The sequence below is a fragment of the Zalophus californianus genome, chromosome 5, assembly GCF_009762305.2.
Source record: "Zalophus californianus isolate mZalCal1 chromosome 5, mZalCal1.pri.v2, whole genome shotgun sequence".
Classification (NCBI taxonomy): domain Eukaryota; kingdom Metazoa; phylum Chordata; class Mammalia; order Carnivora; family Otariidae; genus Zalophus; species Zalophus californianus.
This window is the reverse complement of record NC_045599.1, coordinates 7,017,837-7,089,925: the sequence shown is the minus strand read 5'-3', so window position 1 is coordinate 7,089,925 and position 72,089 is coordinate 7,017,837. Positions and strand designations below refer to the sequence as shown.

General features: G+C 38.0%; 1 protein-coding gene across 1 annotated transcript; it reads left to right on the top strand.

Moving 5' to 3' along the window:
* The first annotated feature begins 44,489 nt into the window (after window positions 1-44,489).
* Window positions 44,490-46,246, top strand: LOC113929701 (olfactory receptor 2G6). Its single transcript, XM_027606796.2, is given in 4 exon segments — window positions 44,490-44,750; window positions 44,753-45,040; window positions 45,042-45,233; window positions 46,019-46,246. Coding segments are annotated over 4 exon segments (969 nt in total).
* Window positions 46,247-72,089: the final 25,843 nt, after the last annotated feature.

Here is a 72,089-nt window from a genome sequence, read left to right as displayed (position 1 = left end):
ACTCTTTACTAACAGAATAGTGCTATGGAATAGTATGTAGCATAAAACTAATAAACATAATGATTAATATCTCTTCTAAGACAAGTTACAGGATACAACTGGGCCTATTTCTCTAGAAGAACTTTAAAAGTAAAGTTAATTGAACAACCAGATGTTGACTCTACAAGCAATGGACAAATGATTTACGTGGTAATGTAACTTAGACTTTTATTCCTTTGCCTAATACACTTGTCTTCTTACTATTTAAAATTGAACAAGAATGTACCAAGAGATAGCTAAATGTATCACTTGGGTAACAAAGTGTATTCTTCCCTATCCTTTCTGTTTAACAATAGCTTTGACATCTCCTACTGACAAGTTCAGTTACCCCAACGAGGATGGTGACTTCTCTCTTTGTTTTTTACTTAGCGTGATAAGCTCAAAGTTCTTAGAGGATAGTAATATCTTGAAATACAACTTTTGTAGTTCCCCATGGTGGCATTGTTCACCCTTTGGGAAAAAGAAACTCTCATTCAGCTAAGATGAAGAGTTGAGGGAGGTGTAAGCACAAATTTTCCCAGTTATCACTAGTTAAAATGTTAAGTTTTGTCACACTTACCTCCGTGTCTTGATAATTAGCCCTATATATTCCACCAAAGAAATATACAGAATCCTCTAATTTTCACTTATTTAGAATAATACATTCTGGAAAAGGACCCCCTATGCACCCAGGGTGTCATCTCTAACAATCTAATGTGTCACCTCAGTGGTGCCTTCAACTAGCTGTTTCAATACACACTCAGACTGGAAGGCTTTGGGTAGTGCAGTGTGTGATACAACAGTGAACCCATAGTCGAGTGCCCACGGCTACATTCATTTGAGTTTTTTGATCTGGTGAAGTGTTACATAGTATCAAATGTCAGTGGATAAAACATACTGCCAGCCCTCAGTTGTGCGTAATGCCCTGGGGGCAAGAAAAAACTCGATTTCTGTAGTATTTATTTGCCTATTTAAATCAAAATGAATTTATACCAGGAACACACGACCAATCAAAATAAATTTATACCATGAACATGTGAGCTAAAATAGTTATTCTGGCATCAATTAATCAATGGTGTCTTCCTGGGATGCTGCCTCATCAGGGCTCAGCTTTTGTCTTTGTCACTGACTAGTTGGAAATTTGGCAGTGATGGTATCTAGATCAACATTGGTGAGTAGGAGTCCATGATATGGGACCTATTCACAAACTCGACCTTTGCAAACATGGCTACTACTGCATTATTATACCTATTTACCAGAAATACCAAAGGCTAATGGATTTCAACTAGCAGAATCTTTTTTCCCACCTATTTTGTTGAGTACTTTACTTATAGTGGATGTTCCCTTAGGAGTGTTTTCATGAAATACCAAGATATTCTCATTTCATGGCCACTCCCATGTGCCCATTCACATACCACAAGCACTCCCTGTTTCCAAATTTTCAGTTATGCTACATCCACATTTTTAGGCAATCTGCCAAGTCATTTGCCACTGCACAAGACTATTAGAGTTATTCTAACTTTGAAGCATTTCTCTTTCCACAGAAAGTGAATGATCAGGTGCATAAGAAAAGTTCCAACTATTGGACCTATTTCTCCATCACTATTGTCTTTCAAAGCCATAACATACAAAATTACATCAACTATCATTCAAGTTTGAATATTTTTCCTTCTCTATCTGCTAATTATTATCGAATCCCTTATTGTGCCATAAGTATGAGCTGATGGAGAGATAGGAATACATTAGTGGCACATGGGTATCTACTTGTATAAATTATGGTGGTTCAGGTGTTTCTCATGCCCAATCTTGGATTCATCAATTTCATCTTATAACAAATTGTTCTGGAGCAAACCCAATCTTGTTATTTGATGGACCTGAGGGACCCCAAGTTATGATGGGCAGATCTGACTCCTACTCACTTGATGATATGGTCAGATACTCTTTTTTTTAAGTGTTAATTTAAATTCCAGTTTGTCAATGTAAAGTGTAAGATTATTGTCAGATGTACAATATAGCAATCCAATACTTCCATACAACACCCAGTGCTCATCAAAAGTGCACTCTTTAAATCCCATCACCTATTTAACCCACCATCACACCCACCTCCCATCTGGGAACCATCAGTTTGTTCTGTATAGTTAAGAGTCAATTTCTTGGTTTGTCTTCCCCCCCAACTCTTTGTTCATTTGTTTTGTTTCTTAAATTCCACATATGAGTGAAATCATATGGTATTTGTGTTTCTCTGACTAACTTCTTTCACTTAATGCAATACTCTCTGCTCCATCCACATCTATGCAAATGGTAAGATTTTGTTATTTTATAGCTGAATAACATTCCATTGTGTATATATACCACTTCTGTATCCATTCATCAGTTGATGGACACTTGGGCTGCTTAGATAATTTGGCTAGTATAGATAATGCTGCTATAAACTTCGGGATGCATATATCACTTTTGATTAGTACTTTTGTATTCTCTGGGTAAATACTTAGAAGTGAAATTGTGGATCGTAGAGTAGTTCTATTTTTAACTTTTTGAGGAACCTCCATACTATTTTCCAGAGTGGCTGCATCAGTTTGCATTTCCACCAAAAATGCAAAAGGGTTGCCCTTTTCCCACATTCTCACCAACACGTGTTTTTTCTTCTGTTACTGAATTTAACCATTCTGACTGCTGTGAGGTGGTATCTCATTGTGGTTTTGACTTGTATTTCCCTGATGATGAGTAATGTTGAGCATCTTTTCATGTGTCTGTTAGCCACCTGGAAGTCTTCTTTGGAGAAATGTCTGTTCAGGACTTCTGCCCATTTCTTAACTGGATTAGTTATATTTTGGATGTTGAGCTTGATAAGTTCTTTATAGATTTTGGATACTAATCCTTTATCATATATGTCATTTGCAAATATCTTCTCCCATTCCATAGGCTGCCTTTTAGTTTTGTTGATGGTTTCCTTTGCTGTGAAGAAGCTTTTTATCTTGATGAAGTCCCTATAGTTTGTGTTTGTTTTTGTTTTGCTTTTGGCGACATGTTTAGCAAGAAGAAAATATGGCTGAGGTCAAAGAGGTTACTGCCTTTGTTCTCCTCTAGGACTTTGATGATTTCCTTTCTCATATCTAGGTCTTTCATCCATATTAAATTTATTTTTGTGTATGGTGTAAAATAGTGTCCAGTTTCATTCTTCTGCATGTGGCTGTCCAATTTTCCCAACATAATTTGTTGAAGAGACTGTCTTTTTTTTCCTGCTTTGTTGAAGATTAGTTGGCCATATTGTGTGGGTCCATTTCTGGGTTCTCTATTTTGTTCCATTGATCTATGTGTCTGTTTTTGTGCCAGTACCATAATATGTTGATGATTACAGCTTTGTAATACAGCTTAAAGTCCAGAATTGTGATGCCTCCAGCTTTGGTTTCTCTTTCAACATTATTTTAGCTATTCAGGATCCTTTCTGATTCCATACAAATTTTAGAACCTTACTCTTTATACACTCCATGCCAGCACCTATACAACTTAATGTTGGAGGAAAAATCCGATGGTTACTCTTTCTGTAATCATACTCACTAGTGTCAGGTATGCCTTCCACACTTCCCATGAATAATACTATATTCCCAGTTATAACACCTGTTCCAGTTTTTTTCTTTGTACTGAATTATCTGTTCTTATTCTTGCAAGACAGTCTTCCTTATCTTCTTTTGGAGCTTTTGAATGCAAATCCTAATTCTCTGAAAAATGTGTGAAGTTCTCTAAGAACTTCAAACAAATTTCCTCTTATCCATCATTTGCATTGGTGTCTATGTATCTTATTATTATTATTTTTTTGTTTACTATATATTTTTTTGTTTACTATAATCATCAACATATTATGGTACTGGCACAAAAACAGACACATAGATCAATGGAACAAAATAGAGAACCCAGAAATGGACCCACACAATATGGCCAACTAATCTTCAACAAAGCAGGAAAAAAAGACAGTCTCTTCAACAAATTATGTTGGGAAAATTGGACAGCCACCTGCAGAAGAATGAAACTAGACACTATTTTACACTCATTTCTCTTTCTACCTTAAGTGAAAAATTCTTGTTAGACTGGGAATATTCTGTTTTCTTCTCTTCTTTTTCCTCCATTCACATTATTTACCTGGCATCTATAGTCCGGTAATTCTCAGTTACAAATATTTCTAATAAAGATATCATCCCTAAACAACTCATGTATACAACTGCCTACTTAATATTGACATTGGGTGTCTGAATAGTTTCTTAAACAGTGCAAAACAGTATTCAGCTATCTCCATCTATCCCAAAAAATAAATACTTTCTGTTGCTGAAATTGTTTCCATATCTTAAAAAATTTAAAGAAAAAAGTTGAAATTATTTTTGGCTCCTTGGTTTTTACACTTCCCACCCATCAGCAAATCTTGTTGGCTCAAATATACTGAAATTTGATTCTCATTATCTTCAGGGCTTCTTACCTTGGTCAAGATATATCTACTTTTATCTCAGGTGTTGTAGTATTTTCACCAGTGTGTTCTTTTTTTTTAAATTTTATTTTATTATGTTATGTTAATCCCCATACATTAAATCATTAATATTTGATGTAGTGTTCCATGATTCACTGTTTGTGTATAACACCCAGTGTTCCATTCAATACATGCCCTCTTTAATACCCACTACCAGGCTAACCCATCCCCCTACCCCCCTACCCTCTAGGACCCTCATTTTGTTTCTCAGAGTCCATAGTCTCTCATGGTTCGTCTCCCACTACGATTCCCCCTCTTCATTTTTCCCTTCCAACTACCATATTTTTTAACATATAATGTATTATTTGTTTCAGAGGGATGGGTCTGTGATTCACCAGACTTAATACAATTCACAGCACTCACCATAGCACAAACCCTCCCCAGCGTCTGTCACCCAGCCGCCCCATCCCTCCCACCCCCATCACTCCAGCAACCCTCAGTTTGTTTCCTGAGATTAAGAATTCCTCATATCACTGAGATCATATGATACATGTCTTTCTCTGACTGAATTATTTCGCTCACCATAATACCCTCCAGTTCCATCCAAGTAATTGCAGTTGGCAAGATTTGGGGATTTTTATGGCTGCATAATATTCCATTGTGTGTGTGTGTGTGTGTGTGTGTGTGTGTGTGTGTGTGTGTGTGTGTGTATCATCTTCTTTATCAATTCATCTCTTGATGGACATCTTGGCTCTTTCCATAGTTTGGCTATTGAGGACATTCTTGTTATAAACATTGGGGTGCACGTACTCCTTGGGATGCCTACATTTGTATCTTTGGGGTAAACACCCAGTAGTGCAATTGCTGGTTCGTATAATACCTCTATTTTCAACTTTTGAGGAACTCCCCTACTGTTTCCCAGAGTGGCTGCACCAGTTTGCATTCCCACCAACAGTGTAGGAGGGGTCCCCTTTCTCCGCATCCCCGCCAACATCTGTCGTTTCCTGACTTGTTAATTTTAGCCATTCTGACTGCTGTGAGGTGATATCTCATTGAGGTTTTGATTTGGATTTCCCTGATGCCGAGCGATGCTGAGCACATTTTCATGTGTCTGTTGGCCATTTCGATGTCTTCTTTGGAAAAATGTCTATTCATGACTTGTGCCCATTTCATTATTGGATTATTTGTTCTTTGGGTGTTGAGTTTGATAAGTTCTTTATAGATTTTGGATACTAGCCCTTTATCTGATAAGACATTTGCAACATCTTTTCCCATTCCGTCAGTTGTCTTTTGGTTTTGATGACTGTTTCCTTTGATATGCAAAATTTTTCTCTTGATGAGGTCCCAATAGTTCATTTTTGCCCTTGCTTCTCTTGCCTTTTGAGATGTCTCTAGGAAGAAGTTGCTGTGGCTGAGGTCGAAGAGGTTGTTGCCTGTGTTCTCCTCTAGGATTTTGATGGTCTCCAGTCTCACATTTCAGTCTTTCATTCATTTTGAGTTTATTTTTGTGTGTTGTGTAAGGAAATGGTCCAGTTTCATTCTTCTGCATGTGGCTGTCCAATTTTCCCAACACCAATTTTTGAAGAGACTGTCTTTATTCCATTGGACATTCTTTCCTGCTTTGTCGAAATTTAGTTGACCATGGAATTGAGGGTCCATTTCTGGGCTCTCTATTCTGTTCCATTGATCCATGTGTCTGTTTTTGTGCCAGTACCATATTGATGATTACAGCTTTGTAATAGAGCTTGAAGTCCAGAATTGTGATGCCACCAGCTTTACTTTGCTTTTTCAACATTCCTCTGAAAAATCGGGGTCTTTTCTGGTTCCATACAAATTTTAGGATTATTTGTTCCATTTTTTGAAAAAAGTGGATGGTATTTGATAGGGATTGCATTGAATATGTAGATTGCTCTAGGTAGCATTGACATCTTCACAATATTTATTCTTCCAATCCATGAGCATGGAGAGTTTTTCCATTTCTTGGTGTCTTCCTCAGTTTCTTTCATGAGTGTTTTATAGTTTTCTGAGTACAGATTCTTTGCCCCTTTGGTTAGATTTATTCCTAGGTATCTTATGGTTTTGGGTGCAGTTGTAAATGGGATGGACTCCTTAATTTCCCTTTCTTCTGTCTTGTTGTTGGTGTAGAGGAATACCACTGATTTCTGTGCATTGATTTTATATCCTGCCAATTGACTGAATTCCTGTATGAGTTCTAGCAGTTTTGGGGTGGAGTCTTTTGGGTTTTCCACATAAAGTATCATATCATCCACAAAGAGTGAGAGTTGACTTCTTCTTTGCTGATTCAGACTACTTTGATTTCTTTTTGTTGTCTGATTGCTGTGGCTAGGACTTCTAATACTATGTTGAATAGCAGTGGTGATAGTGGACATCCCTGCCGTGTTCCTGACCTTAGAGGGAAAGCTCTCAGCTTTTCCCCATTGAGAATGATATTTGCTGTGGGTTTTTCATAGATGGCTTTTATGATATTGAGGTATGTACCCTCTATCCCTACACTCTGAAGAGTTTTGATCAAGAAAGGATGCTGTACTTTGTCAAATGCTTTTTTTTGCAGCTATTGAGAGGATCATATGGTTCTTGTTCTTTCTTTTATTAATGTATTTTATCACAGTGATTGATTTGCAGATGTTGAACCAACCTTGGAGGCCAGGGATAAAACCCACTTGATCGTGGTGAATAATCTTTTCAATGTACGGTTGGATCCTATTGGCTAGTATTTTGGTGAGAATTTTTCCATCCATGTTCATCAAAGATATTGGTCTGTAGTTCTCCTTTTTGATGCGGTCTTTGTCTGGTTTGGGGATCAAGCTAATGGTGGCCTCATAAAAGGAGTTTGGAGGTTTTCCTTCCATTTCTATTTTTGGAACACTTTCAAAAGAATACATATTAATTCTTCTTTAAATGTTTGGTAGAATTCCCCTGGGAAGCCATCTGGCCCTGAGCTTTTGTTTCTTGGGAGATTTTGGATGACTGCTTCAATTTCCTTAGTGGTTATATGTCTATTCAGGTTTTCTATTTCTTCCTGGTTCAGTTTTGGTAGTTGATACATCTCTAGGAATGCATTCATTTCTTCCAGGTTATCTAATTTGCTGGCATATAGTTGCTCATAATATGTTCTTAGAAATGTTTGTATTTCTTTGGTTGTGATCTCTCCTCTTTCATTCATGATTTTATTTATTTGGGTCATTTCTCTTTTCTTTTTGATAAGTCTGGACAAGGGTTTCTCAATCTTGTTAATTCTTTCAAAGATCTAGCTCCTAGTTTCGTTGATCTGTTCTACTGTTCTTTTGGTTTCTATTTCATTGATTTCTGCTCTGATCTTTACTATTTCTCTTCTCCTGCTGGGTTTAGGCTTTATTTGCTGTTCTTTCTCCAGCTCCTTTAGGTGTAAGGTTAGGTTGTGTATTTGAGACCTTTCTTGTTTCTCAAGAAAGTCTTGTATTGTTATATACTTTCCTCTTAGGACTGCCTTGCTGCATCCCAAAGATTTTGAACAGTTGTGTTTTCATTTTCATTGGTTTCCATGAATGTTTTTAATTCTTCTCTAATTTCCTGTTTGACCCATTCATTCTTTAGTAGGATGCTCTTTCGCCTCCCTGTATTTGAGTTCTTTCCGACTTTCTTCTGTGATTGAGTTCTAGTTTCAAAGCATTGTGGTCTGAAAATATTTAGGGAATGATCCCAACCATTCTTCTGCCTTGCTACCTTAGCTGTTAGATTATCTAGATTAGATGGTTCTCATTGATAGCATTTTTAAGTTCTGCCAATTCAGCTTTTATTTCTGCCCTTAGAGACTATGTTGCCATTCATTGATTTTTCCATTCCAGCTATCATCTTCACAGTTGCTAGGCTGAATTCCATATCTGACATCTTGGTAATATCTGCATCCTTTTGTAAATCTGTGGCATAATTCATAATCTCTGGGTCTTTCCTATTTTGGGCATTTCTCCTCCTAGTCATTTTGTTGAGGGATGTTTGAGGGAATGTATAGAGTCCAAAATATTGACCATATCCCAAGCAAGATATACGTGTTTTCTAGGGACCTTAGGGTTGCTGACCTCTTATTTCCCAGCCTGTCTTCTGGGGGAGGGGCCTGCCGCGCTGTTACTCAGGCAATCCTGTTTGGGCAGTGTTGCCCTGCCCCTTGTGGCAGTGGTTGGGCTCAGTGAAAACCGTTTTTGTCAGGCTTTTGTTCTCAGGCATCTCTCCCTGGTGGCTTTCTGCATCTCTTCTGAGAGTCAGAGCAGAAGAGACTGTTTCCAACTCTCTCTGTTCAGAGCAGAGAGATCACAGTCTGTTCTTCAGTGAGCTCTCCAGGCCACACTGTCTCCGTTTCTGTCTGTGCTGCTATAAAGTGCAGCGTCCTGGGTTGTGTGCCCCTCCGCAGAGCTCCCAGTCCTGCCTCCAGGTCGGGGCACATTTCTGCCCTTTGTGCTTCTAAAACCACTAACTGCCCCCAGTTCTCACGTGGGACCCCACCGCTCTATGTTTGAGTCCGGGGGGCTGCCCTAAAGTCCTTTCCCTGTTGCTACCGGTCTGCCAGTCAGTGCCCCATCCCAAGCACAGGAAGCTATCACTCACCAGCAGTGTAAGATCTTGATGGCTCCCTTCCCCTTCCATTCATCCTCCGATTACTGACTATGGAACCATGGCTCCCTGCTTCAACCTCGAAACGAACCGCGTGCAATATTCTTTTGTGGAGATTCAGTTCTATCTTCTTACATCTCAGACTGATTTCGTGGGTGTTCAGAGTGGTCTAGTAGATGTCCAGCTCAATTGTGGGGACCAGTTGGAAAAGGGTCCCCCACTCCTCCCCCATATTTCCCCCTCCACAAATTTTATTTTTATATGAAATTTAGTACTATCATTAAGATAGCAAAATTTCCTCAAAAGTAGCAAGACCATTAATTTGAAATTTACTCATAATGCCAATAATCCTGACCAGTTATTTAAATTTACATTATTTTTTCCTGAAAACTGAAGATAGCATATAACAAATGTTAAATATAAAAAATTCCATCCTAAATTAAAACTCATTGTAACATATTTTAGGTAGCCTAACTAACATACTTCATTTGCTGAGGGGCCTGCATTGATGATTTCATGGGTGCACCTGTGAGAAAGGATCATTGAACAGCTTTGTATAGTGCTTTTTATGCTAGTCTTTCTAGATTCCTCTAGTGTAATCAAGCTCTTGTTTTCACAAACATGACACTTCATATTTCACTCATCCATTCAGAAGGCCTTCACTAATGAGAGGTATGGTCCTCCATTTCCGTTATGAAGTCTATGGGTCTAATTCCTATGACTTTAGAAGTAAGAAGTACTCAGTATATGCACACTACCACATTGATGAACCTTGAGGACATTATGCCAAGTAAAGTACTACAGTCACAACAAAACAAATACTATTTAATGCCACTTATAAGGTACTTAAAGTAGTTAAATTTATAGAAAAGGAAAGTAAAATGGTGGTTGCTAAGGATTTAGAGGAGAAGATAATAGGAAGTTAATGTTTAATGGCTATAATTTCAATTTGCTAGATGAAACAAATTCTGGAGATGGGTGGTGCTTATGGTCTGCACAACAATGTCAATGTAATCAATGCTAGTGAATTATACAATTATTTTTACTGAGGGGGTATAAGGTGGCAGGGTGGGAAGAACTTGAACTCATATCCCATGGACACAAAATTTATACCTACCTTTAGAGAATTTCTCCTGAAGAAAACCTGAGGGCTGACTGAACAGTTTTTGCACAACAAAGGATAAGGGGATCACATAGAGAATAGCAAGAGAGATGGAGTAACCATAATGATGGAAGCACCACCTCTGATGCTACAAACTGCACTGGAGTGGGATAACATTGAAATAAATGCACAAAATCACTTCCCTTGAGGCACAAAAAAATCCCCAGCTTAAAGGGAAACTAGACTAGAAGTGAAGGATACCTATTCACTGACCCTAGAGTTTCTGTCAAATGGTGGGAGAACTGGTAGATCTCTCTATGGGGTCAGAGAATTTGGCAAATGCCACTGTGTTTATGTTCTCCCTTCACTTTGATAGATCAGATGGGAGCATGCTCTGAGCACTGTACTTGTCCTAATTCCTCAGCAAGCCCAGAGCCCCTAGCTAACCACTCACCCAATGTGGCTAACCCAGGTACACAAAACCAGCTTCAGCTATCCTACCAAGGTGATCCCAGAGTTGTACAAGCCAGAACACATCTTCCTATACTCAATATAGCTCAGTCCATCTTGCCAAAGCTGCACAAGTCCATAGCATTTCAGGACACCCACACCATGTTTGCTTCAGCTCAAGCCATCCTGCTAGGGTACTCCCTGCTCAAAACACCCTGTTACTCCTAACCCATGCCTGCTCCATTTCCAACTGTGCTTTTAGGACATCTGTTGCATGGAGTACCAGGACCATGACCTATGAGCCATGGACCAGAGGACACAATGACCCATGGCTGCTTTAGCTCCAGCCATCTCACCAGGGTACCCCTGCAGGGAGCACCATGAGACACACTAGCATTAACCCACATCAGCTCCAACCATCTCGCCAGGGCACAATCTGTATGGAACACATTGGGAACCCCCTGCCTGCACCCATGTTAACTCCATCTGTCCTTAGAGGGCAAACCTCTATTCAGAGTGACCCAGGAAAAACTGGCCCACATGCACTGGAGCTCCAGATATCCCACCTGAGTGGCTCCATTGCAGAGTGCTTAGGGACCCACAGCCCAAGCCTATTGCAGCTCCATCCAGCCAAAGTTGGCAGGCACAGGTGGTCTAAAAATGGAATGTTCCTATACAAGGCCACTCTTTCAAAATCAAGATAGGTAACTTTAGCCCAAGTCAGACAAATAAATGCATAAAATTAAGCAAATTAAGGAGACAGAGGAATATACTCCAAAAGAAAGAACAGGAGAAAACTTTAGGGAAAAAAATAACTCAGTGAAATTGAGGTAAATATCTACATGATGAAAAGTTGGAAATAATTACCTTACAAACAAAACTTAAAGGAGTTTGTCATCACTAAAACAGCCTTAAAAGAAATATTAAAGAAATTATTTAAGTGGAAAGAAAAGGTTATAGCTAGAAGTGAGAAAATTATGAAAAAAAACTTCAGAGGTAAATGCAAAGATATATTAAAGGTAGTAGATTAATTACTTACAAGCAAGTATGGAGGTTAAATGAAAAAGTAATAAAATCAATTATATTTACGAAAATGAATCAAAAGATACAAAAAAGTGAAAGAATGTAAGATATGACATCATACACATTAAATATTAAGTCAGCTCTGCTGAGGGACGTCGTCCCAGTGGCTAAGGAGGGGATGGAACCCTCACTGGGAGAGTGTGGTCTCAGGACCCTTGGGGTCAGAGAAAGACGGGAGGTGCCTGAGTGTGGCAGAGATCCCAGGTACCGGAGTGGGTAAGCTGGCTGCAGACACAGAGGTGAGGAGGGGGCTCTCAGCTTGGGGTTGCCATAAACTGTGATCCGAGGCACGGTCGGGCCACTGCTCTTCCAGCAGGGACCCAACAAGTGGCAGATCTGGGGAGACTCCTCTTCCTCCCCCGGGAGAAATGGCACGGGAACACACCACGGGAATCTGCTGGGTTTGGAGACTCCAAACGGGGTCATGTGTCAGAGATAAAAATGCTCAGTCACAGGCCAAGTGAGCATGGAGTGCCACCGGAAACCAGGGAGATGGGAGTGATTGACTGCTTTTCTCTGGGGGATCACTGAGGAGTGGAGCCCCGAAGTCTTGGCTCCTCTGGGGCAGAGATTGGGAGGCTGCCATTTTGAACCTTGTCCTCCAAAGCTGTAAGGAAACCTTGCAGGGAGGAAACAAAACCTCCCGAGGGCAAACCCAAGCAGATTACATAGCCAGGATCTGGCAAGTGCGGGGCAATTCCACCTCCAGCAAAGACACTTAAGAATCACTGCAACAAGGACAAAAATGAACTATTGGGATTTCATCAAGATAAAAAGCTTTTGCACAGCAAAAGAAACAGTCCACAAAACCAAAAGACAACCAACAGAATGGGAGAAAATATTTGCAAATGACATATCAGATAAAGGGCTAGTATCCAAAATCTATAAAGAACTTATTAAACTCAACACCTAAAGAACAAATGATCCAATCAAGAAATGGGCAGAAGACATGAACAGACATTTATCCAGAGAAGACATCCAAATGGCCAACAGACACATGAAAAAGTGCTCAACATCGCTCGGCATCAGGGAAACCCAAATCAAAACCTCAATGAGATACCACCTCACACCAGTCAGAATGGCTAAAATTAACAAGTCCGGAAACGACAGATGTCAGCGGGGATGTGGAGAAAGGGGAAACCTCCTACACTGTTGGCGGGAATGGAAGCTGGTGCAACCACTCTGGAAAACAGTATGAGGTTCCTCAAACAGTTGAAAATAGAGCTACCATACGATCCAGCAATTGCACTACTGGGTATTTGCCACAAAGATACAAATGTAAGGATTCGAAGGGGTACGTGCACCCCAATGTTTATAGCAGCAATGTCCACAATAGCCAAACTATGGAAAGAGCCAAGATGTCCATCGACAGATGAATGGATAAAGAAGATGTGGTATATATACACAATGGAATATTATGCAGCCATCAAAAGAAATGAGATCTTGCCATTTGCAACGACGTGGATGGAACTGGAGGGTGTTATGATGAGTGAAATAAGTCAATCAGAGAAAGACATGTATCATATGACTTCACTGATATGAGGAATTCTTAATCTCAGGAAACAAACTGAGGGTTGCTGGGGTGGTGGGGAGGTGGGAGGGATGGGGTAGCTGGGTGATAGACATTGGGGAGGGTATGTGCTATGGTGAGCACTGTGAATTGTGCAAGACTGTTGAATCACAGATCTGTACTTCTGAAACAAATAATGCAACATATGTTAAGAAAAAAGAAAAAGAAGAAGATAGCAGGAGAGGAAGAATGAAGGGGAGTAAGTCGGAGGGGGAGAAAACCATGAGAGATGACGGACTCTGAAAAACAAACTGAGGGTTCTAGAGGGGAGGAGAGTGGGGGGATGGGTTAGCCTGGTGATGGGTATTAAAGAGGGCACGTCCTGCATGGAGCACTGGGTGTTATGCACAAACAATGAATAATGGAACCCTACATGATGTAATGTATGGTGATTAACATAACAATAAAAAATTTAAAAAAAAGAATCACTGTGACAGACCACTCCCCCAAAAGATCAGCAAGAACAGCCATTCAACACCAAGTTTACCGATCAATGAGAATGGCAGAATGCCAGCACTAGGGGAATATAGCACAGAGAATTCATGGCTTCCCCCCCCCCGATTCTTTAGTCTTTCAAAGTTAATATTTTTAATTTTCTTTTTTTTTGAAAATTTCTTTTTTGCTTTTTCAACCAACATCTTATCACCCTTTTTTAAATATCTTTTTTTTCCATTTTTAGAGTCATGTTCTATCCCTTCATAGTAGTTAACCCTATTTTTGGTATATATATAAGTTGTTCTCTCTTTAAACTTTTGTGACACAGTTTCTTCTAACTGAGCAAAATATACCCTAAATCTCTAGTGTATGGCTTTGTTCTAGTCCCTTGCCTGATCAATTCTCTCCCTTTTTTTTAAATTTCTCTTCTTTCTTTTTACAACCAACTTCTTTTAATTCCTTTTATTAAATTTTTTTATAATTTTCATCTTTACAGTCATATTCAATCTCTTCATCATATTTGCCCTTATTTTTGTACATATATAAGCTTTTCTTTCTTTAAAATTTCGGGAGGCCGTTTCTTCTAATAGACCAATATATGACCAAAATCTAGTGTGTGGCATTGATATATTCACCAGCCTGATCATATTTGATCATATTCTTTTTTTTTGTCTTTCTCTTTTTTTTTCTTTCTTTCCCTTTCTTTTCCCCCAGTTACAGGTCTCTTCTGATATGTTTAGTGTATATTTCTCTGGGGTCGTTGTTACTCTGTTAGCATTTTACACTCTCATTCATTTATTCACCCTTGGACAAAATGAAAAGATGGAAAAAAATCACCTCAGAAAAAAAAAAGAACAAGAGGCAATACCAACTGCCAGAGACCTAATCAATACGGACATTAGAACGATGTCGGAACTAGAGTTCAGAATGAAGATTATAAAGATACTAGCTGGGCTTGAAGAAAGCATGGAAGATATTAGAGAAACCCTTTCTGGAGAAATAAAAGAACTAAAATCTAACCAAGTCGAAATCAAAAATGCTATTAATGAGGTGCAATAAAAAATGGAGGCTCTAACTGTTAGGACAAATGAGACAGAAGAGAGAATTAGTGGTACAGAGGACAAAATGATGGAAAATGAAGAAGCTGAGAAAAACAGAGATAAACAACTACTCGAATATGAGGGCAGAATTCGAGAGATAACTGATACCATAAGACAAAACAATATTAGAATAATTAGGATCCCAGAAAAAAAAAAGAAAGAGAGAGAGGGGCAGAAGGTATAGTGGAGCAAATTATAGCAGAGAACTTCCCTAATTTAGGGAAGGAAACAGGCATCAAAATCCAGGAGGCACAGAGAACCACACTCAATATCAATAAAAATAGATCAACACTCTGATATCTAATAGTAAAACTTACGAGTCTCAGAGACAAAGAGAAAATCCTGAAAGAAGCTCGGCAGAACAGATCTGTAACCTACAATGGTAGAAACATCAGACTGACAACAGACATATCCACAGGGACCTGGAAGGCCAGAAAGGACTGGCATGATATCTTCAGAGTACTAAATGAGAAAAATATGCACCAAAATACTATATCCACCTAGGCTGTCATTGAAAATAGGAGAGATAAAAAGCCTCCAGGACAAACTAAACTAAAGGAATTTGCAAACACGAAACCAGCCCTACAAGAAATATTGAAAGGGGTCCTCTAAGCAAAGAGAGAGCCTAAAAGTAACATAGACCAGAAAGGAAACAGATAAGATATAGTAACATCACCTAACAGGCAATACAATGGCACAGAATTCATATCTTTCAATAATTACCCATAATGTAAAAGGGCTAAATGCTCCAAACAAAAGAAACAAGCTATAAGATTGGATAAAAAAAGAAGACCCATTGATATGTTGTCTTCAAGAGATTCATTTTAGACCCAAAGACACCTCCAGATTGAAAGTGAGGGGGTGGAAAACATTTACCATGCTAATGGACACCAAGGGAAAGCTGGGGTGGCAATCCTTATATCTAACAAATTAGATTTTAAAACAGAGACTATAATAAGAGATAAGGAAGGACACTATATCATACTTAAAGGGTCTATCCAACAAGAATCTAACAACCGTAACTATCTCTGCCCCTAACATAGGAGCAGCCAATTGTATAAGCCAAAAAATAACAAAAGCAAAGAAACACATCAACAAAAATACAATAATAGTGGGGACTTTAACACCCCCCTCACTGAAATGCACAGATTACCTAAGCAAAAGATCAACAAGGAAATAAAGACATTAAGTGACACACTGGACCAAATGGACTTCACAGACCTTTTCAGAACATTCCATCCCAAAGCAACAGAATACACATTCTTCTCTAGTGCCCATGGAACATTATCCAGAATAGATCACATCCTAGGTCAGAAATCAGGTCTCAACCGGTACCAAAAAAAAAAGGGCACCTGGGTGGCTCAGTTGGTACCAAAAGATTGGGATCATGCCCTGCATAATTTCAGACCACAATGTTTAGAAACTAGAACTCAACACAAGAGGAAAGTCGAAAAGAACTCAAATACATGGAGGCTAAAGAGCATCTTACTAAAGAATGCATGGATCAACTAGGATATTAAGGAAGAATTAAAAACATTCATGGAAACCAATGAAAATGAAAACACAACTGTTCAAAATCTTTGGGATGCAGCAAAGGCAGTCCTAAGAGAAAAGTATATAGCAATACAAGCCTTTTTAGAGAAACAAGAAAGGTCTCAAATACACAACCTAACCCTACACCTAATGGAGCTGGAGAAAGAAGAGCAAATAAAGCCTAACCCAGCAGGAGAAGAGAAAAAATAAAGATCAGAGCAGAAATCAATGAAATAGAAACCAAAAGAACAGTAGAACAGATCAATGAAACTAGGAGCTGGTTCTTTGAAAGAATGAACAAGATTGAGAAACACTTGGCCAGACTTATCAAAAGAAAAGAGAAATGACCCAAATAAATAAAATCATGAATGAAAGAGGAGAGATCACAACTAAAACCAAAGAAATACAAACAATTCTAAGAATTATTATGAGCAACTGTATGCCAGCAAATTAGATAACCTGGAAGAAATGGATGCATTCCCAGAGATGTATCAATTACCAAAACAGAGGCAGGAAGAAATAAAAAACCTGAGCAGACCTATAACCACTAAGGAAATGGAAGCAGTCATCCAAAATCTCCCAACAAGAGCCCAGGGCCAGATGGCTTCCCAGGGGAATTTTACCAAACATTTAAACACCTATTCTTCTGAAACTGTTCCAAAAAATAGAAATGGAAGGAAAACTTCCAAACTCGTTTTATGAGGCCAAAATTACCTTGATCCCCAAACCAGACAAAGACTGCATCTAAAAGGACAACTACAGACCAATATCCTTGATGAACATGGATGCAAAATGTCTCACCAAAATGCTAACCAATAGGATCCAACTGTATATTAAAAGGATTATTCACCACGACCAAGTGAGATTTATCCCTGGGCTGCAAGGTTGGCTCAACATCCACAAATCAATCACTGTGATAAAGTACATTAATAAAAGAAAGAACAAGAACCATATGATCTTTTCAATAGTTGCAGAAAAAGCATTTGACAAAGTACAGCATCCTTTCTTGATCAAAAGTCTTCAGAGTATAGGGATAGACGGTACATACTTCAATACCATAAAAGCCATCTATGAAAAACCCACAGCGAATATCATTCTCAATGGGGAAAAACTGAGAGCTTTCCCCCTAAGGTCAGGAACACGACAGGGATATCCACTATCACCACTGTTATTCAACATAGTATTAGAAGTCCTAGCCACAGTAATCAGACAACAGAAAGAAATCAAAAGCATCCAAATCAGCAAGGAAGAAATCAAACTCTCACACTTTGCAAATGATGTGATACTTTATGTGGAAAACCCAAAAGACTCCACCCCAAAATTGCTAGAACACATACAGGAATTCAGTCAAATGGCAGGATACAAAATCAATGCACAGAAATCAGTGGCATTCCTATACACCAACAACAAGACAGAAGAAAGAGAAATTAAGGAGTCGATCCCATTTATAATTGCACCCAAAACCATAAGATACCTAGGAATAAATCTAACCAAAGAGGCAAAGGATCTGTACTCAGAAAACTCTAAAATATTCATGAAAGAAATTGAGGAAGACACCAAGAAATGGAAAAATGTTCCATGCTCATGGATTGGAAGAACAAATATTGTGAAGATGTCAATGCTACCTAGAGCAATCTACATATTCAACGCAATCCTTATCAAAATACCATCCACTTTTTTCAAAGAAATGGAACAAATAATCCTAAAATCTATATGGAACCAGAAAAGACCCGAATAGCCACAGGAATGTTTAAAAAGAAAAGCAAAGCTGGTGACACCACAATTCCGGGCTTCTAGCTCTATTACAAAGCTGTCATCATCAAGACAGCATGGTACTGCCACAAAAACAGACACATAGATCAATGGAACAGAATCGAGAGCCCAGAAATGGACCCTCAACTCTATGGTCAACTAATCTTTGACAAAGCAGGAAAGAATGTCCAATGGAAAAAAGACAGTCTCTTCAACAATTGATGTTAGGAAAATTGGACAGCCACATGCAGAAGAATGAAACTGGACCCGTTCCTGACACCACACACAAAAATAGACTTAAAATGGTTGAAAGACCTCAATGTGAGACAGGAGTCCATCAAAATCCTAAAGGAGAATACAGGCAGCAACCTCTTTGACCTCAGCCGCAGCAACTTGTTCCTAGAAACATCACCAAAGACAAGGAAAGCAAGGGCAAAAATGAACTATTGGGACTTCATCAAGATAAAAAGCTTTTGCACAGGAACAGAAACAGTCAAAAATCCAAATTACAACCGACAGAATGGGAGAAGATATTTGCAAATGACATATCAGATAAAGGCTAGTATCCAAAATCTATAAAGAACTTATCAAACTCAACACCTAAAGAACAAATGATCCAATCAAGAAATGGCCAGAAGACATGAATAGACATTTTTCCAAAGAAGACATCCATACGGCCAACAGACACATGAAAATGTGCTCAACATTGCTCAGCATCAGGGAAATCCAAATCAAAACCTCCATGAGATATCACCTTACACCAATCAGAATGCCTAAAATTAACAAGTCATGAAACGATAAATGTTGGTGGGGATGCGGAGAAAGGGGAACCCTCCTACACTGTTGGCAGGAATGCAAGCTGGTGCAGCCACTCTGAAAAACAGTATGGAGCTTCCTCAAAAAGTTGAAATTCAAGCTACCATACGATCCAGCAATTGCACTACTGGGTATTTACCCCAAAGGTACAAATGTAAGGATCCGAAGGGGTACATGCACCCCGATGTTTATTAATAGCAATGTCCACAATCACCAAACTGTGGAAAGACCCAAGATGGCCATTGACAGATGAATGGATAAAGAAGAAGTGGTATATATATACAATGGAATATTATGCAGCCATCAAAAGGAATGAAATTTGAAACAACATGGATAGAACTGGGGGGTATTATGCTGAGCAAAATAAGTCAATCAGAGAAAGACATGTATCATATGACCTCACTGATATCAGGAATTCTTAATCTCAGGAAATAAATTGAGGGTTGCTGGAGTGGTGGGGAGTGGGAGTGATGGGGTGGCTGAGTGATAGACATTGAGGTGGGTATGTAGTATGGTGAGTGCTTGAATTGTGTAAGACTGTTGAATCACAGACCTGTACCTCTGAAACAAATAATATGTTATATTTAAAAAAAAAAAAAGAGGAAGATAGTAGAAAGGGTAAAATGAAGGGGGAGAAATCGGAGAGGGAGATGAACTATGAGAGACTATGGACTCTGAGAAACAACCTGAGGGTTCTAGAGGGGACAGGGGTGGGAAGATGGGTTAGCCTGGTGACGGGTATTAAAGAGGGCATGTATTGAATGGAGCTCTGGGTGTTATATGCAAACAATGAATCATGGAACACTACATCAAAAACTAATGATATAATGTATGGTGATTAACATAACATAAAATTAAAAAAAAGGAATCCCAATTGATAAGGAAGATGTCAAATGTTCACTATTTGCAGATGATATGATAGTCTATACAGAAACCCAAAGACTCTGTCTAAAAATTGCTAGACCTGATAGACGAATTCAGTAAAGTCACTGGATACAAAATCAACATACAGAAATCTGTTGCATTTTTATACCCCAATAATGAATCAGCAGAAAGAGAAATCAAGGAATCAATGTCATTTAAAATTGCACCAAAACCCATAAGATACCTAGGAATAAATGTACCAGAGGTAAAAGATCTATACTCTGAAAACTGTGTAGCACTTATGGATCAGAAGAACAAATATTGTGAAAATGTCTATACTACACAAAGCAATCTATGCATTTGAAAGTGATGTAATCTCTATCAAAATACCACCAGCATTTTTCACAGAGCTAGAAGAAACAATGTTAAAATTTGTATGGAACCACAAAAGAACCTGGATAGCCAAAGCAATCTTTAAAAAGTAAAAGAGGGGCATCTGGGTGGCTCAGTTGGTTAAGCATCTGCCTTCAGCTCAGATCAGGATCCCAGAGTTCTGGGACTGAGCCCAACATCAGGCTCCCTGCTCAGCGGGGATTCTGCTTCTCCCTCTGCCCTTCACCCCACTTGTTCTCTCTCTTTCTCAAATAAATAAATAAAATCCTTTAAAAAAAAAAGAAAAAGAAAGCTGGAGTCATCATGATTTCAGATTTCAACTTATAAATCTGTACTGGTCATAAACATATGGTATTGCCACAAAAACAGACACATAGATCAATGGAGCTGAATAGAAAACCCAGAAACGAATCCACAACTGTATGGTCAATTCATCTTCGAAAAAGCAGGAAAGAATATCCAATGGGAAAAAGTCTCTTCAACAAATGGTGTTGGGGAAACTAGACAGCAACATTCAAAAGAATGAAACTGAACAAATTTCTTACACCATATACAAAAATAAATTCAAAACAGATGAGACAGGAAACCACGAAAAACCTGGAGGAGAATACCTCTTTGACATAGACTGTAGAACTTCTTACTAGATATGTCTCCTGAGACAAAAGAAATAAAAGTGAAAATAAACTACTGGGATTTCATCAAAATAAAAGCTTCTGCACAACAAAAGAAACAATTGACAAAACTAAAAGGCAACCTACAGAATGGGAGAAGAAATTTATAAATTATATATCTGATAATGGGTTAGTGTCCAAAATATACAAAGAACTTATAAAACTCAACACCCAATAAACAAATAATCCAGTTAAAAAATGGGCAGAAGCCTTGAACATTTTTTTTTCAAAGAAGACAGAGATGGCTAGTATACACATGAAAAGATGTTCAATATCACTCAACATCAGGGAAATACAAATCAAAACCTAATGAGATATCACCTCAAGCCAGTCAACCTGACTAAAATTAACAACACAGGAAACAACAGGTGTTGACAAGGATGTGGCGGGGGGGGAACCTCTTACACTGTTGGTGGGAATGCAAACTGGTACACCACTCTGGAAAAACAGTATGGAGTTTCTTCAAAATTTAGAAAGAGAACTATCCTATAATCCAGCAATTACACTTGTAGGTATTCACCCAAAGGACACAGAAATACAAATTTGAAGGGATACTTTCACCCCGATATTTATAGCAGCATTATAAACAATAGCTAAATTATGGAAGGAGGCCAAATGTCCATCAGCTGATGAATGGATAAATAAAAGGTGGAATGTACATACAGTGGAATATTTTTTTATTATTATATGTTAATCACCATACATTACATCATTAGTTTTTGATGTAGTGTTCCACGATTCATTGTTTGTGCATAACACCCAGTGCTCCATTCATTATGTGCCTTCTTTAATTCCCATCACCAGGTTAACACATTCCCCCACCCCCCTCCCCTCTAGAACCCTCAGTTTGTTTCTCAGAGTTCATAGTCTCTCATGGTTCATCTCCCACTCCGATTTCCCCCCCTTCATTCTTCCCCTCCTGCTATCTTCTTCTTTTTTTTTTTAATATATACTGTATTATTTGTTTCAGAGGTACAGGTGTGTGATTCAACAGTCTTACACAATTCACAGCGCTCACCATAGCACATACCCTCCCCAATGTCTATCACCCAGCCACCGCATCCCTCCAACCCCCATCACTCCAGCAACTTTCGGTTTGTTTCCTGAGATTAAGAATTCCTCATATCAGTGAGGTCATATGATACATGTCTTTCTCTGATTGACTTGTTTCGCTCAGCATAATACCCTCCAGTTCTGTCCACGTTGTTGCAAATGGCAAGATTTCATTCCTTTTGATGGCTGCATAATATTCCATTGTATATATATACATCTTCTTTATCCATTCATCTGTCAATGGCCATCTTGGGTCTTTCCACAGTTTGGTGATTGTGGACATTGCTGTTATAAACATCTGGGTGCATGTACCCCTTCGGATCCCTACATTTGTACCTTTGAGGTAAATACCCAGTAGTGCAATTTCTGGATCATATAGTACCTCTATTTTCAACTTTTTGAGGAAGCTCCATACTGTTTTTCAGAGTGGCTGCACCAGCTTGCATTCCTGCCAACAGTGTAGGAGGGTTCCCCTTTCTCTGTGTCCCTGCCAACATCTGTCCTTTCCTGACTTGTTAATTTTAGCCATTCTGACTGGTGTGAGGTGATATCTCATACAATGGAATATTACTCAGCTATAAAAAAAGAATAAAATCTTGCCATTTGCCACAACGTGAATAAAGCTAGAGATTATAATGCTAAGTAAAATCAGGCAGTCAGTTAAATAGAAATACCATATGATTTCACTCATACATGGAATTTAAGAAGCAAAACAAATGAACATGGGGAGAAAAAGAGGCAAATAAGAAACAGACTCTTAACTGCAGAGAATAAACTCATGGTTACTGGAAATGAAGTGGGCTGAGGGATGCGTTACCAGAAGTGATGAGTATTAAGTCGGGCACATGTAATGAGCACTGGGTGTTGTATGTAAGTTATGAATCACTAAATTATACACCTGAATGTAGTATTACACTGTATGTTAACTACCTTAAATATAAGTAAAAACTTGAAAAAAATACAATCTTTCAAAACTGAATAGGAAGAAATAGAATATTTTACAGATGGATTAATAGTAATGAAAGTGAACTGGCAATCAAAAACTCAAAAAACAAAATTCAGAACCAGTTGGCTTCACAGGTGAATTCACTAAACATTCAAGGATAAGTTCATATCTATTCTTCTCAAACTATTTCAATAAATAGAAGAGGAAAAAAAATGTCCAAATTCATTGTACAAGTCCAGCATAACCCTGATATCAAAACCATTCAAATTTACAGGCCAATATCCCTTATGAACTCTGTTGCAAAAATTATGATCACAATATTAAAAATAGAATTCCACGATGCATTAAAAAATCATTCTCACCATGATCAAGTAGGATTTATTCACAGATGCAATTGTAGTTAATAACACAAATCAATAAATGTGATAAATCAAAATAAAGAGGATATTAGCCATATGATCTTCTCAATAGATGTAGAGAAAAACATTTGAGGAAATACAGCACTCATCCATGTAAAAACTCTCAACAAATTCAGTTTTGAGGAGCAAATCCTCAACATAATATGGGCACATTTGAAAAATCCACGGCTAACTAAATACTCAGTGGTGAAAAACAGATCTTTTCCTCTCTGATCAGGAAAAGACAAAGATGTTCATTTTCACCTCTTTCATTCAACATAACCCAGGAAGTTCTAGCCACAGCAATCAAACAAGTAGAAGAAATAAATAGCATCCAAATTGGTAAGGAAGAAATAAAGCTGTCACTATATGAAGATGACGTGATTCCAAACATGAAAAACCCTAAAGACTCCAACAAAACATTATTAGAACAGATAAATGAATTCAGTAAGGTTCAGAATGTAAAATTAATAAAAATGTTTTATTACTATACAGTAATAACAAAGTAGCAGAAAGAAAAATTAAGAATCCAATCACATTTACAATCGCACCAAAATTATCTAGGAATATTTTTTTAAGGTTTTATTTATTTTGAGAGAGAGAGAACATGAGCCGGGAAGGGCCAAAGGGAGAAGCAGACTCCCCGCTGAGCAGGGAGCCTGACAAAGGGCTCAATCCCAAGACCCCCTGAGCTGAAGGCAGTTGCTTAACTAACTGAGGCACACTGGTACCCCAATCTAGGAATATTTACCAAAAGAGTGAAAGAACTATACTTTGAAAAATATAAAACATTGATGACAGAATGTGAAGATGACACAAACAAATGGAAATATATTTCATGATTAAGGACAGAAATAATTAATATTGCTAAAATGTCCATAGTACCCAAAGCAATCTACAGATTCAGTTCAATACCCATCAACTATATTTTTCACAGAACTAGAACAATTAATTTTCAAATTTATGTGGATCCACAAAAGACTTCAAATAGCCAGAGCAATTCTGACAGAGAACAAAGCTGGAGGAATCACAATCCCAGATCTGAAGATAGACTACAAAGCCATAGTGATCAGAAAATATGGTAACGTGGCACAAAGATAGACACATAGAACAAGAGAAAAATAAAGGATCCCAGAAGTAAACCCACATCTATGACAAAGGAAGCAAAATAAAGAATGGAGGAAGGAGAGTTTTTTTTATAAATGGTGCTGTGAAAACTGGTCAGCTAAATGCAAAGGAATGAGACTGGGCTACTTTCTTACACCACACTCTAAAATAAACTCAAAAAGGGTTAAAGACCTAAAAGTGAGATGAGAAACCATAGGCTGTAATCTCTTGGACATCAGCTTTAGCAACATATTTATGGGCATATCCTGAGGTAAGAGAAACAAAAGGCAAGATAAACTATTAGAACTAAACAATGATAAAAATATTTACAAAGTAGAGGAAACCATCAATGCAATGAAAAGGCAATCCACTGAATTGGAGAAGATATTTGCAAATCATATGTCCAGTGAGGGGTTAATATCCAAAATACATAAAGAATTTATACACCTCAACATCAAAAAAGAAATAAACTGATTAAAATGAGCCGGGGGGGGTGGGGAGGAGCAAGATGGCAGAGGAATAGGAGACCTGGATTTCATCTGATCCCAGGAATTCAGCTGGATAGGGATCAAACCATTCCAAACACCTACAAACTCAACAGGAGATCAAAGAAAAGAATAGCAACAACTCTCTGACCAGAAAAGTGACCACTTTCAGGAAGGTAGGACGTGTGGAGAAGTGAATCCAAGGTGATATTCAGGAGGATAGACACTGGGGAAGGGAGCCTCTGTCAGCTGCTTCTGGCAAGTGATAGAGCAGCAGAGCACAAAATCGGAATTTTAGAAGTTGGCTCCACTGAGGGACGTCGCTCTGTGGCTAAGTGGGAGGTGGAAACCTTGCTGGGACAATGTGTTCTCAGGACCCTCGGGGTCACAGAAAGACCAGGGGTGCGTAAGTGTGGCAGAGGTCCCAGGTATCAGAGCAGGGAAGCCGGCTGCAGAGACGGAGCCGAGGAGTGGGCTTCCAGCTCGTGGTTGCCATAAACTGTGATCCGAGGCACAGTTGGGCCACTGCTCCTCCAGCAGGGACCCAACAAGTGGCAGATCCAGGGAGAATGCTCTTCCTCCCCTGCGAGGAGCGGTGCAGGAGAGCAGTGCAGGGATCTGCTGGGTTTGGAGACTCCACACGGGGACATGTGCCAGAGATAGAAATGCCTGGTCACAGGCTGGGGGACCACGGGGTGTGGCTGGAGACCAGGGAGATGGGAGTGATTGACTGCTTTTCCTGGGAGCTCACTGAGGAGTGGGGCCCTGAGTTATCAGCTCCTCTTGGGTGGAGATTGGGAGGCCGCCATTTCACTCTCGTCCTCCAAAGCTGTAGGGAAAACTTGCAGGGAACAAAAACTCCCGAGAGCAAACCCGAGCAGATTACTTGCCCTGGACCCAGCAAGGGTGGGGCAATTCTACCTGCAGCAAGACATTTGGGGACCACGGCAACAGGCCCCTCCCTCAGAAGATCAGCAAGAACAGCCAGCCAAGACCAAGTTTACCGATCAATGAGAATGGCAGAACTCCAGAGCTAGGGGAATAGTGCATATAGAATTCATGGCTTTTTCCCCATGATTCTTTAGTCTTTCAAAGTTAATTTTTTTAACTGTCTTTTTTTTTTAATTTTTCTTTTTCCCTTTTTCAACCAAAAACTTATCAATCCCTTTTTTAAAAAATATTTTTTATTTTTCATTTTTAGAGTCATATTCTATCCCTTCAGGTAGTTAACCTAATTTTTGATATATATATATATAAGTTGTTCTCTCTTTAAAATTTTGGGATACAGTTTCTCCTAACAGATCAAAATATACCCTAAATCTTGAGTGTATGGCTTTGTTGTAGTCTTCTGCCTGATCGTGTTTTCTCCCTCTTTTTTTTTAAAATCCTCTTCTTTCTTTTTTCAACAAACTTCTTATCTTATCAATTCCTTTTATTATATCATCCATAATTTTCATCTTTACACTCATATTCCATCCCTTCATCATATTAACCTTATTTTTGTACATATATGTTTTTCTTTCTTTAAAATTTTGGGAAGCACTTTCTTCTAACAGACCAAAATACGCCCAAAATCTAGTGTGTGGAACTGATCTATGCACCAGCCTGATCATATTAGATCATATTCTGTTTTTTGTTTTTGTTTGTTTGTTTTTATCTTTTTCTTTCTTTTTTCTTTTTTCTTTTTTCTTTCTTTCCCTTTCATTTCCCCTGGTTTCAGGTCTTTTTTGATTTGTTTAGTATATATTTTCTGGGGACGTTGTTACCCTTTAGCATTTTGTTCTCTCCTTCACCTATTCTCCTCTGGACAAAATGACAAGACGGAAAAATCACCTCAAAAAAAAAAAAGACAAGAGGCAGAACCAACTGCCAGGGACATAAACAATATGGACGTTAAGTAATATATGGGAACTACAGTTCAGAATGATGATTTCAAAGTTACTAGCTGGGCTTGAAAAAAGCATGGAAGTTATTAAAGAAACCCTCTCTGGAGAAATAAAAGGACTAAAATCTAACCAAGTCGAAATAAAAAAGGCTATTAATGAGATGCAATAAAAAATGGAGGCTATCATCTAACTGCAGGATAAATGAGGCAGAAGAGAGAATTAGTAATATAGAAGACCAAATGATGGAAAATAAAGAAGCTGAGAAAAAGAGAGATAAACAACTATTGGATCGCGAGGGCAGAATTCAGGAGAAAAGTGATACCATAAGACAAAACAATATTAGAATAATTGGGATCCCAGAAGAAGAAGAAAGAGAGAGAGGGGCAGAAGGTATATTGGAGCAAATTATAGCAGAGAACTTCCCTAAATTGGGGAAGGAAACAGGCATCAAAATCGAGGAGGCACAGAGAACCCCTCTCAAAATCAATAAAAATAGGACGATACCCCGACATCTAATAGTAAAACTTATGAGTCTCAAAGACAAAGAGAAAATCCTGAAAGCAGTTAGGGAGAAGAGATCTGTAACCTACAATGGTAGAAACATTGGATTGGCAACAGACCTATCCACAGAGACCTGGCAGGCCAGAAAGGACTGGCATGATATCTTCAGAGCACTAAACGAGAAAAATATACAGCCAGGAATACTATATCCAGCTAGGCTGTCATTGAAAAAAGAATGAGAGATACAAAGCTTCCAGGACAAAGAAAAACTAAAGGAATTTGCAAACACGAAACCAGCCCTCCAAGAAATATTGAAAGGGGTCCTCTAAGCAAAGAGAGAGCCTAAAAGTAACATAGACCAGAAAGGAGCATAGACAATATACTGTAACAGTCACCTTACAGGCAATAGAATGGCACAAATTCATATCTCTCAATAGTTACTCTGAATGTAAATGAGTTAAACGCCCCAATCAAAATACACAGGGTATCAGAATGGCTAAAAAAACAAGACCCATCAATATGCTATCTGCAAGAGACTCATTTTAGACCCAAAGACACCCCCAGATTGAAAGTGAGGGGGTGGAAAACAATTTACCATGCTAACGGACACCAAGGGAAAGCTGGGGTGGCAATCCTTATATCAGACAAATTAGATTTTAATCCAAAGACTGTAATAAGAGATGAAGAAGGACACTATATCCTACTTAAAGGTTCTATCCAACAACAAGATCTAACAATTGTAAATATCTCTGCCCCTAAAATGGGAGCAGCCAATTGTATAAGCCAATTAATAACAAAAGCAAAGAAACATATCAACAACAATACAATAATAGTGGGGGACTTTAACATCCCCCTCACTGAAATGGACAGATCATCTAAGCAAAAGATCATCAAGGAAATAAAGACGTTAAGTGACACAATGGGCCAAATGGATTTCACAGAACTATTCAGAACATTCCATCCCAAAGCAACAGAATAACATTCTTCTCTAGTGCCCATGGAACATTCTCCAGAATAGATCACATCCTAGGTCAGAAATCAGGTTTACCCGGGACCAAAAGATTGGGATCATGCCCTGCATATTTTCAGACCACAATGTTTTGAAACTAGAACTCAATCACAAGAGGAAAGTCGGAAAGAACTCAAATACATGGAAGCTAAAGAGCATCCTACTAAAGAAAGAATGGGTCAACCAGGAAATTAAAGAAGAATTAAAAAAATTCATGGAAACCAATGAAAAGGAAAACACAACTGTTCAAAATCTTTGGGATGCAGCAAAGGCAGTCCTGAGAAGAAAGTATATAGCAATACAAGCCTTTTTCAGGAAAAAAAAAAAAGGTTTCAAATACACAATCTACCCCTACACCTAATGGAGCTGGAAAAAGAACAGCAAGTAAAGCCTAACCCAGCAGGAGAAGAGAAATAGTAAATTTCAGACCAGAAATCAATGAAATAGAAACCAAAAGAACAGATGTGTTCAGATCAACAATACTAGGAATTGGTTCTTTGAAAAAATTAACAAGATTGATAAACCCCTGGTCAGACTTATCCAAAAGAAAAGAGAAATGATCCAAATAAATAAAATCATGAATGAAAGAGGCGAGATCACAACCAACACCAAAGAAATACAAACAATTCTAAGAACATATTATGAGCAACTATATGCCAGCGAATTATATAATCTGGAAGAAGTGGATGTATTCCTAGAGATGGATCAACTACCAAAACTGAAGCAGGAAGAAATAGAAAACCTGAACAGACCTATAACCACTAAGGAAATTGAAGCAGTCATCAAAAATCTCCCAACAAACAAAAACCCAGGGGCAGATGGCTTCCCAGGGGAATTCCACCAAACATTTAAAGAATTAATACCTATTGTTCTGAAACTGTTTGGAAGGAAACTTCCAAACTAGTTTTATGAGGCCACCATTACTTTGATCCCCAAACCAAAGACCACATCAAAAAGGAGAACTACAGAACAATATCCCTGATGAAATTGGATTCAAAAATTCACACCAAAATACTAGCCAATAGGATACAGCAGTACATTGAAAGGATTATTCACCGCGACCAAGTGGGATTTATCCCTGGCCTGCAAGGTTGGTTCAACATCTGCAAATCAATCAATATGATACAATACATTAATAAAAGAAAGAACAAGAACCATATGACCCTCTTCATAGATGCAGAAAAAGCATTTGACAAAGTACAGCATCCTTTCTTGATCAAAACTTGAGAGTTTTGGGATAGGGAATATATACCTCAATATCATAAAAGCCAGGAAAACCCACAGCGAATATCATTTTCAATGGGGAAAAACTGAGAGCTTTTCCCCTAAGGTCAGGAACACGGCAGGGATGTCCACTATCACCACTGCTATTCAACATAGTATTAGAAGTCTTAGCCACAGTAATCAGACAACAAAAAGAAATCAAAGGAACCCGAATCAGCAAGGAAGAAATCAAACTCTCACTCTTTGTGGATGATATGATACTTTATGTGGAAAACCCAAAAGACTCCACCCCAAAACTGCTAGAACTCATACAGGAATTCAGTCAATTGGCAGGATATAAAATCAATGCACATAAATCAGTGGTATTCCTCTACACCAACAACAAGGCAGAAGAAAGAGAAATTAAGGAGTTGATCCCATTTATAATTGCACCCAAAACCATAAGATACCTAGGAATAAATCTAACCAAAGGGGTAAAGAATCTGTACTCAGAAAACTATAAAATACTCATGAAAGAAATTGAGGAAGACGTTCCATGGAAGCAATGGAAGAACGTTCCATGCTCATGGATTGGAAGAACAAATATTGTGAAGATGTCAATGTTACCTAGAGCAATCTACACATTCAATGCAATCTCTATCAAAATACCATCCACTTTTTTCACAGAAATGGAACCAATAATCGTAAAATTTGTATGGAACCAGAAAAGACCCTAATAGCCAGAGGAATGTTAAAAAATAAAAGCAAAGCTGGCGGCATCACAATTCCAGACTTCAAGCTGTTTTACAAAGGTGTAATCATCAAGACAGTATGGTACCAGCACAAAAACAGACACATAGATCAATGGAACAGAAGAGAGAGCCCAGAAATGGACCTTCATCTCTGTGGTCAACTAATCTTCAACAAAGCAGAAAAGAATGTCCAATGGAAAAAAGACAGTCTCTTCAACAAATGGTGTTGGGAAAATTGGACAGCACATGCAGAAGAATGAAACTGGACCATTTCCTGACACCACACACAAAAATAGACTCAAAATGGTTGAAAGACCTCAATGTGAGACAGGAGTCCATCAAAACCCTAAAGGAGAACACAGGCAGCAACCTCTTCGACCTCAGCCGCAGCAACTTCTTCCTAGAAACATCGCCAAAGGCAAGGAAGCAGGGTCAGAAATGAACTATTGGAACTTCACCAAGATAAAAAGCTTCTGCACAGCAACACAGTCAACAAAAACAAAAGACAACCAAAAGAATGGGAGAAGATATTTGCAAATGACATATCAAATAAAGGGCTAGTATCCAAAATCTATCAAGGACTTACAAAACTCAAAACCCAAAGAACAAATTATCCAATCTAGAAATGAGCAGAAGACATGAATAGATATTTTTCCAAAGAAGACATCCAAATGGTCAACAGACACTTGAAAAAGTGCTCAACATCACTTGGCATCAGGGAAATCCAAATCAAAACCTCAATGAGATACCACCTCACACCAGTCAGAACGGCTAAAATTAAGCAGTCAGGAAATGACAGATGTTGGTGGGGGTGCGGAGAAAGGGGAACCCTCCTACACTGTTGGTGGGAATGCAAGCTGGTGCAGCCACTCTGGAAAACAGTATGGAGGTTCCTCAAAAAGTTGAAAATAGAGCTACCATACGATCCATCAATTGCACTGCTGAGTATTTACCCCAAAGGTACAAATGTAGGGATCCGAAGGGGTATGTGCACCCCGATGTTTATAGCAGCAGGGTCCACAATCGCCAAACTGTGGAGAGACCCAAGATGGCCATTGACAGATGAATGGATAAAGAAGAGGTGGTATATATACACAATGGAATATTATGCAGCCATCAAAAGGAATTAGATCTTGCCATTTGCAACGACGTGGATGGAACTGGAGGGTGTTATGCTGAGTGAAATAAGACAATCAGAGAAAGACGTGTATCATATGACTTCACTGATATGAGGAATTCTTAATCTCAGGAAACAAACTGAGGGTTGCTGGAGTGATGGGGGGTTGGAGGGATGGGATGGCTGGGTGATAGACATTGGGGAGGGTATGTGCTATGGTGAGCACTGTGAATTGTATAAGACTGTTGAATCACAGACTTGTACCTCTGAATCAAATAATACATTATTATTATTTTATGTTAATATATTTTATCACTGTGATAAAATATATTAATATAAAAACTGATTTTACACCCTTCTTTGAAGAAAGACTCCTTACAATTTATTTTTTTAATTTATAATATTTATAGAAATAATCACTATAATGGATACATAATTATTCTATAAAAATGCATTTATTGTTTTGTAAAAACTTCCAGAGTTCTTTCACATATTTACAAAAAAATAAAAATAAATAAAATGGAACCATACTTCCAGAAAAAATAAATAATACATTTTTTGTATCCTGATTCAATAGAATCTTTAATTTTTTGAATGTATTTTCCTTTATGTGAATTTTTCTTATTTGCTTCCAAATCTCAATTTTCCTTTTCAATTTAATTCCTTTATTTATATAATAAAATCAGTTTTTCATTTCCCACTTCAAAATTTTTGTTGGAAGGATTAACATATGTAGTGATTGTTAATTAAACATTTAAAAAGCCTAGATATAGAAATTTAAATTGCACATGTTCTGTTTATTAAAATTTTATTGTGTGTATTTAGGCCAGTTGGATAGTAAGTTTTTTTTTTTTTTCAGGCAAAGTGATCTCTGGACCATAATTCTCCATTGAATCTCTCCAAGTTTAATTGGTATGTTGGGATCATAGTCCCTGTGGTGTAACCAGTATAAATAAGCCATACCTTAAATCTAGGCATGTTATCCCTATAGGGAGACCCTTTTCTACTCCATTTCCTTTCATATTTTCTCATTGCTTTAGATTCAAAATGTAGAACTTATATCATTCTGTTGGTTTTACTGTCCTGACTCCTAAATACAAAAAAGTAGGTGAAGAAGACAAAGCTTTGCATATTATTAAGGGAACATATGCTTCCATTTCTCTTTCGACTGGCATTTTACATTACCTTTTCCAGGAATTTCCTTTTTTTTCTATTTGAATTATCCAAAATTTATAATTGGAATCACACAAAAATTCAAGCCAAAAGGGATCATCCAAGAAGAGGCTGGATCACGGATCAAAGACGCTGGATCATATACCTGGATAATCAGATATTCCAATATTTGTTCTATGAATTATAATTGTTTAAAGAAAAAAACAGGATTCTGTATGTAACATTTACATAAATTTCAACTATTAGAAATAACAATCACATTGAAATCTAGATGTGAACTTGCTGATTGATTGCAGCCAAAAATTATACTGGAATTTAAATATGTCCCTAAACCTGACACATCTGCAATGCAAGTCAATCCACGCTCATGACCATGTCAGTTTTGAAGCATCAAATGAAATTTTCTTTTCCAAATTTCCTCCAAATGAAATGACTAGATGGGATCATGTCAAATAAGTTGAGCCACTATAATCCCTTAATTTAAAGAGCAGACTTTGTTGTACATAAAGAAACTAGTATGATTTTATACCAATTGATCAATTTTACTGTATATAAATATTCTCTAAAAGCCAGATAATTAAACACAATAAAATAACCACTCCTTTTGTGCCCAATATGATTATGCTATAAGGCTTTTACATTATTCAGGTAGTTGTAATTATAGCAAAATATTTAAAGCTTCATTGTTTCCATGTCTAATTTTGATCATCACAGTGTCTCCATGGCTGAGCTTAGTGCCTGGCACATGATGAATTTTTGCTGATTGTAGATCATGAGAAGGAATATAGTGATATAATTGTATAAGAGCTAAAATATGGGCAGAAGAGACTACTTTTGACATCAGAAGATTGGTATTCTTCTGAGTTTTGTCATTATGTTTACCTTTTTATACCACAGGATCAATCTGTGGTATAAGAAAATCACTTTTTTGGCTACAGAAAAAGTGAAGTCTTCAATACATCTGGATACTTTAAGACTCTTGAATAAAGACCCATGGCAACCTAGAATTCTTTCATTCATTCTTAGAACATGATTACCATTCAGCAGAGCTTTGCAATGAGTTCTAGATAAAGAGTGTCAAGCTTAAAGGACAAGCAGCTCTTGAATGGTGGGAAGAGATGAAGGGCTTTGAATGTTGGGAATTAGAAAGATTGTTGTTATTTCAAGTGTGGTTATCCAAATATTATTCCAAACAAATGACCCGGGCTTGACATCATACAAAACATAAAACTGATATAAATCAGAATGTTTATTTTTTGGAATTCCCCTTAAATCACAATGAAACATATACTCATGTTAAAGACAAACAAAGTAAATGCAGCCATGAAATGAAGCAACACTCCACTTACCTGAACAGACACAGACATAATACAGGATTGACATAAAAATACACCTCCATATTCTCAAAAGACATTACATAGAACTTCATGCAGGCTGTGTTTAAAACTGGAAAAAATAAACTTATAATTTAAATCTTTCATTCTCAAGTTTCTTATTTTTATAAAAGTGTGTGTGTGTGTGTGTGTGTGTGTGTGTGTGTGTGTGTGTGTGTGTGTGTGTTAGACAGGGAGAGACAGAGTGAGAGATCTTAGTTGGTGGTTGGAGTATGGGGCATTTCTGTTTAAAGCTAATACTTTATAAATGACAGGAGGTAGCAATAGAAGAAAAGGCCGAATGGCTGAGGACATTTTACACAACATTCATAGCCATAATTCCTTAACATAAAATGGAGGAATTATTTTACATCACCTTGTTAATAATATAGAGAATCACTTACTATATTTGCTTCAAAATGCTTATTTGAAAATTTAAAGAAATGAAACACATAAGCCTTAGTTACCTGATAAATTAATTTACATAGAAATTTGTTTCCAACTATATTGGGTAAATTGTTTTACTACTGTACTTTTTTTCAACTAGAATTGACAAACATTTCTTATGTTGATAGTTTTATTTTAAGTGCATCACTAAACTTCATACTCTTGTCATTCTAGCAGTAAGTACTCTGAGTCCTTAACTTTCTTGTTTGACCTCTTTCTCTCTTCCCAATAAAGAACTTTTCTCTTAGAACTGCTATTGTATCATTTCATAAATTTGGAATACTGTGTTTCTATTTTTATTTGTCTCAATTTTTTCCCTTTTGATTTTTTCTTTAACCAATTGGTTGTTCAGGAATGTGTGGTTTAAATATTCACATATTTGTAAATTTTACATTTTTCTTCCTCTTACTGAATTCTAGTTTCATTTTGTTATAGTCAGAAATGGTACTTCGTGATTTCAATCTTCATAAATTAAGACTTGTTTTATGGCCTACCATAGGTTCTATAATGTAGAATGTTCTGTGTGTACTTAAGAAGATGTATACTGCAGCTGTTGATGGAATGTTCTGTTTATGTCTGTTGTTAGGTCCAATTGGTCTAAAATATCGTTCAGGTCCTATGTTTCCATATTGATTTTCTATCTGGATGATCCATTCGTTCTTGAAAATGAGGTATTGAAGTCCCCTAGTATTATTATATTTTGTCTATTACTCTCTTCAGTTCTGTTAGTATTTGCTTCATATATTTAGCTTCTCTGATGTTGGGTCTATATATTGACAATATAACAGTCAATTCATCCTCTTAATGAATTGCTCCCCTTTATCATTAATGAACTTCTTTGTCTCTGGTGAGTTATTGAAATAAGCATATTTTATCTGTTATTCATAACCACCTCTGCTGTGTTTTTGGTTATTATTTACATGGAAAATCTTTTTGCCTACTTTCACTATCAGCTATATTTATATTTAAAGCTTAAAACAAGTCTCTTGTAGGAATTATATATTTGATGTTGTTTGCTTATCCATTCAGACACTGTATATCTTTGATAGGAAAATTGGATCAATTTCTGTTTAAAGTGATTATTTATAGATGAAGAATTTCTATTTCTATCTTGTTAATTGTTTTGATTCTTGTAATTCTCTTCTTCCTTCTGTCTTATTTTTTTTGTGATTTGATCACTTTTTGTGATGGCATGTTTTGATTCCTCTCATATATATATATATATATGTGTGTGTGTATGTATGTATGTATACATATATATATATACTGCAGATTTATCCTTTCTGATTGCAATGAGACAGCATAAAATATCATATAGTTTAACACCCTATTTTAAGCTGATTACATTTAAATTTGATCAAATACAAAAAGTCTATAATTTTACTTTTCCCTGCTCCCATTTGATGTTATTGTTGCAATTTACATTTTTAATATTGTATATTGATTATCAAATTATCATATATAGTTATTTTAATGTTTGTCTTTTAACTTTGGACTAAAGTTAATAGTTTATTACAATATTGGAAAATTCAGAATTTTACTACATATTACATTCACCAGTGAGTTTCATATGTTCATATGCTTTATGTTGTTAATTAGCATATTTTTATATTGTCTTGAAGAACTCTCTTTAGCATTCTAGTGATAATTAATTCCCTCCACTTTCTTTTTAGTAAGGGTGGAGTTTTTAATCTCTCCTTCATTTTGGAAGTGCAGTTTTCCAGGTAGAGTATTTTTTTAAATATATCATCCCATTATATCCTGGCCTACCAGGCCCCTGCTGAAAATCTACTGATAGTTTTATGGGGGTTCCCTTGTATGTGATGAGTTCTTTTGTTTATTTCAAAATTTTATTTTTGTGTTGTCACATTTATTTTTATTATATTGTGCCTCAGTGAACATTAAATGTGACTTAAATCTCCTTGGGGATCTTTGAGCTTCTTATAACTGGATATTGATATCCTTACTCAAATTTGGGAGTTTTCAGTCATTTTTCTCCAAATAGAATTTTTCTCTTTTCCCCTTGAGACTCCTATTATATTCATATTGTGTACTTCGATGTAGAAACTTTCCACTTTTTTTTTTTACTCCTCTGAATGGTTAATTTCAAATGACTTGTTTTCAAGTTAATAATTTATTCTTCTAGATCAAGTGTTTTTTTGAAGCTTGCTATTCAATTTTCCAGTCAATCATTGTACTCTTTAGTTATAGGATTTCTTTTTGTTTTTGTTTATGGTCTCTTTTTCTTTGTTAAACATCTCATTTTGTTCATTTACTACTATTTTCCAATTTCATTTAGTTGTCTATCTGGTTTTCTTTTAGTGTACTGAACTTATTTAAAAGAATTATTCTGAATTCTTTATCATTCAATTCATAGATCTCTCCTTCTTTAGGATGGGTTATTGAAGCTGTATTCGTTTCCATTAGTAATGTCATTTTCCCCATTATCTTCATGATCCTTGCATCTTTATGTTGGTGTCTGCACATTTGGGAAAGTAGTCATTTGTTACATTATTTACATGTTCGCTTTGACAGAAAAAGATCTTTACCAATCATCTCAAACTGGTGTTCCAGCCAGGCTAGCTTATAGTACACATGGGCAGGTAGGGAATTCTGCCAAGGTCTCTGGTTGGGTGAGGTCAGTTCCTGAATTTTGAGGTTAGCTAAGATCTCTATCTAAATTACGGTTTGGCGGATCAGCTGGCTGAGCTCTGTGATCTTGCATTTCTACTACCTGGGCTCCTTGATTAGGCAGGGTCTATGGCTAGACCCGCTGGATGGGTGAGACCACTGGCTGGACTCTGTAGTACAGCATTGCAGTTGGCTGGGCTTTGCACATAGGTGGGACCAAGGCCTGGGCTCCCTAGACAGACTGGGATGTATGCTGTGATTCTTGTCCAGGCAACGCCAGTGGCTAGATTCTATAAGTTATTGTGATCTCAGGCCGAGCTCTGTGAAGAAGCAGTGTCACTGGCTAAATTCTGTGATCATACTGAGCCACAGCCTGGGCTCTGCAATCATCCCAGGTCAGGCAGTACCACAGGTTGAACTCCCTTAATTGGTGGTGTCCCTGGCTGGGCTGTTTTCAGAAAGGCTACATTTGAACATAGCTATGGAGGGACTACATGATCAGGTAGGTCTACTGGCTGTGATTGGCTGGCCAGGGTCACTGATTGCGGTCCCAGGTAAAATGAGATATCAGGCTATGCCCACATTTGGGTGAGACTATAGACTGGAATATGTAGGATTGCCCTCTCTGCTATGCAGTCAAATAGGGTCACAGGCTTGGATCCTGTGGACAGGACCACTGACTAAGGACCTTATTCAGACAGAACTGCTGATTGTGCTCACTGACCATATATGGGATTGTAGTTCAGCTTCATTAGATAGTTGAAGCTGCTGGCTGGGTTTTTTGGTAAGGTAAGCTTGCCAGCAGGGAGATAGTTTTATCACAAATATCTATGCACTGGTTCGTGAGTTTTACACCCCCTCTTTTTTTGGGGGGAGCCTGCAAGTGTGATCCTAGATGATCTAACCCTTCCAATTTCCTCAGTGTTCTCCATGACATGAGAAAGAAATGGTACTCCTGGCGAAAGCTCCAGAATTCCAAGGAAGCTTAATGTCTTCCTTGAAATCTCTTTTCCTGACTATAGACATCATAGGCCAAAGGGATTCCTCTGTAGTGTGTTACTGGGGAGAAATGGCACAAAGTTAAACAACTTCTACTCTTCTATCTAGTGTAGATGGTTTTGGTTTGTGTGCTTTAAGAAGATGTTTCAGCCTTACTCCTGGGTTTTGAGTTTTTTACAGATGTGTCCTTGTCTTTGGATAGTTGCTAATCCATATTTCTGTAAGAGAGACTAAAGCCAGATATCAACTATGCCATCATCTTGCTGATGTCACTTCTAAATGATCTAGTATATTCCTTTAAAAAATTATTTTTGAACATCTGCATTGGTGTGGGCATTGTGTCAAGGATTGGGGAGATACCAGTGATAAAAATAGGTAAAATGTCACAATTCTTGTATTTACATTCTATTATGGAGAAGAGATAATAAAGTCATTGTAAAAATATGAGAAATTGTTAATGCTGTGACTAAAAGCAAAACAGGGCAAGGAGTATATGACAATTTAACATTAACTTATGAAATAAGACTTCTCTAATAATCAAATAATGGAGAAGAGACCTAAATGAATTGAAAAAATAGGCCAAAATTTATCTGGCAAAAGAGATTCCCAGACAGAGAGAATAGTAATATTTTCCTTTTACTAAGTATGTTAAACCCAATGATACTTATTGACATATCCAATAAATTTTTATTGTATTCTCTTGCATTTTATACTAATCTATATTATTTTTATCATTTTATTTTAAAGGTTTTTTTAACCATGTGGTTTATTTCCATATAACCAATTTTGTATATTTGTCCAGTTTTCTTTTAACAATTGTACTTTATAAAGAATAACATACCCTTTGTTTTATTTCTCCTTATACAGTGTGTACTGGTTCCCTAATATAAGCAAGATAAAATATCTTTCAAATATTTTTTCACTTTTTTTACCATCCAGTCCAATTAATATTTCTTAGTGTTTATTATTCTATCTTTAAATATGCTTCATCTTTCACTACTTGATTTACTAACCTTAAACGTTACTTTACTGCCACATACTAACCATGAAGCAACCATTCAGTTTAATCTCCATTATTTTCTTCAAATTCTTTCCTGACTCAAGTCAGTTCCCATTTCACATTCTTCTGTTTTCTGACCACCACTTCTTCTTGATAAGTCATCAAATCTCTGAATCTTGTATTTCAGCTTCAAGATGTTTTCCCATTACCAAAATTACTTTATTAAGAAGTTTTTCCTTGTTGCAAATAAAGTTTCAGCATTGTCGTATGATTTAAACCTGGTTAATGGCAACAGATTTCAGATCAATTTATTTACTCTTCTAAAAAGTTTGCTCATCCCTCAACTCTATGGTCAAATAATCTTTGACAAAGCAGGAAAAGACATGCAATGGAAAAAAGAGTCTCTTCAATAAATGGTGCTGGGAAAATTGGACAGCCACATGCAGAAGAATGAAACTCGACCATTCTCTAACACCATACACAAAGATAAAATCAAAATGGATGAAAGACCTCAATATGAGGCAGGAATCCATCAAAATCCTAGAGGAAAACATAGGCAGTATCTCTTTGACATCGCCCACAGCAACTTCTTTCAAGATACATCTCCAAAAGCTAGTGAAACAAAAGCAAAAATGAACTTTTGGGACTTCATCAAGATAAAAGCCTCCTGCACAGCAAAGGAAACAGTCAACAAAACAAAGAGGCAACCCACAGAATGGGAGACGATATTCGCTAATGACACTACACATAAAGGGCTGGTATCCAAGATCTATAAAGAACTTCTCAAACTCAACACCCAAAAAACAAATAATCAAGTCAAAAAATGGGCAGAAGACATGAACAGACACTTCTCCAAAGAAGACATACAAATGGCTAACAGACACATGAAAAAATGTTCATCATCATTAGACATCAGGGAAATTCAAATCAAAACTACATTGAGATACCACCTTACACCAGTTAGAATGGCAAAAATGAACAGGGAAAGAAACAACAAATGTTGGAGAGGTTGTGGAGAAAGGGGAACCCTCTTACACTGTTGGTGGAAATGCAAGTTGGTACAGCCACTTTGCAAAACAGTGTGGAGGTGCCTCAGAAAATTAAAAATAGAGCTACCCTGTGCCCCAGCAATTGCACTCCTGGGTATTTATCCCAAAGACACAGATGTAGTGAAAAGAAGGGCCATATGCACCCCAATGTTCATAGCAGCAATGTCCGCAATAGCCAAACTGTGGAAAGAGCCAAGATGCCCTTCAACAGATGAATGGATAAAGAAGATGTGGTCCATATATACAATGGAATATTACTCAGCCATCAGAAAGGATGAATACCCAACTTTTACATCCACATGGATGGGACTGGAGGAGATTATGCTAAGTGAAATAAGTCAAGCAGAGAAAGTCAATTATCATATGGTTTCACTTATTTGTGGAACATAGGAATAGCATGGAGGATATTAGGAGAAGGAAGGAAAAAATGAAGGGAGGGAAATCGGAAGGAGAGATGAACCATGAGAGACTATGGACTCTGAGAAATAAACAGGGTTTTAGAGGGGAGGGGGGTGGGGGGATGGCTTAGCCCAGTGATGGGTATTAAGGAAGGCATGTATTGCATGGAGCACTGGGTGTTATATGAAAACAATGGATCGTGGGTCACTACATCAAAAACTGATGATGTATTGTATGGTGACTAACATAACATAATAAAATTAAAAAACAAAAAACAAAAAACCTAGTGATGTATGGTGACTAACATAACAATAAAATTTTTTTAAAAGTTTGCTCATTATTTTTGTTGTTGTTTCTTTTTCTCTATTGTATTTTTGGTAAGAAAATGCATTTTCAAACGTTATTATTTAAAGATTTAATTTGCCTTTACAGGTATTACCGTTTCGATTCCATGAGGTTACAGCATGGGGGAATCTTTCCACATCTCAAGCTCTCCTGCTTTGTTATATGCACTCCTACAATTTTCTCCATGTCTTACTTCTTTCTTTATTCTTGTTTTTAAATTTAAGTGTGGTTTACAAACTAAATTACATTAGTTTCAGGTGTACAACATAGTGATTCCACAAATTTATACAGTATGCTATGCTGACCACAAATATAACGACTGCCAGTCACATTACAATGCTATTAAAATATCATTGACTATATTCCTTATGCTGTGCTTTTTATTCTCATGACTTATTCATTTCACAACTGGAAGACTGTATCTCCCATTCTTTTTCACTCACCTTTCCAATTCCTTATGTCCTTGCCCTCTGGTAACTATGTTTTTCTCTGTATTAAGAGGTCTGATTCTGCTTTTTGTTTATTAAATTATTGTTTATTAATTTCTTTTTAGATTCCACCCACATATGAATGAAATCATATGGTATTAGTCTTTCTCAGTCTGAGTTATTTCACTTACGATAATTCCCTCTAGGTCTATTCATGCTGTTGCAAATGACATGATTTCTTCTTTTTATGGCTGCATAATATTCTCGTGTGTGTGTGTGTGCCATATCATCCTTATCCATGTCTCTATCGATGGACACTTAGTATGCTTCTGTATCTTGGCTATTGGAAGTAATGTTGCAATAAGCACACCGTTTTCCATAGTGGCTGTACTAATTTGCATTCCCACCAATGGTGTACAATGATTCCTTTTACTCCACATCTTTACCAACTTTTGTTAAATAACACTAGACATTTTGACTGTCTTGAGGTAATAGCTCATTGTGGTTTTGATTTGCATTTCCCAATGATTAGTGATGTGGAGCATCTTTGCATGTGTCTATTGGCCATCTGTATGTCCTCTTTGGAAAAATGTCTATTGAGGATCTCTGCCCATTTTTTATTTTTTTTAAAGATTTTATTTATTTATTTGAGAGAGAGAGAGAGAATGAGAGATAGAGAGCACGAGAGGGAAGAGGGTCAGAGGGAGAAGCAGACTCCCTGCTGAACAGGGAACCCCATGTGGGACTCGATCCTGGGACTCCAGGATCATGACCTGAGCCGAAGGCAGTCGCTTAACCAACTGAGCCACCCAGGCGCCCTGCCCATTTTTTAATCAGATTGTTGTTTTGGTGCTGAGTTGTATAAGTTCTTTATATATTTTGGATATTAACCCCTTATGAGATATACCATTTGCAAATATCTTCTATCCAGTAGGTTGCCTTTTTGTCGTGTTGGTTTCCTTTGCTGTGCAAAAGCTTTTCATTTTGATGTCATCTCACTAATTTATTTTTGCTTTTGTTTACCTTGCCTCAGAAGACATATCTAGAAAAATGTTGTTATGGTCAATGTCAGAGAAATTACTCTTTCTTCTAGGATTTTTATGATTTCATGTCTCACATTTAATCTATTCAGGTCTCACATATTTAATCCATTTTGAGGTTATTTTCTATGTATGGTGTTAGAAAGTGGTCCAGTGTCATTATTTTGCATATATCTTTCCAGTTTTCCCAGCGCCGTTTATTGAAGAGACTTTTTCTGATTTTATATTCTTGTCTCCTTTAGTCATAGAACAACTAACTATATAATTGTGGGTTTGTTTCTGGGCTCTCTATTCTGTGCCATTGATCTATGAGTCTAGTCTTTGTGCAGCACCATATTGTATTGATTACTATACCTTTGTAGTATATCCTGAATTGTGAACTTGTTATATCCCCAGCTTTGTTTTTCTCCCTCAAGATTGTTTTGACTATTCATGTTTTTTTTTTTGTTTCCATACAAATTTTAGTATTATTTGTTCTATTTTCTGAAAAATGTTGGTATTTTGATAGGGATTGCATTGAATCTGTACTTTGCTTGAGGCAATATAGAAATTTTTAAAATATTAATTCTTTCAATTTTTGAGCATGGGATTTCTTTCCATTTATTTGTGTCATATTTAATTTCTTTCATCAGTGTTTTATAATTTTCAGAGTACAGGTCTTCCACTCTCTTGGTTAAGTTTATTTTAGGTATTTTATTATTTTTGATGCAGTTATAAATGGAGTTGTTTTCTTAATTTCTCTTTCTGCTACTTTGATATTAGTGTATAGTACCACTATCATTTTCTGGGTATTAATTTTGTATCTTGCAACTTTACTGAATTCATTTGTTATTTCTAGTAACTGGGGTTTTTTTAAAAAAATATTTTATTTATTTATTTGACAGAGAGAGAGATAGCGAGAGCAGGAACACAAGCAGGGGGAGTGGGAGAGGGAGAAGAAGGCCTCCTGCCGAGTAGGGAGCCCAATACAGGACTTGATCCCAGGACCCTGGGATCATGACCTGAGCTGAAGGCAGATGCTTAATGACTGAGCCACCCAGGTGTCCTTGTTTTTTTTTTTTTAAGATTTTTCTATATATAATATATCATCTGCAAATAGTGAGAGTTTAACTTTTTATCTACTAATATAGATACCTCTAATTTTTTTCTTGCTTGATTGCTATGCCCTAAAGCTTCCAGTATTATGTTGAACAAAAGTCATTCTTCGCTTCGTGTTACCTTATTATCCCTGGCAATGACTGGTATGGTGATCTCAGTTAAGACAATGCTGCATCTTAGCTCCACCACCTCCTGCCAAGGCTCTGGCTAATTTTTTTAAATTTTTATTTATTTGACAAAGAGAGAGTTAGTGAGTGAGTGAGAGAGAGAGAGCGCACAAGCAGGGGATGAGGGAGAAGCAGACTCTCCAGTGATCAGGGAGCCTGACATGGGGCTCAATTGTCTGGGTAACTCTTTGTCTCTCCTTCTAATCTGAATGATATCCTTGCTGGGTAGAGTACTCTTGGATGCAGATTTTTCCGATTCTGCACTTTGAATATATGATGTCACTCTCTTATGGTTTGCCAAGCTTCTGTTGAGAAATCTCCAGCTAGACTTATGGGTCTTCCCTTGTAAGTTAAGAACTTCTTTTTTCTTGTTGCTTTTAAGTTTTTTTCTTTAGCACTATATTTTGCAAATTTAATTACAATATGTCTTGGTGTTGGCCTGGATTTGTTTGTTTTGTTGGGAGTTCTCTTGGCATTCTCAAGGCACACTCTTGGATCTGGAAGTCTGTTTCCTTCCCCAGAATAAGGAAGTTTTCAGCTCTTTTTTCTTTAAACACATTTTCTGCCCCTTTTCTCTCTTCTTCTTCTTCTGGGACTCCTATAATATTAGTGTTACTATGTTTGATGGAGTCACTGAGTTCCTTAAGTCTATTCTTATGTTACATAATTCCTGTTTCTTTTGTTCAGCTTCATTATTTTCCATTTTGCCTTCTATATCACTAATTCATTCCTCTGCTTTTTCCAGCTTGCTGTTCATTGCATGAAGCCTGTTTCCAAGTGAAGATATTGTGTTGGTGTTTGAACTAGTGCTGTTCTTATTTGAAAGAGTGAAATGTGCTCAAGGAAACAGAAGTAGGAGACATTTTCTGTCAACTAACACACATTGAGAAAAGTGTTATCAGTCTTTACAATATGACTGAATGTTATAAAAGGGAGATAATTATATTAGATTAATACCAGAGTTTACCATTGTTCACCTTATCATTTTCTTTCTCCAGGATATTAATCCTTTTATAAATTGAAGTCTGCAGGATGATGGAGGAAAGCAACAACAGTTCTGAAAAGGGATTTCTTCTCCTGGGATTTGCAGATGAGCCCCAACTAGAAAGGATCCTTTTTGTCATAATTTTACTTTTCTACATCTTGAACATCCTGGGGAACACTGCCATCATTTTGGTGTCTTGTTTAGCCACCAAACTCCACACTCCAATGTACTTTTTCCTCAGCAATCTCTCTTGTGTGGACATCTGCTTTGCCACAAGTGTTGTTCCACAGTTGCTGGTTACCATGAGTAAGAAAAAAAAAAAAAAAACATGAGCTACAGTGGATGTGTCACCCAACTCTATGTGGCCATGGGGTTGGGCTCCTCTGAGTGTATTCTCCTTGCAGTCATGGCTTATGACCGATATGCTGCTGTCTGCCGACCTCTGCAATACACAACTATAATGCATCCTCAGTTCTGTGCATCTCTGGCCAGCATAGCATGGCTCAGTGGACTCATCACCTCCTTAATTCAGTGTTCCCTTACTGTGCAGCTGCCCCTTTGTGGTCATCGCAAACTGGACCACATTTTCTGTGAGGTTCCTTGTGCTCATTAAACTGGCCTGCGTGGACACAACTTTCAATGAAGTAGAACTCTTTGTGGTTAGTGTTATTTTTCTAATTGTCCCTGTGTCACTCATCTTAGTCTCCTATGGCTTTATAACAAAAGCTGTGCTGAGGATAAAATCAGCAGTAGGGTGCCAGAAGGCTTTTGGGACTTGTTCTTCCCACCTGATTGTGGGCATTATTTTTTTTTATTTTTTATTGTTATGTTAATCACCATACATTACATCATTAGTTTTTGATGTAGTGTTCCATGATTCATTGTTTGTGCATAACACCCAGTGCTCCACACAGAATGTGCCCTCTTTAATACCCATCACCAGGCTAACCCATCCCCCCACCCTCCTCCCCTCTAGAACCCTCAGTTTGTTTTTCAGAGTCCATCGTCTCTCATGGTTCGTCTCCCCCTCCGACTTACTCCCCTTCATTCTTCCCCTCCTGCTATCTTCTTCTTTTTCTTTTTTTCTTAACATATGTTGCATTATTTGTTTCAGAAGTACACATCTGTGATTCAACAGTCTTCCACAATTCACAGTGCTCACCATAGCACATACCCTACGCACTGTCTATCACCCAGCCACCCCATCCCTCCCAACCCCCACCACTCCAGCAACACTCAGTTTGTTTCCTGAAATTAAGAACCTCATCAGTGAGGGCATATGATACATGTCTTTCTCTGATTGACTTATTTCACTCAGCATAACACCCTCCAGTTCCATCCACGTCGTTGCAAATGGCAAGATTTCATTCCTTTTGATGGCTGCATAATATTCCATTGTGTATATATACCACATCTTCTTTATCCATTCATCTGTCGATGGACATCTTGGCTCTTTCCACAGTTTGGCTATTGTGGACATTGCTGCTATAAACATTGGGGTGCACATACCCCTTCGGATCCCTACATTTGTATCTTTGTGGTAAATACCCAGTAGTGCAATTGCTGGATCGTATGGTAGCTCTATTTTCAACTGTTTGTGGTCATTATTTTTTATGGAACCATCATCTTTATGTACCTTCAACCAGCCAAAAGTGGCTCAAAAAAACAGGGAAAATTTGTCTCTCTTTTCTACACGACAGTCACCCCAGTCTTAAACCCCATTATCTATACTCTGAGAAACAAAGATGTGAAAGGGTCCTTGAGAACACTGGTAATTAGAAATGTTCTTGTTTCAGAAAATATATGACTTGTAGGTATTATGTTACTGGGCTACTCTTAGCTCATGGATTATTTGTTCTGAGTTCTGGGTTGTTTTTAGACAATGCCATAAGGAACAGTAAAGGACACAGAATTCTGTAAGAAGCTAACATAGTCCAGTCACAGTAGTTTTTCATTCTTCCCAAACATCCTTTGCATGAATCCAAGTTCTTATGTTTTATCTACTTTGCTCTTCTTCAACCATGCCATCGACTTTCACGCACAAATTGTTTCACTCTGGAATCCATGTTTATCTTGTAAACCTCTACTTTTTCCTTAAAGCTCAACTGAAATGTTACCTTCACTCCCTACCTTTCTTGAAATATCATTCATCTCACCTCTGTGAAAAAATTGTGTCACAATATGTTCCCATGAAACATGAAATGTACTTTATTCCTACATTTTCACACACACTGTGTGTATGTACATACACACATAATATATGTTATATATCATGTTGTGTATATATATATTTCCAGGTTTATAATATATTATATGTATATATAATATATAATACATAACCATTTCCCCATTAGTTTAAACCAGAAAATGGACAGGTTTCACTATATTGGCTTATTTATTTTATGAAAAACACAAAATTAAATCAGAATTATAGTAAAATGATTACCTTTGTAATGTAATTTATGACTTTATTATTAAAATAATGAAATGAGTAAGCTTTTATTAAGTTGATCAATTCACAAATTAATTATTCCCCATCTCTTAAAGGATTTAGAAGTTAAGTGAAAAAAAAGTGTGCATCATGCTTTCTGTCACTCTGTCCAAAGAGAGTGAAATGTGTCAATCTGTCAATTTCAAGTATTTTAACAGAATGGTACAGGTATAGAAAAATTGATTTAATCCACAATCTTAGTTTTACTTTCATTTTTTATTATGACACAACAAGGCAAAAAGAAGCATTAAAGCATCAATGAAAATAGAAAGTATAATTCATACAGAATCTGTGTGGCTTTCATTCGATTTTTTTTAATTATATTTTATTATGTTATGTTAGTTACCATAAAATACACCATTAGTTTTTGATGTGGTGATCTATGATTCATTGTTTTCGTATAACACCCAGTGCTCCACCAGTACATGCCCCCCTTAATACCCATCACTGGGCTAACCCATTCTCCACACCCCTCCCCTCTAAAACCCTGTTTATTTCTCAGAGTCCATAGTCTCTCATGGTTCAATTCCACCTCTGATTTCTTCCCTTTCATTTTTCCCTTCCTCCTCCTAATGTCCTCCATGCTATTCCTTATGTTCCACAAATAAGTGAAACCATATGATAATTGACTTTCTCTGCTTGACTTATTTCACTTAGCATAATCTCCTCCAGTCCCATCCATGTGGATGTAAAAGTTGGGTATTCATCCTTTCTGATGGCTGAGTAATATTCCATTGTATATATGGACCACATCTTCTTTATCCATTCATCTGTTGAAGGGCATCTTGCCTCCTTCCACAGTATGCTATTGCAACAATTGCTGCTATGAACATTGGGGTGCATATGGCCCTTCTTTTCACTACATCTGTGTCTTTGGGATAAATACCCAGGAGTGCAATTGCTGGGGCACAGGGTAGCTCTATTTTTAATTTTCTGAGACACCTCCACAGTGTGGCTGTACCAACTTGGATTTCCACCAACAGTGTAAGAGGGTTCCCCTTTCTCCACAAACTCTCCAACATTTGTTGTTTCTTATCTTGTCAATTTTTGCCATTCTAACTGCTGTAAGGTAGCATTTCAGTGTGGTTTTGATTTGAATTACCCTGATGGCTAATGATGACGAACATTTTTTCAAGTGTCAGCGACTTGTATGTCTTCTTCAGAGAAGTGTCTGTTCATGTCTTCTGCCCATTTTTTGACTTATTTGTTTTTTGAGTGTTGAGGTTGAGAACTTCTTTATAGATCTTGGATACCAGCCCTTTATCTGTAGTGTCATTTGCAAATATCGTCTCCCATTCTGTGGGTTGCCTCTATGTTTTGTTGACTGTTTCCTGTACTGTGCACAAGCTTTTTATCCTCATGAAGTCCCAAAAGTTTATTTTTGTTTTTGTTTCGCTACCTTTTGGAGATGTATCTTGAAAGAAGTTGCTGTGGCCTATGTCAAAGAGGTTACTGCCCATGTTCTCCTCTAGGATTTTGATGGATTCCTGTCTCACATTGACGTCTTAAATCCCTTTTGAGTTTATCTTTGTGTATGGTGTTAGAGAATGATCGAGTTTCATTCTTCTGCATGTGGTTGTCCAATTTTCCCAGCACCATTTATTAAAGAGAACTTTTTTCCATTACATATTTTTCCTGCTTTGTCGAAGAATATTTGACCATAGAGTTGAAGGTCCACATGTGAGCTTTCTGTTGTGTTCCATTGGTCTATATAATCTATTTTTGTGACAGTACCATGCTGTCTTCGTGATCACAGCTTTGTAATATAGCTTGAAACCTGGCAACGTGATGCCCCAAGCTTTGTTTCTTTTTCAACATTTCCTTGGCGATTTGGGGTCATTTCTGATTCCATACAAATTTTAGGATTCTTTCTTGAAAGAATTGAAATGACACTTTGAAAAATGTCATTGGAATTTTGATCTGGATGTCACTTAAGGTATAGAGTGCTCTGGGTAGCATAGACATTTTAACAATGTTTATTCTTCTGATCCATGAGCATGCAGTGTTTTTCCACCTTTCTGTGTCTTCTTCAATATCTTTCATGAGTGTTCTGTAGTTCCTAGAATATAGATCTTTTACCTCTTCAGTTAGGTTTATTCTGAGGAATCTTATGGTTTTTGGTGCTATTGCAAATGGAATCGTTTCTCTTCTCTTTCTACAGTTGCATTGTTAGTGTATAAGAAAGCAACTGATTTCTGAGCATTGATTTGTATCCGGCCACATTACTGAGTTGCTTTATGAATTCTAGGAATTTGGGGGTGGAGTCTTTTGGATTTTCCACATAAAGTATCATGTCATCTGCAAAGAGAGAGAGTTCAATTTCTTCTTTGCCAGTTTGTATGTCTTTTATTTATTTATGTTGTCTGATTGTTGTTGCTAGGACTTCTAGTATTATTTTGAACAATAGTGGTGAAAGTGGGCATCCTTGAAGTGTTCCAGATCTCAAGGGAAAGGCTCTCAATTTTTCCCCAATGAGGACGATATTTGCTGCGAGTTTTTCTGAGATGGATTTTATGAAATTGAAGGATGTTCCCTCTATCCCTATACTCTGAAGGGTTTTAATCAAGAAAGGATGTTGTGTTTTGTCAAATGCTGTTTCTGCATCAATTGAAGGGACCATATGGCTCTTCTCTCTCCTCTTATTAATGTGTTCTATCACGTTGATTGATTTGTGAATGTTGAACCACACTAGTATCCCGGGGATAAATCGTGGTAGATGATCCTTTTAATGTATTGTTGGATCCTATTAGCTAGGATTCTGTTGAGGATTTTGGAATCCATATTCATCAGGGATATCAGTCTGAAATTCCCCCTTTGATGGGGTCTTTGCCTGGTTTGGAGATTAAGGTAATGCTAGCCTCATAGAATGAGTCTGGAAGCTTTCCTTCTGTTGATTTTTTTTTTAATTTTTTTATTGTTATGTTAATCACCATATATTACATCATTAGTTTTTGGTGCAGTGTTCCATGATTCATTGTTTGTTCATAACACCCAGTGCTCCATGCAGAACGTGCCCTCCTCAATACCCATCACCAGGCTAACCCATCCCCCTACCCCCCTCCCCTCTAGAACCTTCAGTTTGTTTTTCAGAGTCCATCATCTCTCATGGTTCGTCTCCCCCTCTGACATACTCCCCTTTTCTTCCTCTCCTGTTATCTTCTTCTTTTTCTTTTTTCTTAAAATATGTTGCGTTATTTGTTTCAGAAGTACAGAACTGTGATTCAATAGTCCTGCAAAATTCACAGCGCTCACCATAGCACACACCCTCCCTTTTTGAAACAGCTTCAGTAGAATAGGTATTATTTCTTCATTGAATGTTCAGTAGAATTCCCCAGGGAATCCCTCAGGCCCTGGACTCTTGTTTTTTGGGGGAGTTTTGATCACTGCTTCAATCTCGTTACTGGTTATTGTCCTATTCAGGTTGTCAATTTCTTCCTGTTTCAGTCTTCGCAGCTTATAGGTTTGAGGAAGGCATCTATTTCATCCAGATTGCTCAGTTTATCGGCATATAGTTGTTGATAATAATTTCTAATGATTATTTCTATTTCCTTGGTGTTAGTCATTATCTCTCCCCTTTCATTCATAATTTTATTAATTTGGGTCCTTTCTCTTTTCTCTTGGATAAGTCTGGCCAGTGGTGTATTGATCTTATTAATTCTTTCAAAGAACCAGCTTCTCGTTTTGTTGATCTGATCTACTATGTTTCTTGTATCTAATTCATTGATCTCTGCTCTAATCACTTTTTACTTTACATTTTTTATTGTTATGTTAATCACAATACATTACTTCATTAGTTTTTGATATAGTGTTCCATGATTCATTTTTTTGTGCATAACACCAGTGCTCCAGGCAGAGCGTTCCCTCTTTAATACACTTCAGCAGGCTAACCCATCCCCCACCCCCTTCCCCTCTAGAACCCTCAGTTTGTTTTTCAGAGTCCATTGTCTTTCATGGTTCGTCTCCCCCTCTGATTCCCAACCCCCCCGGTCATTCTTCCCCTCCTGCTATCTTTTTCTTCTTCTTTTTTTTTTTTTCTTAACATATATTGCATTATTTGTTTCAGAGGTACATATCTGTGATTCAACAGTCTTGCACAGTTCACAGCGCTCACCATAGCACATACACTCCCCAATGTTTATCACCCAGCCACCCCATCCCTCCAATATACCCCCACTCCAGCAACCCTCAGATAGGTTCCTGAGATTAAGAATTCCTCATATCAATGAGGTCATATGATACATGTCTTTCTCTGATTGACTTATTTCACTCAGCATAACACCCTCCAATTCCATACACATCATTGCAAATCACAAAATTTCATTCTTCTTAATGGCTGCATAATATTCCATTGTGTGTGTATATATATATATATATATATATATATATATATATATATATATATATATACCACTTCTTCTTTATCCATTCATCTCTCGATGGACATATTGGCTCTTGCCACAGTTTGAATATTGTGGACATTGCTGCTGTAAACATCAGGGTGCATGTACCCCTTCAGATCCCTACATTTGTACCTTTGGGGTATTTACCCCAGTTTGCACTACCCAGTAGTGCAATTGTTGGATCATATCGTAGCTCTATTTTCAACTTTTTGAGGAACCTCCATACTGTTTTCCAGAGTGATTGCACCAGGTTAAATTCCCACAAACAGTGTAGGAGGGTACCCCTTTCTCTACATCCCCGCCAACATCTGTCGTTTCCTGACTTGTTAATTTTAGCCATTCTGACTGGTGTGAGGTGGTATCTCATTGAGGTTTTCATTGGGATTTCCCTGATGCCAAGCGATGTGGAGCACTTTCTCATGTGTCTCTTGGCCATTTGGATGTCTTCTTTGGAACAATGTCTGTTCATGTCTTCTGCCCATTTCTTGATTGGATTATTTGTTCTTTGGGTGTTGAGTTTGATAAGTTCTTCATAGATTTTGGATACTAGCCCTTTATCTGATATCTCATTTGCAAATATCTTCTCCAATTCTGGAGGTTGTCTTTTGGTTTGGTTGAGTGTTTCTGTTCCTGTGCAAAAGCTTTTTATCTTGATGAAATCCCAATAGTTCATTTTTGCCCTTGCTTCCCTTGCCTTTGGCGATGTTTCTAGGAAGAAGTTGCTGCGGCTGAGGTCGAAGAGTTTGCTGCCTGTGTTCTCCTTCAGGCTTTTGATGGACTCATGACTCACCTTTAGATCTTTCAACCATTTTGAGTCTATTTTTCTGTGAGCTGTAAGGAAATGGTCCAGTTTCATTCTTCTGCATGTGGCTGTCCAATTTTCCCAACACCATTTGTTGAAGAGACTGTCTTTTTTCCATTGGATATTCTTTCCTGCTTTGTCAAAGATTAGTTCAGCCTAGAGTTGAGAGTCCATTTCTGGGCTCTCTATTCTGTTCCATTGATCTATGTGTCTTTTGTGCCAGCATCATACTGTCTTGATGATGACAGCTTTGTAATAGAGTGGGAAGTCCGGAATTGTGATGCCGCCAAGTTTGCTTTTCTTTTTCAACATTCCTCTGGCTATTCAGGTCTTTTCTGGTTCCATACAGATTGTAGGATTATTTGTTCCATTTCTTTGAAAAAAGCAGATCGTATTTTCACAAGGATTGCACTGAATGTGTAGATTGCTCTAGGTAGCATTGACATCTTCACAGTATTTTTTCTTCCAACCCATGAGCATGGAATGTTTTTCCATTTCTTTGTGTCTCCTCAATTTCTTTCATGAGTATTTTAGAGTTTTATGAGCACAGATCGTTTGCCTCTTTGGTTAGATTTGTTCCTAGGTATCTTATGTTCATGGGTGAAATTGTGAATGGGATCAATTCCTTAATAACTCTTTCTTCTGTCCTTGCTGTTGGTGTATAGGAATGCCATTGATTTCTGTGCATTGATTTTATATCCTGCCACTTTACTGAATTCCTGTATGAGTTCTAGCAGGTTTTGGGTGGAGTCCTTTGGGTTTTCCACATAAAGTATCATATCATCTGCAAACAGTTAGAGGTTGACTTCCTCTTTGCCGATTTGGATGTCGTTGATTTCTTTTTATTGTCTGAGTGCAGTGGCTAGGACTTCTAATACTATGTTGAAGAGCACTGGTGATAGTGGACATCCCTGCAGCGTTCCTGACCTTAGGGAGAAAGCTCTCAGCTTTTCCTCATTGAGAATGATATTTGCTGCAGGTTTTTCATAGATGGCTTTTATGATATTGAAGTATGTACCCTCTATCCCTATACTCTGAAGAGTTTTGATCAAGAAAGATGCTGTACTTTCTCAAATGCTTTTTCTGCATATATTGAGAGGATCATATGATTCTTGTTTTTTATTTTTTAATGTATTGTATCACGTTGATGATTGATTTGCGGATGTTGAAACAACCTTGCAACCCAGGGAGAAATCCCACTTGATCGTGGTGAATTATCCTTTTAATGTACTGTTGGATCCTACTGGGTAGGATTTTGGTGAGAATTTTTGCATCCATGTTCATCAAGGATATCTGACTGTAATTCTCCTTTTTGACAGAGTCTTTGTCTAGTTTGGGGATCAAGGTAATGGTGGCCTCATAAAACGATTTGGAAGTTTTCCTTCCATTTCTACTTTTTCGAACAGTTTCAGGAGAATAGGTATTAATTCTTCTTTAAATGTCTGATAGAATTCCCCTGGGAAGCCATCTGGCCGTGGACTTTTGTTTGTTGGGAGATTTTTGATGACTATTTCAATTTCCTTAGTGGTTATAGGTCTCTTCAGGTTTTCTATTTCTTCCGGGTTCAGTTTTGGTAGTTGATACATCTCTAGGAATGCACCCATTTCTTCCAAGTTATGAAATTTGCTGGCATATAGTTGCTCATGATATGTTCTTATAATTGTTTGTATTTCTTTGGTGTTCGTTGTGATCTCTCCTCTTTCATTCATGATTTTGTTGATCTGGGTCATTTCTCTTTTCTTTTTGATAAGTCTGGCCAGGGGTTTATCAATCTTGTTAATTCTTTGAAAGAATCAGCTCCTAGTTTCGTTGATATGTTCTACTGTTCTTTTGGTTTCTAGTTCATTGATTTCTGCTCTGATCTTGATTATTTCTCTTCTCCTGCTGGGTTTAGGCTTTATTTGCTGTTCTTTCTCCATGTATTGGTGTATCCAAAGGCTTGTATTGCTATATGCTTTCCTCTCAGGACTGCCTTTACTGTGTCCCAAAGATTTTGAACAGTTGTGTTTTCATTTTCATTGGTTTCCATGAATTTTTTTAATTCTTCTTTAATTTCCTGGTTGACCCACTCATTCTTTAGTAGGATGCTCTTTAGCCTCCATGTATTTGAGTTCTTTCCGACTTTCCTCTTGTGATTGAGTCCTAGTTTCAAAGCACTGTGGTCTGAAAATATGCAGGGAATAATCCCAATCTTTTGGTACCAGTTGAGACCTGATTTGATCTAGGATGTGATCAATTCTGGAGAATGTTCCATGGGCACTAGAGAAGAATGTGTATTCCGTTGCTTTGGGATGGAATGTTCTAAATATGTCTGTGAAGTCCATTTGGTCCAGTGTTTCATTTAAAGTCTTTATTTCCTTGTTGATCTTTTGCTTAGATGATCTGTCCATTTCAGTCAGGGGGGTGTTAAAGTCCCCCCCTATTATTGTATTGTTGTCAATGTGTTTCTTCCCTTTTTTTATTAATTGCCTTATATAATTGGCTGCGCCCATGTTAGGGGCAGAGATATTTACAGTTGTTAGATTCTTGTTGGATAGACCCTTAAAGTAAGATATAGTTTCCTTCCTCATCTTTATTACATTCTTTGTTTTAAAATCTAATTTGTCTGGTATAAGGATTGCCACCCCAGCTTTCTTTTGGTGTCCATTTGCATGGTAAATGGTTTTCCACCCCCTCACTTTCATCCGGGGTTGTCTTTGCGTCTAAAATGAGTCTCTTGCAGATAGCATATTGATGGGTCTTGTTTTTTAATCCAATTTGATAGCCTGTGTCTTTTGATTGGGGCATTGAGCCCATTTATATTCAGTGTAACTATTGAAAGGTATGAATTTAGTGCCATTCTATTGCCTGTAAGGTGACTGTTACTGTATATTGTCTCTGTTCCTTTCTGATCTATGCTGCTTTTAAGCTCTCTCTTTGCTTAGAGGACCCCTTTCAATATTTCTTGGAGGGCTGGTTTCATGTTTGCAAATTCCTTTAATTTTTGTTTGTCCTGGAAGCTTTTTATCTCTCCTTCTATTTTCAATGACAGCCTAGCTGGATAGAGTATTCTTGGCTGCATATTTTTCTCGTTTAGTGCTATGAAGATATCATGCCAGTCCTTTCTGGCCTGCCAGGTCTCTGTGGATAGGTCTGTTGGCAATCTAATATTTCTACCATTTTAGGTTACATATCTCTTCTCCCGAGCTGCTTTCAGGATTTTCTCTTTGTCCCTGAGACTCGTAAGTTTTACTATTAGATGTCGGGGTGTTGACCTATTTTTATTGATTTTGAGAGAGGTTCTCTGTGCCTCCTGGATTTTGATGCCTGTTTCCTTCCTCACATTAAGGAAGTTCTCTGCTATTATTTGCTCCAATATACCTTCTGCCCCTCTCTCTCTTTCTTCTTCCTCTGGGATCCCAATAATTCTAATGATGTTTCGTCTTATCATATGGCTTATCTCTCGAATTCTACCCTCGTGATCCCGTAGTTGTTTCTCTCTCTTTTTCCTCAACTTCTTTATTTTCCATCATTTGGTCTTCTATATCGTTGATTCTTTCTTCTGCCACATTTATCCTAGCAGTTAGTGCCCCCATTTTTGATTGCACCTCATTAATAGTCTTTTTGATTTCGACTTGGTTAGATTTTAGTTGTTTTATTTCTCCAGAAAGGGTTTCTCTAATAACTTCCATGCTTTTTTCAAGCTCAGCTAGTATCTTTAAAGGCATGATTCTGAACTCTAGGTCCGACATCGTACTAATGTCCGTATTGAGTAGGTCCCTGGCTGACAGTACTATCTCTTGTTCTTTTTGCTGAGGTGACTTTTTTCGTCTTGTGATTTTGTCCAGAGGAGAATAGATGAATGAGAGAACAAAATGCTAACAGGTTAACAACGTCCCCAGCAAATATACTCTATACAAATCAGAAAAGACCTGAAACCAGGGGGAAAGAAAGGGAAAGAAAGAAAAAAGAAAGAAAAGGAAAAAAAAACAAAAAGAAAAAGATAAATACAAAAACAACAATACGAAAAAAAATGAATATGATCAAATATGATCAGGCTAGTGCATAGATCAGTGCCACACACTAGATTTTGGGCATATTTTAGTCTGTTAGAAAAAAGTGCCTCCTAAAATTTTAAAGGAAGAAAGACTTATATATGTACAAAATAAGGGTTGATACAATGAAGGGACGGAAGATGACTGTAAAGATGAAAATTATAAAAGTTTTTATAAAAGGAATTGATACGATAAGAAGTTTTTGAAAAAAGAAAGAAGATTAAAAAAAAGAAAGAAAGAAAGAAAGAAAAAGAAAAAAAAGGAAGAGAATGTGATCAGGCAGGAGACTAGAACAAAGCCTTACACTAGTGATTTAGGGTATATTTTGATCTGTTAGAAGAAACTGTATCTCAAAATTTTAAAGAGAGAACAAATTATACATATATATGCCAAAAATAAGGGTAACTACTATGAAGGGATAAAATATGACTCTAAAAATGAAAAATAAAAAAAAAATTTTTAAAAAAGGGATTGATAAGATGTTGGTTGAAAAAGGGAAAAAGAAAAATTAAAAAAAAAAACAGTTAAAAAATGAACTTTGAAAAACTAATGAATCATGGTAAAAAAAGCCATGAATTCTATGTGCAGTATTCCCCTAGCGCTGGAGTTCTCCCGTTCTCCTTGATCGGTAAACTTGGTCTTGGCTTGCTGGCTGTTCGTGCTGATCTTCTGGGGGAGGGGCCTCTTGCTGTGGTTCCCAAATGTCTTTCCCAGAGGCGGAATTGCCCCACCCTTGTTAGTCCGGGCTAAGCAAGCTGCTCGGGTTTGCTCTCAGGGGTTTTTGTTCCCTGCAAGCTCTGGTACAGCTTTGGAGGACCAAGGTGAAAATGTGGTCTCCTAGTCTCCACTCGGAGGAGCTGAGAAGTTGGGCCCCGCTCCTCAGTGTGCCCCGAGAGAAAAGCAGTCACTCCCATCTCCTTGGTCTCCGGTCGCACTGCGTGCTCACCCGGCCTGTGACCGAGCGTTTCTATCTCTGGCACCCGACCCCGTGTGGAGTCTCCAAACCCAGCAGATCCCTGTCGTGTGCTCCCGTGCCGCTCCTCCCGGGGGAGGGAGGGGAGTCTCCCTGGATCTGCCGCTTGTTGGGTCCCTGCTGGAGGAGCAGTGGCCCGACTGGCCCGCAGATCAGTTTATGGCAACCCCGAGCTGAGAGCCCGCACCTCGGCTCCGTCTCTGCAGCCGGCTTCCCTGCTCTGATACCTGGGAGCTCTGCTGCACTCAGGCACCCCTGGTCTTTCTGTAACCCCGAGGGTCCTTAGACCACACTCTCCCGCGAGGGTTCCACCCCCCACTTAGCCACTGGAGCGATGTCCCTCTGCAGAGCTGGCTTCTAAATGTTCCAATCTTGTGCTCCGCCGCTCTATCACTTGCCAGAAGCGGCCGATGGAGGCCTCCTCCCCCACCATCTATCCTCCCAAATATCACCTCGATTTCACTTCTCCGCACATCCTACCTTCCAGTTAAGTGGTCGCTTCTCTGTTCAGAGAGTTGTTGCTACTCTCTTCTTTGGTCTCCTGTTGAGTTCATAGGTGTTCAGAATGGTTTGATCCCTATTCAGCTGAACCTGAGACCAGACGAAATCCAGGTCTCCTACTCCTCCGCCATCTTGCTCTGCCCCCTGTAGTTCACTCTTATAGAACAGCTCACTATTAGGAAAACAGACTTCTTAACCAGCCAAGCACAAGAGTAGAAGGAATAATATGTATGCATTCTCATCAACAATACAGGAAACAGGAGCGCCTGGGTGGCTCAGTCGTTAAGCATCTGCTTTTGGCTCAGGTCATGGTCCCAGGTCCTGGGTTTGAGCCCTGCATTGGGCTCCCTGCTCAGCTGGAAGCCTGCTTCTCCCTCTCCCACTCCCCCTGCTTGTGTTCCCTCTCTTGCTATGTCTCTCTTAAATAAATAAATAAAATATTTTTTAAAAACCCACAAAACTATAAAAAAATACAGGAAACTACAGGTGTTGGTGAGGATTTGGAGAAAGAGGAACTCTCCAGCACTGTTGGAGGGAATGCAGACTGGTGAACTACGGTGGAAAACAGTGTGGAACTTCCTCAAAAAGTTAAAAATAGAACTACCCTATGATCCAGCAATTGCACTACTAATCCATAAAAAGTAAAGAAATCATCCTACTTGCAGTGACATGGATGGAACTACAGAGTATAATGCTAAGGAAAATCAGTTAGAGAAAGACAAATACCATATGATTTCACTCATATGTGGAATTTAAGAAACAAAACAAATGAGCATAGGGGAAAAAAGAGAGAGAGGCAAACCAAGAAACAGACTCTTAACTATAGAGAAAAAAATGATGGTTACCAGAGGGGAATGGGTTAACTAGGTAATGGGAATTAAGGAGTGCAATTGTTGTGATGAGCACTGGATTTTTATGTGAATTTTGAATCACCAAATTTTACACCTGAAACTAATATTACACTCTATGCTTACTAAATGTAATTTAAATAAAAATTTTTTAAAAACTTGTATATTCCTCAAGTAGAAAATTAGGAATAACATTAAATTTGTCATACCTACTTTGATATCTTAATAACTAGATCAGTGTATTCTACCAAATAAGTATTCAGAATCCTATGGTTTTCAGGAATTTAGAGTAGATAATGTATCCTAGAGGATGAAATTCTACCATCCCATGGTGTCTTCTTTAATCTATCACCTCAACTACATCTTTAACAAGCTGTTTCATTGCACATTAAGAGAGGTTTTGGATAGTGCACTGCACAGTAAAAACGTGGATCCCATTGTTATTTATCCACTGCTAAACTTCCTGTGCTGTAATGTGGGTCAACTATACTGATTGATGATATGTGGATCCCATGACAGTGGATCAAATACACTAAAAGCGCTCAGTAGTGTTGGCTAACACCTTAAAAGCAGGACATGAAATCCCATTTTTGGAATATATGTCTACTTCAGTCAAAATTAATCACTTCCAGGGGCGCCTGGGTGGCTCAGCTGTTAAGCATCTACCTTCAGCTCAAGTCATGATCCAAGGGTCCCGGGATCAAGCCCACATCGGGCTCCCTGCTGAACAGGAAACCTGATTCTCCATCTCCCACTCCCCTGCTTGTGTTCCTGCTCTCGCTGTCTCTCTCTCTGTCAAATAAATAATTAAAATCTTTTAAAAAAATTAAAAAATTAATCACTTCCAGATGGAATTGGACCAATATAATCAACTTTGCACTAAAAAGCACAGTAGGTTTTCTAGAGATGTCTCCTTATCATAGTAGCATCAGTCTCTGCCACTGAAAGTTGAAGACTTGGCAGTGACTACATTCAGATCAATCTTGGTGAATAGGAGCCTATGAGATGGGGACCATGCACACACATCTACCCTGATATGTGGTTACTACATTAATATGCACATATTGCCAACGAATAACAGAGTCTAAAGGATATCAGCCAGCAGAAAATGTGGGTGATGGGTACTAAGTAGGGCACGTGTTGTGATGAGCACTGAGTTTTAAACACAACTAATGAATAGTTGAACACTACATCAAAAACTAATGATGAACTATATGTTGGTTAATTGAACATAATAATAAAACCTAAATTAAAAAAAGAAAAATGTGTTTTTTTTCTACTAGATTGTTTTGTACTTCATCTGTAGTGGATGTTTTCCTATTGGGGTACACAACACACTACCCTTAAATTCTCTTCCCACCAATATATATTTAAAGAGTATTTATAATCCTACATCCCTTCCTTGTCTGTTTGTTAGATGGCTGTCATGTCTTTTCTCAGCCCAGAAGTCTGTGGTTTTATTTCCGGGAGAGGTCTCTAAACCGCAAAATCCCAGGCACATATCCTAACCCTATATCTGAGAAAGTGGCTTCCTGAACACACAATAAGAAAAGTTGAGAAGCCTAGTTATCCTGGAGAAGATCCCAAATATTCAAGAATTGGGTCCTATTGAATATCTATTTAAAGAATAGTTAAAGCCCCTAATCCCCTCCTTGCCTCAGCTCAGTAGATGGTTGCCATGTCTATTCTTACCCCAGCAGAAATGTGGGGTTTTATTCTCTGGAAAGGTCTCTGAACTGCAAAACAACATGCCTATACCCTAACCCTAAATATCCCCCCCCAAAAAACCGCTTCTCACCATTAGCATCCCCAATAACAAGTAGTCTGCTGGATACTGTCACAAACATTAAGATCAACAGCATTTCAGCCAAGATATATTGTAGAGAAATTTCCTTGCCTAGTGTCATTATACCTTCTACTTTCTGTGACACATTGGTTATTGACTAGAGAAATAGTCCCAGATTTGGGAAATGATACCTCTAAGCCAGGGTTCTGTGAGGTGTTTTCACTCCCTCTTTGTATTTAGAAGTGCAATAAAGAATCATCTTTCCCTTGTTCTAGAAGGACTATCTTAGAATAGCCTGGGATATTGGTCTTTTTTTTTTTTTTTTTTTTGGCTGATGAAGTCAGCCACTGAAACTCAAGGGTTAATATCACATTATCTGAACCTATCTAGGACACCTACTACACAAAATTTTTTCTCATCTATTGTGATTAGCATGATTCATGGATTTAGCAGACCATCATAATTATCTATGGGTTGTCTGCATAATTCAGCTTAAGAAAAGTATTTAATGAGGAACTTAAGATACTGTTACTCTAAGGTAAAAGTATACATGTAGAAAGATGGCGGAGGATTAGGGGATCCTATTCCAACCCGTCCACAGAATAGAGCTGGATATCTACCAGACCACTCTGAACATCCACAAAATCAACCTGACATGTAAGAAGATAGATCTGGAACTCCACAAACAGAATATTTCAGGCGGTTGGTTTTGAGGTACAAAGCGGGGAGCCATGATTCCATGGACATATATCGGAGGATAAATGGAAGGGGGAGGGAGCCATCAGGATCCTACAACACCAGTGAGCAATAGCCTCCCACGCTGAAGATGGGGCTTAGGCTCACAGACAAGTAGCGATGGGTAAAGAACTTTAGGGCTGCCGCCCAGATGGAAATGCAGAGTGGTGGGGCCACGTGTGTGAACTGCGGGCAACTGGTGGTTTCAGAAACACAAAAGGCAAACACCTACCTTAACCTGGAGGCAAGGACTGGAAGTGCTGCTGAGGGGCGCACAACCCAGGACTGCTGTTTATAGCAGCACAGACAGAAACAGAGATAGTGTGGCCTGGAGAACTCACTGAAGAACAGACTGCAATCTCTATGCTCTGAGAGAAAGGGTTGGAAACAGTCTCTTCTGCTCTGACTCTTGGAAGAGTCGCAGAAAGCCACCAGGGAAAGCCACCAGAGGAAAAAAACCCTGCCAAAAACGTTTTACACTGAGCCCATCCCCCACCACAGGGGGCAGGGCAACTCTGCCCAAACAGGGTTGCCTGAGTAACAGCGGGGCAGGCCCCTCCCCCAGAAGACAGGCTGGGAAAACAAGAGGTTCCTATAAAGCAGGTGCATCTTGCTTCGGTTGTGGTCAATAATTTGGACTCTATACATTCCCTCAACCACCCATCAACAGAATGACTAGGAGGGGGAACCCACAAAATAGGAAAGACTCAGAGATTATGACTTATGCCACAGATTTACAAAAAGATGCAGATATAACCAAGATGTCAGAGATGGAATTCAAGCTAGCAATTGTGAAGACAATAGCTAGAATGCAGAAATCAATTAATGGCAACATAGAGTCTCTACGGGCAGAAATGAAAGATTAATTGGCAGAATTTAGATATGCTATCAATGAGATCCATCTAATCTAGATAATCTAACAGCTAGGGTAAGCAAGGCTGAAGAACAAATGAGTGACTAGAAGAACAAATAATAGAGAAAAGGGGAAAAGAGGAGGCCAGGGAAAAACAACTCAGAATTCAAGAACAAAGGGGGCGCCTGGGTGGCTCAGTTGTTAAACGTCTGCCTTCGGTTCAGGTCATGGTCTCAGGGTCCTGGGATTGAGCCCCACATTGGGCTCCCTGCCAGGCAGGAAGCCTCCTTCTCCCTCTCCCACTCCCCGTGCTCGTGTTCCATCTCTCGCTGTGTCTCTCTCTGTAAAATAAATAAAATCATAAAAAATAGAAGAATACAAGAAAAGAGAATCAGAGAAATAATTAACACCATGAAACCTTCCAATGTCAGAATTATTGGGATCTCTGTTGGGGTGGAGAGAGAGATAGGACTAAAACATATAATTGAGCAAATCGTAGCTGAGAACTTCCCTATTCTGGGGAATGAAACAAACATTCATGTCCTAGAGGCAGAGAGGACCCGTTCTAAGATAAAGGAAAACAGACCAATGCCCTGGCATGTAATAGTAAAACCCACAAATCTTAGAAAAAAGGATATCATCGTGAGGGCAGTTAGAGGGAAGAGGTTCCTTACATACAGAGGGAGGAACATCAGAATAATATCAGACCTATCCACAGAGACCTGGCAAGCCAGAAAAGGCTGCCAAGACATATTTAGGGTACTAAAGAGAAGAATATGAAGCCAAGAATACTGTATTCGGCAAGGCTTTCATTTAGAATGGATGGAGAGATGCAAAACTTCCAAGGCTGGCAGAAACTGAAACAATATGTGACCACTAAGTTGGCCCTGCAAGAAATATTAAGGGGGGTTCTATAAAAGGAGAAAGACCCCAAGAGTGATATAGAACAGAAATTTACAGAGACAATCTATAGGAACAAGGTCTTCACAGGCAACATGATGACTATGAATTCATATCTTTCTATAATCACTCTCAATGTGAACGGCCTAAATGCTCCCATAAAATGGCATATTTTATCCAATGGCAGATTGGATAAACAGACAGGCCCCATCTATGTACTGTCTACAAGAGACTCATTTTGGGTTTTTTGTTGTTGTCATTGTTTTTAAAGATTTTATTTATTTGACAGAGGGAGACACAGCGAGAGAGGGAACACAAGCAGGGAGAGTGGGAAAGAGAGAAGCAGACTTCCCACAGAGCAGGGAGCCTGATGCGGGGCTCAATCCCAGGACCCTCGGATCATGACCTGAGCCGAAGGCAGATGATTAACCACTGAGACACCCAGGCGCCTCATATGCTGTCTACAAGAGACTCATTTTGAACCTAAAGATACATCCAGACTGAAAGGGAGATGCATCTTCCATTCCAACGGACCTCAAAAGAAAGCTGGGGTAGCAATTCTTATATCAGACAAATTAAATTTTAAAATAAGACTCTAGTTAGAGACACAGAAGGACACTATATCATTCTTAAAGTGTCTATCCAACAAGAATATCTAACAATTGTAAATATCCATGCCCCAAACATGGGAGTAGCCAACTACATAAACCAACTGATAACCAAAATAAAGAGTCATACTGATAACAATACGTTAATTGTAGGAGACCTCAATACTCCACTTTCAGCAATAGACAGATCATCTAAGCAGAAAACCAACCAAGAAACAAGAGCTTTAAATGACACACTGGAGCAGATGGACTTCATAAGTATATATAAAATATCCCACCCTAAAACAACAGAATACTCATTCTCCTCAAGTGCACATGGAACTTTCTCCAGAATAGACCACATACTGGATCACAAACCAAGTCTCAATCTATACCAAAAGATTGAGATTATTCCCTGCATATTCTCAGACCATAAGGCTTTGAAACTTGAATTCAATCACAAGAAAAAATTTGGCAGAAATTCAAACACATGGAAGTTAAAGACCACTCTATTCAAGAATGTTTAGGTCAACCAGGAAATCAAAGAAGAACTTAAACAATTCATGGAAACCAATGAGAATGAAAACAGTTCAGTCCAAAACCTATGGGATACTGCAAAGGTGGTCCTAAGGGGGAATACATAGCCATCCAAGCCTCACTCAAAAAAATAGAAAATCCCGAAATCACCAACTAACACCTTAAAGAACTAGAGAAAAAGCAACAAACGATGCCTTAGCCACGCATTAGAAGAGAAATAATTAAAATTAGAGATCAATGAATTAGACACAAGAAACACAGTAGATCTGATCAACAAAACTAGAAGCTGGTTCTTTGAAAGAATTAGTAAGATCGACTTATCCAAAAGAAAACAGAAAGGAACCAAATTAATAAAATTATGAATGAAAGGGGAGAGATCACGACTAACACAAAGGAATTAGAAACAATTATTAGAATGTATTATCAAAAGATATATGCCAATAATCTGAGCAACCTGGATGAAATGGATGCCTTTCTGGAAACCTACAAATTCCCAAGACTGAAACAGGAAGAAATCGACAACCTGAATAGGCCAATAACCAGTAAGGAGATTGAAGCAGTGATCCAAAACCTGCCAAAAAGAATGAAGGGGAAGAAATCGGAGGAGGAGATGAAACATGAGAGACAATGGACTCTGAAAAACAAACTGAGGGTTCTAGAAGGGAAGGTAGTGGGAGGATGGGTTAGCCTGGTGATGGGTATTAAAGAGGGCACGCTCTGCATGGAGCACTGGGTGTTATACACAATGAATCATGGAACTCTACATCAAAAAATAATTATGTAATGTATGGTGTTTAACATAACAATAAAAATTTTAAAAAATCCCTTAAAAAACAAGATTCCGGGGCCTGATGGATTCCCTGGGGAATTCTACCAAATATTCAAGGAAGAAATAATACCTATTCTCCTGAAGCTGTTTCAGAAAATATAAACAGAAGGAAAGCTTCCACACTCATTCTATGAGGCTAGCATTATCTTAATCTCCAAACCAGGCAAAGACCCCATTAAAAGAATTTCAGACCAATAACGTTGATGAATATGGATTCCAAAATCCTAAACAAAATCCTAGCTAATAGGATCCAACAATACATTAAAAGGATCATCCACCACACTGAAGTGGGATTTATCCCCGGGATGCAAGGGTGGTTCAACATTTGCAAATCAAAGTAATAGAACACATTAATAAGAGGAGAGAGAAGAACCATATCACAATGCAAAAAAAGCATTTGACAAAATACAGCATCCTTTCCTGATTAAAACTCTTCAGAGTATAGGGATAGAGGGAACATTCTTCAAGTTCATAAAATCCATCTATGAAAAACCCATAGCAAATATCTTTCTCAATTGGGAAAGGCTGAGACCCTTTCCCTTAATTTCAGGAACAACTCAGGGATGCCCATTCTAATCAATATTATTTAACATAGTACTAGAAGTCCTAACAACAGCAATCAGACAACAAAAAGAAATAAAAGCTATTCAAATTGGCAAAGAAGAAGTCAAACTCTCTCTTTTCGGAGATATGAAACTTTATGCAGAAAACCAAAATGACTCCAGCCCCAAATTACTAGAACTCATACAGCAATTCAGTAATTTGGCAGGATACAAAATCACTGTACAGAATTCAGTTGCTTTCTTATATGTTAACAATGCAACTGTAGAAAGAGAAATAAGAGAAACGATTCCATTTACAATAGCACCAAAAACCATTAGATACCTCGGAAGAAACCTAACCAAAGAGGTAAAGGATTTATACTCTAGGAACTACAGAACACTCCTGAAAGCCATTGAAGAAGACACAAAGAGGTGGAAAAACTATCCATGCTCATCGATCAGAAGAAAAAACACTGTTAAAATGTCTATGGCTACACAGAGCAATCTATACCTTCAATGCCATCCCAAACAAAATTCAAATGACATTTTTCAAAGTGTGGGAGCAAACAATCCTAAAATTTGTATGGAATCAGAAAAGACTCAGAACCACGAAGGAAATGTTGAAAAAAAAAATCTGGAGCAACCTGTTGCCTGACTTCAAGCTATATTAGCTATATTAGCTATATTAGCACTGATCACCAAGACAGCATGGTACTGGCACAAAAACAAACATATAGACCAATGGAACAGAATAGAGAGCCCAGATAGGGACCCTCAACTCTATGGTCAAATAATCTTCGACAAAGCAGGAAAAAACATGCAATGGAAAAAAGACAGTCTCTTCAATTAATGGTGCTGGGGAAATTGGACAGCTATATGCAGAAGAATGAAACGCGACCATTCTCTAACACCATACACAAAGATAAACTCAAAATGGATGAAAGACCTCAATGTGAGACAGGAATCCATCAAAATCCTAGAGGAGTATATAGGCAATAACCTCTTTGACATAGGTTGCAGCTATTTCTTTCAAGATACATCTCCAAAGTATAGTGAAACAAAAGCAAAAATGAACTTTTGGGACTTCATCAAGATAAAAAGCTTCTGCACAGCAAAGGAAAGAGTCAACAGAACAAACAGGCAACGCACAGAATAGGAGAAGATATTTGTAAAAGACACTAGAGATAAATGGCTGGTATCCAAGATCTATAAAGAACTTCTCAAACTCAACACCCAAAAAACAAATAATCAAGTCAAAAAAGGGGCAGAAGACAGGAACAGACACTTCTCCAAAGAAGATATACAAATGGCTGTTAGACACATGAAAGAATGTTCATCATTAGCCATCATCAAAATTCAAATCAAAATCACATTGAGATACCACATTACACCAGTTAGAATGGCAAAAATTGACAAGGCAAGAAACAACCAACGTTGTAGAGGTGGTGGAGAAAGGGGAATCCTCTTACACTATTGGTGGGAATGCAAGCTGATACAGCCACTTTGGAAAACAGTGTGGAGGTGCCTCAGAAAATTAAAAATAGAGCTTGTGTATGACCTAGCACTTGCTCTACTGAATAGTTACCCCATAGAAAAATGTAGTGAAAAGAAGGTCCATATGCACCCCAATGTTCATAGCAGCAACATCCGCAATAGCCAAACTGTGGAAAGAGCAGAGATGCCCTTCAACACATGAATAGATAAATAAGATGTAGTCCGAGATTTTTGAGCAAGATGGAAGAGGAGTAGGAGACCGAAGTTTCCTTTGGTCCCAGGAATTCGGTAGATAGGGATCAAACCATTCTGAACATCTATGAGCTCAACAGGATATCAAAGAAAAGAATTGCAGCAACTCTCTGAACAAAAAAACAACCACTTTCTGGAGGGTAGGATGTGTGGAGAAGTGAATCCGAGGTGATATTCAGGAAGATAAATGGTGGAGGGGGGAGCCTCCAACAGCCCCTATCAGGAATTGATCGAGCAGTGGAGCACAAAATTGTAACTTTTAGAAGTGTGCCCCACTGAGGGACGTCGCTCCAGTGGCTAAGCAAGGGGTGGAACCCTCGCTGTGACTGTGTGGTCTCAGGACCCTTGGGGTCACAGAAACACTGGGGGTGCCTGAGTGCGGCAGAGCTCCCAGGTGTCAGAGCAGGGAAGCTGGCTGCAAAGACAGAGCCAAGGAATGGGATTTCAGCTTGGGGTTGTGATAAACTGTAACCTGCGGCACAGTCGGGCCACTGCCCTTCCAGCAGGGACCCAAAAAGCGGCAGATCCAGGGACACTCCCCTTCCCCCTCCCCCGGAAGGAGTGGCACCAGTGTGTACCACAGGAATCTGCTGGGTTTGGAGACTCCACATGTGAGCTAGAGATAGAAACGCTCTGTCACAGGCCGGGTGAGCATGGAGTGCCACCGGAGACTGGGGAGACAATAATGATTGACTGTTTTTCGCTGGGGGCTCACTGAGAAGTGGGGCCCCGAGTTCTCGGCTCCTCAGGGGTGGAGAGTGGGAGGCCACAATTTTCACTCTCCTCTTCGAAAGCTGTATGGAATGCTTGCAGGGAACAAAAGCTACGGGAGAGAAACCTGAGCAGATTACTTAGCAGAAACCGGCAAGGGCGGGGCAATTCAGCCTCCAACAAACACATCTGAGAACCATTGCAACAGGCCCCTCCCCCAGAAGATCAGCAAGAACAGCCATCCAAGACCAAGTTTACCAATCAATGAGAACTGCAGAACTCTAGCGCTAGGGGAATACTGCACATAGAATTCATTGATTTTTTCCTATGATTCTTTCATCTTTCAAAGTAAATTTTTTTTACTTTTTCATTCTTTTTTTTGAAATTTTCTTTTTTTCAACCATTTTACCAATCCCTCTTTTAAAAAATCTTTTATTTTTCATTTATAGAGTTATATTCTATCCTTTCATAGTAGTTAACCTTATTTTTGGTATATATATATATGTTTTTCTCTCTTCAAAATTTTGGGATAGATTTTATTCTAACAGACCAAAATATAACCTAAACCTCTGGTGTATGATGGCTTTGTTCTAGTCTCCTGCCTGATCACATTCTTTCCCCATTTTTTTTTCAATCCCTTCTTTTGTTTTTCAACAAACATCTTATCAATTCCCTTTATAAAATATTTTATAATTTTCATCTTTACAGTCATATTCCATCCTTTCATCATATTTACCCTTAATTTTGTATATATATAAGTTTTTCTTTCTTTAAAATTTTGGGAGGCACTTTCTTCTAAGAGACGAAAATACGCCCAAAATCTAGATGTATCACTGATCTATGCACCAACCTGATCATATCTGATCATATTCTGTTTTTTTAATATTTTGTATTTATCTTTTCCTTTTTTTCTCTTTTTTGTTTCTTTCCATTTATTTTCCCCCAGTTTCAGGTCCCTTCTGATTTTTTTTACTGTATATTTTTCTGGGGTTCTTGTTACCCTGTTAGCATTTTGTTCTCTCATTCATCTATTCTCCTCTGGACAAAATGACAAGATGGAAAATTCACCTCAAAAAAGTAAGAACAAGATGCAGTACCGACTGTCAGGGACCTAATCAATACGGACATTAGTAAGATACCAGAACTAAAGTTCAGATTGACGATATAAAAACTCTAGCTGGGCTTGAAAAAAGCATTGAAGATATTAGAGAGATCCTTTCTGGAAAATAAAAGAACTAAAATCTAATCAATTCTAAATCAAAATGGCTATTAATGAGGTGCAATTAAAAATGGAGTCTCTAACTCCTAGGATAAATAAGCAGAGGAGAGAACTATTGATATAGAAGACTAAGGGATGGAAAATAAAGAAGCTGAGAAAAAGAGAGATAAACAACTATAGGATCATGAGGGCAGAATTCGAGAAATAAGTGATACCATAAGATGAAAAAATATTAGAATAATTGGGATCACAGAAGAAAAAGAGAGAGGGGAAGAAGGTACATTGGAGCTATAGCAAACTATAGCAGAGAATAAAAATAGGTCAACACCCCAACATCTAATAGTAAAACTTACGAGTCTCAGAAACAAAGAGAAAATCCTGAAAGCAGCTCGGGAGAAGAGATCTGTAACCTACAATGGTAGAAACTGGCGTGATATCTTCAGAGCCCTAATTGAGAAAAATATGCAGCCAAGAATACTATATCCAGCTAAGCTGTCATTGAAAATAAAAGAAAAGATAAAAAGCTTCCAGAAAAAACAAAATCTAAAGGAATTTGCAAACACAAAACCAGCCCTACAAGAACTATTGAAAGCGGTCTTCTAAGCAAAGAGAGAGCCTAAAAGTAACATACACCAGAAAGGAACACAGACAATATACATTAACCTTACAGGCAATACAATGGCACTATATTCTTACCTTTCAATGGTTACCCCAAAGTTAATGGGCTAAATACCCCAATCAAAAGACACAGGCTATCAGATTGCATAAAAAAAGAAGACAATCGATATGCTGTCTGCAAGAGACTCATTTTAGACCAAAAGACACACCCAGATTGAAAGGGAGGGGGTGGAAAACCATTTACCATGCTAATGGACACCAAAAGAAAGCTGGGGTGGCAATCCTTCTATCAGACAAATTAGATTTTAAACCAAAGACTATAATAAGAGATGAGGAAGGACACTATATCCTACTTAAAGGGTCTATCCAACAAGAAGATCTAACAATTGTAAATATCTATGCCCCTAACATGGGAGCAGCCAATTGTATAAGCCAATTAATAACAAAAGCAAAGAAACACATTGACAACAATACAATAATAGTGGGGGACATTAACACCCCCTTCACTGAAATGGACAGATCATCTGAGCAAAAGATCAACAAGGAAATAAAGACTTTAAATGACACACTGCACCAAATGGACTTCACAAATCTATCCAGAACATTCTATCCCAAAGCAATGGAATACACATTCTTCTCTAGTGCCCATGGAACATTCTCCAGAATAGATCACATCCTAGGTCACAAATCAGGTCTCAACTGGTACCAAAACATTGGGATCATTCCCTGCATATTTTCAGACCACAGTGCTTTGAAACTAGAAAATCACAAGCAGAAAGTCGGAAAGAACTCAAATACCTGGAGGCTAAAGAGCATTCTACTGAAGAATGAATGGGTCAACCAGGAAACTAAAGGGATTAAAAAAAAATCATAGAAACTGATGAAAATGAAAACACAACTTTTCAGAATCTTTGGGATCTCAAGATACAAGAAAGGTCTCAAATACACAACTTAACCATACACCTAAAGGAGCTGGAGAAAGAACAGCAAATAAAGCCTAAACCCAGCAGGAGAAGAGAAATAATAAAGATCAGAGCAGAAATCAATGATAAAGAAACGAAAAGAACAGTAGATCAGATCAATGGAACCAGGAGCTTGTTCTTTGAAAGAATTAAGATTGAGAAACCAGACTTATCAGAAAGAAAACAGAAATGACCCAAATAAATAAAATCATGAATGAAAGAGGAGAGATCACAACCAACACCAAAGGAATACAAACAATTCTAAAAACATATTATGAGCAACTATATGCCAGCAAATTAGATATCTGGAAGAAATGGATGCATTCCTAGAGATGTATCAACTACCAAAACTGAACCAGGAAGAAGTAGAAAACCTGAAAAAACCTATAATCACTAAGGAAATTGAAGCAGTATTCAAAAATATCCCAACAAACAAAAGCCCAGGGGCAGATGACTTCCCAGGGGAATTCTACCAAACATTTCAAGAAGAATTAATATGTATTCTTCTGAAAATGTTCCAAAAAATAGAAATGGAATTAATACCTATTCTTCTGAAAGCTGTCATCATCAAAATAGGATGGTACTGGTACAAAAACAGACACATAGATCAATGGAACAGACTAGAGAGCCCAGAAATGGACCCTCAACTCTATGGTCAACTCATCTTCGACAAAGCAGGAAAAAATGTCCAATGGAAAAAAGTCTCTTCAACAAATGCTGTTGGGAAAATTCATGTAGAACAATGAAACGACCATTTCTTTCTGCCACACACAAAAATAGACTCAAAATGGTTGTAAGGCCTAAATATGACCCAGGAGTCCTTCAAAATCCTAAAGGAGAACACAGGCAGCAACCTCTTCGACCTAAGCTGCAGCATCTTCTTCCTAGAAACATCGCCAAAGGCAAGGGTAGCAAAGGCAAAAATGAACTATTGGGACTTCATCAAGATAAAAAGGTTTTGCACAGCAAAAGAAACAGTTAACAAAACCAAAAGACAACCGACAGAATGGGAGAAGATATTTGCAAATGACATATCAGATAAAGGGCTAGTATCCAAAATCTATAAAGATCTTCTTAAACTCAACCCCTAAGAAACAAATAATCCAATCATGAAATGGACAGAAGACATGAACAGACATTTTTCCAAAGAAGCCACCAAAAGGTGGCTCAGTTGGTTAAGCAACTGCCTTCAGCTCAGGTCATGATCCTGGAGTCCTGGGATCGAGTCCCGCATCAGGCTCCCTGCTCAGCGAGGAACCTGCTTCTTCCTTTGGCCCTCCCCCCTTTCATGTGTTCTCTCTCTCTCTCTCTCTCTCTCTCTCTCTCATTCTCACTCTCTCAAAAAATAAATAAATAAATCTTTAAAAAAAAAAAAAAGAAGAAGACATCCAAATGGCCAACAGACACATGAAGTGCTCAAAATCGCTTGGCATCAGGGAAATCCAAATCAAAACTTCAATGAGATACCACCTCACACCAGTCAGAATGGCTAAAATTAACAAGTCAGGAAACAACAGATGTTGGCGGGGATGTGGAGAAAGGGGAACCCTCCTACACTGTAGGTGGGAATTCAAGC